Genomic DNA, 72,089 nt, shown 5'->3' on the forward strand with positions numbered 1-72,089 from the left:
GCTGGACACAAAAATATGGCGAAGCCCACGTCAACATTTTTGGGAAAAATTAATTACAAAATTAATAATAATTTAGGGACTGCATCTTTATTAACCCCTCAATTGTCATTTAGTGTTAAAATAAAGGATTTTTTAAAAAGAAAATTGGCGTGGGATCCACCATCATTATAGTCTCTAGCGGAGGTTAAGCAGACGGCTGGGGCAGATGTTTGAAGTCTGGGAAGGGGGTAATACCCACGGAGCTTCCCAGGCTACTAATATCAGCCCCCAGCTGAATACCTAGCCTTTACTAGCTATTAGAATGGGGGACCCCCCCAAAAGATGACGTGGGGTCCCCCCTATTTTAATATGTTTATGAGTGACAGTTTTCCTGCTATATACCTGCATGTCATAAGAATTTAAATTAAAAAAGGACCATGTTAAATTCAAATCTGTTTTTTTTTAATTTTTACCGGTGTTTGGTATGCGTTGGAAAAGGGGTAGTCTTATACGGTGAATATATCCTAAACTCTATATTTTAACAGGAAAGTAGGGGGGTCGTCTTATACACCAGGTCGTCTTATACGCCGGAATATACGGTAGTTGCACAATACTGCATTGTATACAATAAATTCAAGATTTTCTTTGATTTTGGAGTGGCAAATTCTTTTTTTTACATTTACTACAGGGTTGGACCCTATCTGAACACCCTCCGGACCCTGGAGTGCTGTACTCCCCTATCATATCATGAATTTTATTAGTTTTCCAATCAGATTAATTGTTTTTATATTTTGATAGATCGGACTTTTCTGAACGTGGCCATACCACGTGTATTTTTTTTAATATCTTAAATTTTTACTTTCCACTGTTATGGTTAGCCCCCTTAGGAGACTTGAAGATGCGATTGTCCAATCACTCGTGCCATATACCACAGCGAAGGAACTTCGTAATGACCTCCACAGGGGTCATCTGCTGCCCCCTAGCTGTCATGGCAACCCGTGATCACCTTATGGGCACGCTGATGGGCGGAGAAAAAGACACGCATGCATGTCAGCGCTTGTTAAATGCCGCTGTCAGTTTGGCAGCGGCATTTAACAGGTTTACAATCGCAATTGTTAGTGGCACATCCTGGCTGTAATACTAAATCACTTGCTGGATAAGGGGTGGGCTTATTGCGTGAGCCCGCTCCTTACACCCGCTTCTGACTTCTGCCGTACATTTACAGTGCATGTCGCGAAGGGGGTCAAGATATCAATGTATCTTTATTGTTTTCATAACAGACCGTAAGAAGGTTGGTAAGTCGCCTGTTAATAAAAATGCAAGTGGATGAGTTAATCAGATGGTTGGGTCGGGATTTCGGCAGAACCTTTTGAGTTTTGGTGATCAACAAAAGTGTTAAAGTTGTGGTTGAATAAAACCTTTAATAAAAATGGGCATGGACAATATCTTCCACTTTACAGTAGTGTCCAATTGGGTTTCTTTTAGTTATTTAGTATTTGTTAACAGAAGATTGCATGTAGTGGCGGTCCGGCATGCGCACTCCTGGTAATTGGTGGTAGTCATATCGGTCAGACAGCCACCGATCTAGAAAACATCCTGTGGCTAGATACTAACTTCACTACACAACTCATTCCATACACCAACAACACAAGGCACAATACGATTGTCAAAATAAAGGCTGTTTTTTATTCAAGGTTTAAATAAAAGTTATTTGGTCAGACATTTTACCCTTGATGGTCGGATGTTTGCGCAATAAACTGACAAATGGGAACATTTTAGATGAAGTGAGAAAATGGTTTCCCGTTTGGTCACACAATATACATAGAACAAAACGTGTAGGGTTCGGTGCAGCATTAGAGCCTCGCCCTTTCCAAAAGGTTATGGGTTTTACTTTTAGTTTCACGTTCTATTGTGAGCAGCTATACATGGTTACAAATACACAGCAACTCCCAAAGCAAACACTACCTGAAATAGAAAGCTGTCCATACTTGTTAGGCCTCATTCACATGTGCTTGGGTTGGCCCTATGTTTGCCCAATTCAGAATTGTAGGGTTACCTCTAACGTGGGAGCTTTTCATGGAGGTAACATTGCATCCCATGGAGGAACTGGGTCGAACTCTAATTTTATATTCAATAGCATTTCACATCATTGAGCATGAAAGAAAATACATAAAGTGATGAGGCTTCCCTCCCCCCCCCACCGTTATGTACTGTCACCATGATCTAAAGTTGCCCATATATATCGGGTTAATATCATCTATGTATCAGCCAAATGGGTGATGGATACCTTGACTAAAGGCTGCAATCAGCAGTTAGGAAGTGATCAAAATTACCAGTAATCACAATTTCAGAGTATTTCGACCATTTAGAAAAGTCATAAAAATACTTTAGTGCCTTAAAGGGAATTTGCACAAGGTCTTTAACCCTACATCATGCTGCTCTCAGATGGGATAGTAGAGACCCTGATTAAAGCAATGTATCACTTACTGAGTTGCTTACTGTAGTTTTGATAGTGTTATCTGCTGCAGATCTGACAGTTCTCTGAATTCTGTTCAACTCCACCCACACCACTGATTGGCAGCTTTCTGCCTATGCACAGTGTACACCGATCTGCCAGTCAGTGTTGGGGGCGGGGTTATACAAAGCTCATGAATAAGAAGGGCTACATGGCAGCAGGGTTACTAGTCCTGTAATGATAAAATCCCTGTTTTATGAGCAGGAGATTATCAAAACTACAGCATGCAGCTCAGTAAGTGACACATCAGTGGAATCAAGGTCCCGGTCTCTACATCATGCTGCATAGATTATGTAGCAAAAACCTGGTGATATTCTTTTTTATGGTCCATTTACAGTGCACGATTATCAAAACCAGTCGCTGACTGGCAAGCATGTTACCGGTTGGCGATCGGTTAACACTGCACATTACGTAGTGTAAACGCACCAGAAGGGTGTATTGAGATGTCGGGGATGAGATACGGTTAAAAATAGGTGAAATGTACCCATTTGCTATGGTTTTCAGTGTGGTTATAATATTTTTTTTAATCTTTTTACAGCTGAAAATCATGTCACCTGTAAAAATTGCAATGGCATTGATCACTGTGGCACAAGTGTATGATGTAGTTTTACCTGCACCTCAACTGCTAGGTCTGAATATATTTTGCAAAGATATGATAAATTAGTTCTCGGCAATTTTCCTGCAAATAATGAAATGTCAGTGAGCTCACATTATTGGCTTGGCGGACTGTAAACTATCAGCAACAAGGCTTTCTTTTCCAGTCTAGATATATGAAAGTCCATTCAGTCTAATCTTATATCGGCTAGTATTATAAAGCTGGAAAGAGTATATAAAAATAGCAACTGTACTTGCCTCCATGATCTAGGCCAATTACCATGGAACGGACTTGTACGATATGTAGATTTGCGGCGCATGCAAATTAAATTACTACTTTTTTCATCAATTTAGGCCCAGCGTCAAACAATTTTTGGTGTAAAACCATTTGAAGTGTCACAGCGCTTATCCGGGAGAGGGCATAGCCACGCACGGCCAAAAAATTCATCACCACAGAAAGATGTAGGGCACACCTATGAATTAAAAGCACACCTATGAATGAATTTTGTGCTCTTATGCCAGTGTAACCTTCATCAAGACTGGTGTTTTGTACAGGGGCCATAGGCTTTATCTTCTAAACATTGGGCCTCACATGGAGAAAAGTGTCCTCGCAGTCCATGGCAACAAACCAGAGTCCCTGTTTCAATTATCCAGAAGAGTTGAGAAAATAAAATGGTCGATTGGTCATTACGAACAGAGAAGTCACTTTTTTCTTTTGGACAGTTTAGATACAGGAGCTTAATGAGAGCTTCTAGAATTAGAAAAACCATGTCTGCCATACCATATCACTCTATGGGTTAAGTCCAGTATTGTGGCTCAGCACCATTGAAGTGAATCAGGTTAAGCTACAATACCAGATGCAATCTGGCTTTCGAAAGAAAGCTGACAAATTTTCTAATCCTGGGCAACCCATTCCCAGACATGCCTCGTATTCAATACACTACATATTTATGACACACGTTTGACTCATTACTTACGCAAGCAAAAAGGTCAGACAGCCTTAGCCTTTGGAAGCTACACCCTTAAAATGAATGCCTTCCTACCAACATCATGTAGCTGAGTCATTTACATTTCGTCTTTATAGCAGTCAGAGTTCCTCTTGATACAGAACTGAAAATCTGCAGTAAAATTGAATGATAGAATGGGTCTTCAGTCATCATTTGGGGGAGAAAAGGAGTAAAGCCCGCCATACACAGTAGATGGCTCTCAGTCAAATGATGGTTTGGCCAGCACATCTAGGCCGTCTCTCACACACAGGAGCGCTCGTTCAGCCTAACGCTCCGGTGTTCTCTATGAAAGGAGCTGCCAAACACTCCTGGTGGCGTCTTATCTCCGTCCAAGAGAACAAAAGAATCAGTAATCCAAAATCAGACTCAACTCTCCTGACAATTGTCCAGGGCCCTCATACTCTGTTGGCTGAACTTATCGATATCGGTGACATTAGTCTAATGTGTATAGTGGTCTTAAGTGCTTACTTTTTTTTTTTTTTTTTTTTTTTAATATAATTATTGAGTGTAATGTATGAAAATTATGCAGTCAGCTCCTAAATTCACCCAATAGTGGCTTCAGGAGGCCAAAATTAAATCATTTAGGCAAAGTTTTAAGCCTATACAGAATAATTAAAACCAAGTGTTAAAAGGCAGCACATTTGCTTTAAAGCAGGCCATATATAGACAGATCAGAACAGATCCGACTGATGATCTATTGGGTATGGAGAATATCCTCCCTATTGCTGCAGTCTAATCGATTAAACCAGTGTGATCAATTGTACCATGGCCTAATTTGTTTCCATCTAAAGGAAATCTGTCAACAGGATTTCAGACCCCAAACTGTTTATATGCGCATGTACTTCTTCAAAGACAAATCCAGCACTCCCTTTACGTGGCCAATCCAGTCACCAATTACGCAGAAATCAGAGTTTGAATTAATATGATTAATATGCAAATGGAGATGAAGAGCTATTTGTAGATCTGAAGCCTCTGTCACTGCAGCTCTATTCCCCTCTCAGTGCCACCTCCTCCTGCTTGGCTGGTGGCTTTTTTGTCTGAGGTCACAACACAGAGGCTGTCAGTCAAACAGGAGCAGGTGGTGCTGAGTGCAGAATAGAGCTGGAGTGACTGAGGCTTCAGATCTACATATAGCTCTTCAGACTCATTTGCACATCAATTCAGATACTGATTTCTCAGTAATGGAGGAAGGGACTAGCCATGTAAAAGCTATTGCTGGACTTGGCTATGAAAGAGTTACATGCACATATATAGTTGGGGTGTGAAATCCTGCTGAAAGATTCCCTTTAAATAAGTAGAGGCATGTACCAGAGGCTTACATATTTCTCTCAGGCAGGATCAGCAGATCTGAATGTTCAGGTTTATAAAGAGTCACTTATTTACCAAAAGCCCATCGACTACGTGCATGTCCAGTTTAATAGGAGGACGTCAATGACAAATATTTTATTATGCATATAAAATTCACACAACTGTTAAAAAGGAAAAATGGAAAAAAAGGATAAGGCAGTCCATGAATAAGGTTACTTATTTTAAGAAATATTAAGGCACTAAAAAGGTTTCAGATTTCAATGGAGGATCATCAATGGAAAGGTACCACAATGGACGACAGCAGCAAACCTAACCAAGCAGCAGAGTGGTCTCTACTGAAATATACAAGCTGTACTGTATGTGAGAATACTCCTCAGGTTGCATTGAAGTCAATAGGAAAACTGTAGTATGGCAGGTGTAGTGCATGGTGTGATTTGAGAACATCCAGCCGAGGTTAATAAAACTTACAGTGCACAAATGCATTATTTCATTGGGAATAAAAAAAAAAATCCTATTCTCTCAAGGTAAATGTCACTTTAGTACAACTTGGAAGAAATCCTGCCCATAGTAATATTTAAAAGCTCAAATAAGGGGTTACAAACGTGTAAGTGAAAAGGGATTTCTGGTATTATACAATGTATGAGCTTTAGTTATACAAGTTACGTACAGTTTTAAAGGCATTGTCATCAGGACTCTGCAGGAGTGCACAGTACCCCTGCCTCCCAGCTTCCTGGTTGACGGGGAGCAGTGTGCTCCTGCTTGATAGACAGTTCATAGTCATGTCGCTGGCCTAAACGGTGTGCTCTGATCCTTCTATACAAGTCAGCTTTGTCTCTGCAGAAACAGAGGAGCTCGGTGACACTAACAACTGTTCGGATCCAGCGATCTTAGCCAGCGTTAGAGCAGGGATTACAAGCTTTATCAAAAAGGGTTTGTAAGCATTGTGCTGCTTGCCTAGGAGTCCAGCCACCACAAAGACGGCAGAGGTGACTGGTAACCAAGATAAAAGATTAAAAAATTGCTCCATGCTTGAGGCAGGAGAGTATTTTTAATAAGCATTTTAACAATTGATGATAAGGAGTTAATGTTCAAGATCTCAACATTTTCAAGCTCTCAATTTGCGGTCAATGATTAAAACATTCTGGTTTACAGCCAGAGGCTGAAGACTTGTATTGATCAGAAAGTGCATTGCTGAAAAGAGAACCTTGAACAACCATGTGCTTCTGTAAGCAGCATATTTTAGCAAAGACCTTGAAATTACTCATCCTGCAACAATTGAGCTTCATTTATATAAAGACTAAAAAAACCCCATTTAATTACTAGATTCTAATCACCCAAATTAGAAGGGGTAAAAAAAAACAAAAAAAAAAAAACCCCACCCTCCCCCAATCTGTACATGCTGTATCAACTGTTAATTATATGTAGCATCTGTTGTAGTGAGTGATTGTACCCTCCATTTAAAAAAAAAAAAAAATCCTCATAGAAAAAATTATGAATAAATTGATAACTGGCCATTAATTCCCTTTGCCAATTGGGTCTGTCCATATGAACGCAACTCCCTCAGTGCTTTGGGTGAACGTTGAAACTCGCCCAGCTGTCAAATTATTCATACACTTACAAGAGGAATAACAGAGGAAGAGCACAATGGAGAGTATAAAGAAAAGATGCTCCAGAATTGTTATTTTATAGGTGATGCAAGTCATTAATAAAATATATTATTTTTCAGATCGCCTAGGCGATTTGTTTTGGAAACGTATTGCTTTTTTTTTCCTGGGGATAAAATGGGTATTTTATGTTAGGACGTACTCCTGAGTATTAGACATTCTGTCGTGGAACACATCAAATCATTATTAGATCAACTAATACTAGATCATTTTAAAGCCACACCATCAAATACGGTCACTTTGTAAAAAAAAAAAAAGTTCTAGGACGCAAAACCGAAAGGATGAAAATCTGTAGTTAACCCTGTTAGATCTGTCATCTACGTACCTGCTAAGATGAAGAGGAATTCTGCCCAAAATGTAAAGATTTACCATATTAGCATATCACGTTAGAAACCTGTTTACTAAGCAGGCTATTTCTCTTTTACTTTGAGAAATATTGGCATTTTGTGATTCAGTTATAGCAGACATGTGCAAAAACGTGAGCGCAGCCATATACGTTTGCACACTTAACTTGGCTTCTATGGAAATTTACTACTTGGTTATTGGTGGCAATCAATATGCCTGCCACAACTAAACGAGAAACTGCAAATATCTCTGCAAGTAAAAAATAAATATAATAACCGATTAGTAATTTACTGTCGTATGGTCACTTTTACATTTTGAAGGGAAATCCACTTTAAAGATTATTCAAGTCATTGGGGTGAGAAATCAATATAGGTATAGTGCGGGGCATGTCACTTTCATTAGGCGTCTTTTGTTGTGAATAATCCACGTATTCGCTACACCTCTCCTGAAGACAGACGAAAAGAGGCCATGTCCTGAGTTGTAGCCATGTTTAGTGAGTGGGTTAAGTCTATAAGAGGGGTAGTTAGGCTTTGTAATCCAGCTCTGCGCTCATCTTGTTGTACATTATATATATTGCTTCAATGGTGGTGGTGTAGTTGACCAGGAACTGACGGATTTTCTCTATGCATTCTTCCTCTTTCACGTTTTGTCCTTTGGAAAGGGCCTTAAGAAAGTCATCTTTATATGGAGCAGCACATAGAGCAGCCTAAATAACAGAAGAGATAGGTTACTGTGTATACAGAAGAAAAAACAACAAATTCCGAACATACATTGTGTCCCAGTGGGGAATCCGCACCAGACCGGTGGGGAATCAATCCCCCACCGGTCTGGTAGCGATGACGTATTGATTCCCCACCGATCTGGTAGGAATACGTCATCAATACCACATCAGTGGGGTAACACTTCATCTCCATCTGAGTGTAAAACTGAATGAAGGGAGCTGTGCTGTTCTGGCTTCACTGTGTAGCAGCCATTGCGGAATATTATAGCTCAGCTCCTACTCGCCTGAATAGGAGCTAATGTACAGTTCTCAGGAACAGCAACCACACCGTGAAAGAAGCAGTATTGCACCGGCTCTGTTCTCTACTTTCACCTGGCTGCCATCACAGCTGAAAACACCTGATCGCTGAGGATGACAGTTGTCTGTCACCCATAATCTGATATGAATTACGTATTTTAAGGACAGGTCATCAATATCTTAAGCCTAGAAAACCGTTTTAAGACCTAATCCACTCCTAATTGCAATGTTATTCAGCATCCTAGTGCCTTACTGTAAAAAATACTAACGCATTTTTCAATTTTATGGAAAGAGTCTTCAGTTATAAGTTCTACAGTAAATTCTATTGTCACGATGGACAAAATAAACGGGCGGCCTACAGAGGAGCTAAACCTCTTTTATACTACGAATACATTTTTCTTAGAGTAAACGTCTGACGTTCTGAGACAAGTCAATATGTCTGATATGGCGTAAAATCTATGAGTAATGCCAAATACTTTCAATTACACTGTAGAACCCATTTGTTCTTGGAATTGGTGGCATCTGAAATCATGCACTTCACCAATGTGATCTTCTGACGTATTGAACACAGAAAATAATTTGCCTGGATTTCCCTTTTTAAAGGGAACCGGTCACGTCGTTTTTCGCTATGAAACTGGCTCCAGTGTGTTGTTAGCGATGCAATGTGCATCACTAATACGTTGTTTTCAAGCAAATCGGTGCAGTATTCATTCCAAAAAACATCACTTTGAATAGTTCTATTCTACCTAGACTTTCAGTTATATGGGTGGGCTTCCGTTGGTTTCAGTCACGGTCTCATCTTATCCACGCACTTTGATTGATCTGTAGTACTGGTCTGACGTCATGGCAATCTCCTCTGTAATCCCGCGCTTGCGCAGTGACGAGCAGCTCCCCGAGCATGCGCACTGAATCAGTGTGTACGTCCCCAGCTTCATTTACTGTCAGTACATGCTCCGGGACAGCAGCGGGATCTGAGTGGCGGAGACACAGTCAGCGAAGCGGAGAGAGGGCACGTACCGCATTCGCTCCACTCACAATTGCGACGTCACAAAGCCAGTGACTCGCAGCGGCTCCGGAGCATGTGCATTGCGCGAACAGTAAGTGAAGCTGGGGGATGTACCCAGATTCAGTGCGCATGCCCGAGGAGCTGCTCGTCACTGCAGAAGCACCAGATTACAGAGAGGATTCCCGTGACATTGGGCCAGTACTGCAGATCAAAGTGCGTGGGCATGGATAAGAGGACAAGACCGTGACTGAAACCAACAGAAGCCCACCCGTATGACTCAAAGACAAGCTAGAATATAACTATGCAAAGTGAATTTTTGGAATGAATACTGAGCAGTTTTGCTTGAAAACAAGGGTGTTCGTGATGCACATTACATCACCAACACACTGGGGCCAGTTTAATAGCTAAAAACTACGTGACAGGTTCTCTTTAATTACTACTAATGGTATAGAGTGTATCAGGGCAACTCACTAGTCCAACAGTGACAAATTTGGTATGGGGTGAAGAATTCGTAGGAGTCTAGAAAACTAGCAGTCAGCAAAATAAGTTCTCGGAACACAGCTATCTAATGGCTATGGCCTACAAGAATGTCATACAATACCTATTAATTTAGTCCTACACTTCCATCCATAATTTTTAAAGAGACTCTGACAGCAGGTTTTACTCCTTCCAAGGTATTCAGAGTGCTTTTTCTCCTAATACAGTTTTTTTTTTTTCTTAGCGGGCATATGGTTATTCGGACTAGTCTGGAACCATCATTCCCAGAAGTACATCGATATCATGCCCACAGCGGCATGACTGACATCTCAGCATGTGCATTGAGGAAGAGAAGAAGTCCCCTTTCTCCTCCTTGTTCTACTGGCACAGGTTGGGATGTCAAATCACATCGCTGTAGGTGTGACCTCAGCACCCTGTGGGAAGGACTCACATTAGTCCTGAATTAGTCCATGTACCCATATGCCCACATTTTAACATACTAAAAGATTAGATCATACAGGAATCATTAAAAATGATATTAGGAGGCTGATCAAGGTATTAGGAGCACTTTAAGGGGTAAAACCTGTGACTCAATTGTCGTTAGGTTTCTTTTATGAGAAAAACCAATTAAATGCTTAGAGGTGGAATCAGAAGTTGTCCTTCCTGATGAAGAGCCATATAGCAGAAACCATGGGTTATTCTAGAATTTTAGAGAATATAAAAATAGATTCTTGGTCCACTTACCTGGAATAGTTTCTGGACGACCCAGCCATGGTATTTTTTAAGTGCAATCTCATACGCCTTTGTTACATTGACCTTAATGTGATTTGGGTTTTGTTCATCCCTTTCTCCATCAGAGATGCTTTGTAATAATACCTGAATAAACTTTAGACCCCTGTGGATAAAGTAGTATATTTTAGGTACGTAAAAGGAAAGAATAGACTTTTTGGTTATTGCCAACATGGACATTTAATACAGGACTCATTGTCTTAAAATGTAAATAAAATGGCCAGTGAGGGATCAGTGTAAAAATACAGGACAAAGTAATAGTTTCTGACAGTTTGAAAATAGATCTGCAAAATTCATTGGATTTGCTTACAAGTCTTTCCAAGGCTTCTGTCATTTTGGTTTTCAATCATTTTTATTAAGATTTTTATAAAAATTATAAAAGGGAAGGAAAAGGGGGAAAAGGGGAGTAAAGGAACAAGCGGATAAAAGGGAAATATTTATTAGGAGGGGAAACCAGGAATGAGTAAGGAAGGAGGAATAAGGAAGATAGCTTCTGTCATTTTGATGACAATGGTGGAACTTGTAAAATTTGGATGAAGCAAAACTAAAAAAATTGCCCCCTTTGCCATTTTTCAATCCTACTGTATATACATACCTGCTACTTATTGGAGTTTTCAGTGATCAAAAAATGGTCCATGCAATTTTTTTTTTTTTTTTTCCACAAAAATCTCAAGGACTGTATATAGAAATGGGTTTATTTTGTCCAAAATGGGGAGGTTTAGCTTAAATTTAAAACTGTAAACCTTTTCATAAAACACATACTGCACATTTAAAACTAATCCATTGATAGACAAGTACATACATGTACTTCACTCCAACTTCTAGGAAAGATGCAGCAGCACTCTAAGCATGGAGATCTAGTCAAATCTTGAATTGAAATTGCATTTTATTTAAGTTTACTTTACATATAAAAAGTTACGGCTTTTTGCACACAATTTTATCAGATTCTGTTAGCCCTTCCATTACAAGGCATACAAAACGATAAGTTGCAACAACAGACTCGCCTCTCTTGGGACTAGGACTCCAAAACTACCTTAAGGCTGAGTTCAAACGATGCATTTTTCATGCGTTTCTGCGGCGTTTTTGCAGTTGCGTAAACGCATGAAAAACGCATGGTAGAAGGGCAGCAATGTTCCCCAATGGAAATCCGCATGTGCTGTGCCCATGATGCGGATTTTTCCGCAGCGTAAACGCTGCGGTCAAAAATCCGCAGCATGTCAATTAATTTTGTGGAAACGCTGCTCTTTTGCCGCCATTGACTTGCATTAGACCGCATGGAATCCGCATCACTGTATATGTTGATGCGCTTTTCATGCGGTCTAATGTGCGGATGGTACCCGGGTGTGGAGGAGAGGACTCTCATCCAGACCCAGGTACCATTAAAAAAAAAAAGAATAAAATAAAAAATATATATATTCTCACCTTCTGACGGCCCGCGCTGCGTCCTGCCGGCTTCCCGCGCACTTCGCGGTTGAATGAAGGACCTTCGCTGACGTCAGAGTCATGTGACGGGTCACGTGACGCTGACGTCGGAAGGTCCTACAGTCTTCACTGCCGGCAGCCGGGACCGATGAAGCAGGACACCGGGGGCCATCAGATGGTAACGTATAGATTTATTTTTTTATTTTTTGACATCACACACTATATAAATCCATGCCGGTTGCATGGATTTATATAGTGTGAAGTTGACAAGCACTTTCCAAGTGATGCTAAAATCGCTTGGGAAGCGCTTGTCAACCCGCATGCGGAAATGAAAGTGAAGACCGCTTCATTTCCGCATGTCCCTGGCAGGAAACCGCATGTACAATCCGCATGCGTTTTTTCCTGCCAGAGAGATGCAGAAACGCTCAGGAAAAAATCCTGAGCATTTCTGCATCGTGTGCACATACCCTAAAAGTAGAACAGCGCTGGTTTTCACCAGCCTGCCAAATTTGAGATTGTCTCAATCGCAAACGTACAATGGAGTGCAAAAAAAAATGTTAGCACCTCTTAAAAAATGTATACATACTAGTGCAACTATTACTAATGCAAGTCACCTTGGTTACCCATCTGTATGAGGTTGCCTCATAATGATAGGTGGGATTATATGGTTTATTCAAAACATGGCACAAATTTTTTTTTTTTATAATTATATATATATATATATATATATATATATATATATATATATATATATATATATATATATATATATATATATATATATATATATATATATATATATATATATATATATACCTTCTCATTTAAAGATTTTTTCTGTATTTTCATGACTATGAAAATTGTACATTCACACTGAAGGCATCAAAACTATGAATTAACACATGTGGAATTATATACTTAACAAAAAAGTGTGAAACAACTGAAAATATGTCTTATATTCTAGGTTCTTCAAAGTAGCCACCTTTTGCTTTGATGACTGCTTTGCACACATACTTACCGGACCCGGAGGAGTGTTGCCACGGTGCCTCTGTTCTTGCCGGAGGCGGACTGTGGCGTCAGAATTGGCTCATGTGCATAATCTGGTGCCATTTTACTGAAGACACATTTGCAGTGTGTCTTCAATGAAATGGCGCCAGACAGCGCGGTACTGACACGCGCGTACTCCAGCGCCACACTCCTCCCCGACGTCCAGCAGAACGGGACGCAGTGCTGGAGCACAGGGAAGAAAGGTGAGTAGAAGTGTTTTTTGTGTGTGTGCGCAGCGTGATGGGGATGAGGGGCCATGCATACCAGGATACGGATGAGGGGGCCCATGCATACCAGGATAGGGATGAGGGGGTACCAAGCATACCAGGATAGGAATGAGGGGGGCCATGCATACCAGGATAAGGATTATGGGTGCCATGCATACCGGGATGAGGGATATTAACAGAATTGGGGGACATCTACAGTATAATATAACCAGGGATGTGTCCTTCTGTCCGAAGCTTCTATAGACTGCACATGCGCGACGCACCTGCGCAGTCTGGCTCCAGACAGAAGAACGCATCCAGCCGTTACAGGTAAGAGTAACGGATGGCACTGGAGATCGCGGTATGCGTAGACACAGAATGCATACTACGAGCTCCGGCGCCATAAGTACATACCTGACCCGAAGGAATGTTGCTGCGGCACCTCTGTTTTAGCCGGAGTCCGGGGGAGGAGTGCAGCATCGGAATCGGCGCATGCACATAGCACGCTATCCGGCGCCATTTTAGTGAAGGCACATTGGCGCCAGACAGCGCAGTATGGGCACACGCGTACTCTGGCGCCACACTCCTCCCGCGGCCTCAGAATGGGGGCGGCACGTAACAGTCTGGGGGAGCATATATCAATAAAAATGCTCGCCACCCAGGTCATAGAACGGGTTCAATAGCTAGTCATTTATACCAAAAACAGTGATTAATCTGGTTAGTCATATTGGACTGCTATTATTTTGAACACTACTTTAGATATAAAGAGAGAGATAGAATAGATATGATGTATAGCTAGGATAGAGGTCCATGAGAACGCAGCTGCACAATCTTCAATCAGTGGTACAATCCCTCCTACGGCAGCAGCCAAGAGTTCTCTGGATGCACAGAAAAAGCAAAAATGGAGGCAGCACTCAAGGGGAGTTTTATTCACCTAAGTGCAACCTTAAAACTCCACACTTAAGATGAAGAGTAAAGCGACTAGATGATTGGAGAATCTCATTGCGTGCATTAGTAACCAACTTGATTTTAACTGCATTTGGTTTCAATGGGATGACTGTTACCAAGTTGTCTTAGGCTATGTGCCCACGTAGCGTTTTTTGTAGCGTTTTTGTGGCGCATTTACGGCGGCGAAAACGCTTGTAAAACAGTCTGCCATGCAAAGTAATGTGAATTCGGATGTTGTGCTGTGCACATGATGCGCTAATTTGCTTGCCGAATTCGCATTGCTTTGCAAAACGCAGCATGACCATTTCTACCGCGATTACGCTGCAGCGTAATCGCGGTGTGTGTGGTACCTGGGATGAAGAGGAGACTACAACTCCTCTTCATCCCGGCTACCACGCGGTGAAAAAAAGAAATAAAAAAGTTAAAAATAAAAAAAACCTGTATATTCACCTCTCCGGCGGCCCCCGGTCTGCTCCCGGCCACGTCCTCTCTCTTCAGCGTCCCGCAGTGTACTGTCAGGACCTGCGGTGACGTCATTTAGTCAGCTGATGGTCAGGCGACCGCTGACGTCGGCGGTCAGGTGATGGTCGCGTGACCATCAGCTGACTAAATTACGTCTCCGCAGGTCCTGACAGTACACTGCGGGACGCTGAAGAGAGAGGACGTGGCCAGGAGCAGATTGGAGGAGACCGGAGAGAAGACTGGGGGCCGCCGGAGAGGTGAATATACAGGTTTTTTTTTTATTATTTTTAAATGTTTTAATTTTTTATTTTTTTTTACTATAGATGCTGCATTTAAAGCATCCAAGTTGTTCACACATTATAAATCCATGCCAGTTGCATGGATTTATATTGTGTGATCAACTTGTCAAGCACTTTCCAAGTGATGCTCAAAATCGCTTGGAAAAGTGCTTGAAAAAAACTCATGCAAAAACGCATGTAAAAAAGCTGAAAACACGCATGTAAATCTGCATGCGTTTTTTTCTGACAGAGAGGCAAAAACGCTCTGCATCAAATCTGCTACGTGGGCACATAGCCTTAAGATTTTTATTTTCCTTCTTTCTCTCCCCCCTCCAATGTTCACTTACACAGGTCTACAAGAAAAAAAAAAAAATTATATTATATTATATTATATTATATTATATTATATTATATTATATTATATTATATTATATTATATATATATATATATATATATATATATATATATATATATATTTTTTTTTTATTTATTTTTCAGGTGCGTAGGTTTTTTGAATGGATTTAGGGTATTTTGAGGGTGCTGAATTAAAAAATCCCATTACTTTTGCTGAATTAGTTCTAGTTTTTGAGATAATTCATGCATGAAAATAATGCACTCCCCCAATGTGACACAAATGCAATAGCTTTTGGTCTTTTGACTCTAACAGTGTATTAGGTAATGAGATATCCCGATAATTATTTTGTATTTCAATTTGTAGGTTTACAATGCTATAAAAGTGACTTTTTGAAGGCAGAATTCTACTGTAATTAACTATTAAATAGCTCAGAGACTAGAGTCAATCTGGTAAAACCAAAGTCATATTCTTAACCCTCAACTGGTGAGGTGGGGTTTTTGTCACGCAACTGGTGATGTGGGGTTTCCTATACCCCAGTGTTTGAATTTTCTGTAAAAATAAGAGATTTCTAAAGATCACGTTTGTTTTAATCGTTTTCTTATTGGCGATTGATTACACGTGAGTATAACAAATTTTTGACACCCACAAATGGATGGAAGCTAGTGAGACACGTATCCTCATACCAGCATTTTTCAAAGAATGGCAGCCGAACAAAAATTCCCTGGGGTGTGGCAAACCCCACCTCACCAGTTGAGGGTTAATCAGCACCATAAAGTTAATATAAAACCGTTCAGACATCGTTGGCACCAAAAGCACTGTATACCAGTGTTATCGTTGATATATTGGACAATAAAAGTTATTTAACCACTCAAATTAGACCATTGCCAGTTTTTGACAATAACTGATTCATTGTCCAATGCAATAACAATGTGAGAATATATCTAATTTTTGCTGAAGATTTATCGTAATGTAAAAATGTAATAAAGCAGTTTTTATTAAAAACAAAAAAACTCCACATCTTTTTCACTGCCATGAGTGCTGCCTCCATTTTAATTTATTCATACACACCATTTAAGATAATCCATATATTTAATTTTTGCATATATCACAGTGCTCACAAGGTATTGCTGCACCTTGCAACTAATTTCTGCAGTTGAAAATCAATTGAGACTACAATGACTTCATTTTATCAGGAGGATGACCAAGTCTAGTTGGCATCACTGGGCTTTGCCTTTTACAATGATTAATGGTTACAGCGGCTGTACAAAACCTGATAGCCATTTTTAGTGTTTTATAATAATTTTAAATCAAGGCACTCTCATTTTACATATTTTCCTCTTTTAAATGCAGCTGGGCTATGTGTTCTCTGCTTTAAACCCCAAGTGGTAAAAATCTGTGCTCCCATTTATCTCTATCTATCTTTTGAATTATGTAACTAATGAACAGAAAACCCATTTCTTCCTAAATTTGTACAAAACTGTACACAACTTACCTTTTTAACCACATCAGAGCTAGAGTTGCACCAACTTTTGGCCATTGGGGCCCATGCATTTCTTTTTCTCCTTCCAGAATTTGCTGCAAAGTTTTGAACTTGGTGGGGTTTGTTTCATAAACATTTCGGATTTTCTAGTAGATAGCAAAAAAAAAAAAAATTGAATACTTGGTCACGATAAGACTTAACTAAACTGAAAATGATAGTCTTATCATAAGTAGTCATGGTACATCACCAGGATAAGTCAAGGAATTTGACCACTATTTTTTCCTGCCTAGCTGCATGCACAGCCAACTAGAGAGCAGGAAACTGCAACATAGCTTCAATTAAAGTTCTCTGAGAATAGAAGAAAAATAACTAAAAAAAAAAAAAAAAATGTTATAAATACTTTAAATTAGCAAATCAGAACAGTTTCATCTAGCGAGTTAATCCATATAGAATAAAAAAAAAAAAAGAAAGTCCTTTTTAATTTATTTACACCGACCAAAACCTGTCCTACAATGTTAAGATAGGTGCCTGTGAGCATGTGCAATAGGAAGCTCCACTGGAGAGACTTGGAGATACCTAAACAATGTATTGTCATTTAGAAAGACAGGATAGATAAAGTGTGAGCATCCTCTTACCTTAGTACACATGGTATCTCCAGTATTAGATAAGAAAGATGGTAGACAGCAGTGTGAGCAGCCTCTTCTTACTTCAGCATCACTTGCATCTCCAGTATTAGAGGAGAAAGACAGGGGACAGCAGTGTGAGCAGGATCGTCTAACCTCAGCATTCCTGCCATCTCCAGTATGAGATCAGAAAGGATAGGCAATCGTGCAAGTGGCCTCAGTACCTCTTGTATCTCTAGTAATGGAGCACATCTTCCTACACATGAAGGGAGGGAGAGAAGCAGTTTCCTACTGCACATGCTCAGAGGCACTTGTCCTAACATTCTAAGACAGGTTTTTGTCAGTGTAACAAGACTGCAGCCATTTTAAATTCTATAGTTCTTTCTTCCCTAGAACAATTAGTTAATTAAAAGTATTTAGGAATTTATATGTAATCACATTTTATCCACTTATTTTTATTCTATTCCCAGGGAACTTTAAGTAAATGGAGCACAGAGATGGATGGGAGAGTCCCCATACAGTGATAGCAATGATCAGAAATCTGGCCCCTTTTACTATGAGGATTATGTTTAACAAGACCCTCACTGATCATGTTCATTGTAAATATTAGTTACCGTATATTGCCACAATTTTATGAGAAACCATTGCTAACATTTCTCGTATTGTAGGAAGGCTATATATGTGAAGAATAGTGTGAGAACAGAGGAAATGTCATGGAGTCAGAAGACAGTAAAGAAAGGGAGAATTGAATTTAAGGACTAAAAAAAAAAAAAAAAAAAAGAAACAATAGAAAAATGACAAAAAATAGTGTGGAAATGTTACCGTGATGTTGCCTGTAATATCAGCCTTGATTGGGGAGAATATAGTGGATCCAAGACAGTCTGAAAACAAAGTACATCAAGTAATTCAACGTTACATTTAAAAACATATATACACTTGTCATGATTAAAGTTAATACTAGATTTCCTTCTGGTGAGCAATCATACTAGTTCCAAAAGCCATAGAAATCCACAAATTACTGGATCACCACCACTAGATGTGCACCCAATGCCTCCTGCCTCCAAGAGGAAACCGGCAAGGCAAAATACACTGTAGCAGGGCAAGTATTGGGAATTTGGGTCTTCAGCATTGTACGTGGTTGAGGAATACATACTGTACTGTACATATAATGTTGAGGAAATCTGTCATAGTTGCATTTTAGGCAAATGCACAATATGACATTTAGTATATCCCAAAGCATTATCCACATTTTTCTCATGCTGCTCTGGGAGGCGTCATAATTGGCTAGTATGCCCTGCCAGTTATTACGGTTAAAGCATGGCTGCACAAAAGGAAACTTCCGACTGGGTGTGAAGATGTTTTCCTGGAGAAACTGCTCAGCAAAGGCATTTTACATGTATACAAAAGACAAATGCTATTGCTAATCCTCCCCAGGTCCAGCGATGTCTCACTGCCCATGCTCTGCTCTGGTTTTTGTTTACTGGCTGCAGCAGGTACATCGTGACTACAGTACAAATCATTGCTGCAATCAATCACTGAGCTCAGTGGCTCTGCCTATGTAGGCTGCAAATACCGCCGAGCTCAGTGATTGGCTGCAGCAGTGATGCGCACTGTAGTCACTATGTACCTGCTGCAGCCAGTAAATATAACCCGGACGTGTGGTAGCAAGGCTGGGATAAGAGCTTATTCTGGGCTTCTCCTTTAATTTGTCCTATTTGGTTATAGTATCTTTACGCTCAGATTTTTTTCATTTTTACGAGAATTTACCTTAAGACATCAAAATTTGGCCCTAATTAAAGGGAATCTGGTAGTAGGATCAAGCCTCCTAAGCAGTCTATATGGGCATGTAGGTTATAGGAAGCTGAATAAAATGTCACCTTGATAGCTGCGATCCGATAGAAGAAAAAAAAATGAATTTTTCTGGAATATATGTAAAGGAGCTGTTAAGATCTATGGGCCGGACAGAGGTCTGCATAAAAATTTGCCTCCAGAGCTTATTTTTAATAAAAGGGAGAGTTACCAGTGTGAGACAAGTAACTAACACAGAACAGCAGAACTGAAGTTTGTCTCATAACAAACACATTAGCAGCTGCAGCTGTCACAGCTCTGCTGTATTGTAACAATATTGCCACTCGGTCTGCCTGTGAGATGGAAACTGAAGCTGAAAGGAACCTGCAGATGTGTCAGGTATAATCACACACAGCTCTGCAGTGAGATCAGGAGAGGAGAGAGCGGCCATTACATCTCTCACGCTGGTAACTCCCCCTTCATGTAAAATAATCTCTGGAGGCAGATTGTCATGCAGATCAGTGTCTGGCCCATAGTCCTGAACAGCTCATTTACATATTCCAGAAAAATCCACATTTTTCTTATAAACCATCAGATTGCAGATATCAGGGCATCATTTTATTCAGCTTCCTATGACCTACATGGCCATACAGACGGCTTAGGAGGGTTGATCCTTCTGACAGATTCCCTTTAAAAAGGTAAATTCTTCTGAGTTGAATGAAACCTGCAGAGGCAAACTTCTCAATGAAATGCATAGCTTTAGTCTGAGCTAGTTTCATCAGCCATTAGTTTCTCGGCTCCAAATCCTTGGCTGCTTTCACACCCCTAATCTTTACCGTGATATTTGAGACTAAAAGCCTTGACGTCCCACAACAGTGGAAAAATACCTAGTGAGCCGAGTCACAAAGTGCAGCCGTCGGCATCTGAATAAATAATGAGAAGAATCCTAATTTCTGCAGCTTCGGGTCAGAATGGAATGGCCGACTGTATCAAATTTATTTAATTATTTTTGTGGCGTCTGTAACAAAAGATAGTTACTTGATCAGGCATCTCCACAAAGAGAAAGGCTGATGGGCATCAAGTAACCTGTTTGCTTGCCTTGCTTATCTCAGCCTGATAATCTGTACCTCGCAGACACTTGATGCAGATGTAATCGTTTTATGTCATCGGTTAACCTGTCACACAAGTGCGTTCATAATAACCTATTCTGATACACATGGCTTTACCTGGAAATCGGTTCTACCAAATCTCAATTAGGAAAGTACATCGGTGTATAGAGACTTGGTAAAAATATCAATGCAGATATCTCTCAACTATATCAGTTTTTGGAAAAGCCATTACCAGCTTACTTAGAATACTGAATGGTGGCTGTATAGGGACAAGAAATAGGTCATTAAAAGTGTCCAAGGTGTTGGATAATATAATACACACACACACACACACACACACACACACACACACACACATTCATATATACGATTTTTACAATAACAAAACAATGAGTTTTCTGCAAAGTTACTACAAGAACATCGTTCCAAATGCACGTTTCGTGATTCTCAAGAGAACCCCCCCCCCCCCCCCCGAGGAAGTGAGATCTGAACACATGATACGCGAGTTGGGATCCACGTTTTTGTATTAACTTTGCAGATTGTAATATACTATGGGTAATGGGTAAGAGCACTTTTTCCATATACCTATGAATTAGCAAAGGTATGTTTGTGCATATGTTTTGACCACTGTTTATTACTTGGGATTTTGTATATTCACATATATTTTTTGTACACCTCTTTACAATTCTCTGTTGCCAACATTCTGGATTTTGTCTAACAAAAATACTTTTGCTATATTTTCAAAATTTTAGCTAAAAAAAAAAAAAATAAAAAAATAAACCTCCTTGTTTTAAGTGATATGTATATATTGGAATCATTATCTTCAGCTAAATTTTTTCTCTGCATTTGAAAAGTCACAGAGAAATGAATCTGCAAAGGAGCACATGCTTTATAAATGAGGATCCCCGACACCAGAGCATTCGCATAACTCAGTGTAAATGAGACAGTTGTATTCGAATAGGACTTGAGAGATTAGCTGGTGACAGGCACAGGTTGACTTGGAGAGTAAACCCTTGTAATGAATCTAGAAGATGCCCATGAAGGAGTCATTAGAAAATAAAAAGTAAGAGTACACTGTTGATAGAACAAATGATTCAAAAAATATTGTTGAGAACTAGTTAGGAAAGATTATTCATACAATACAAAAAAACTCAAGACATATGCCATTGGATCCTATGGTGATTAGTGCTGCATGGGAGCCAAGTGTTTCAGGCCGTGTAAAACTCTCCTAAAGTCCAGGCAAATTTACATTATTTCACACAAAACCCCCAAAATGGCCCAGACAAAATTGTTGGCAACCCTCAACTTATTATTTGGTGCCACACCCTTTGGAATAAATAACTGCAATCAATCGCTTCCTATAACCATCAACAAGCTTCTTACACCTCTCAACTGGAATGTTGGACCACTCTTTTGCAAACTGCTCCAGGTCTCTCATTTTTGAAGGGTGCCTTCTCCCAACAGCAATTTTAAGATCACTCCAGAGGTGTTCAATGGAGATTTAGATCCGGACTCATTGCTGGCCACTTCAGAACTCTCCAGTGCTTTGTTTCCATCCATTTCTGGGAGCTTCTTGAAGTATGTTTGGGGCCCTTGTCCTGCTGGAAGACCCATGACCTAGGATGCAAACACAGCTTTCTGACACCGAGCACTACATTGCGACCCAAAATCTTCAGATTTCATGATGCCTTGCACATAGTCAAGGCAGCAAAACAACCCCAAAACATCTTTGAACCTCCACCATATCCGACTGTAGGTACTGTGTTCATTTCTTTATAGGCCTCATTCTGTTTTTGGTAAACAGCAACAAGCTCTATCTTAGTCTCATCTGTCCACAAGAGGCTTTACCGTAAGGATTTTGGCTTATGAACATTTTGGAAAACTATGGTCAAGCTTTAGGTCTGTCAGCAGTGGGGTCCTCCTGGGTCTCCTGCCATAGGGTTTCATTTTCATTTAAAATGTCAACGGATACTTTGTGGCTGACACTGATGCACCCTGAGCCTGCAGGACAGCTTGAATTTCTTTGGAACTCATTTGCTTGATATCAAAACAAGTTCAACTCTTTAAAATGATTACAATAGATTAAAGGATACCCAAACTGCCACCCTAACATATAGTCACAAACAAGGACGTCCTCTCCAAAGATGGAATCAAAGACTTTCAATTCCAGGCCTAAGGGATGAAGATTATAAAATCCTAAAAAAGGTGGAATTACCTGATATTTCCCTAAACTCTCAAATCCAAACAACCCTCTTCTAATGCCACATTCACACATCTGTGTGACATGTCCGTGTGCTGTCCATTTTTTCTTTCCTGTGGACAGCACATTGAGTTATAGTTTCGATAATCAGTACACATATGTATTTAAAAAAAATGGTCTATTTGTTCGGCCCGTGAGACTCCGGGCACATTTTTTTCTCATCTGTTTTGAAGATCAGACTCAACAATTAAAGTTTATGAAGATCTATATAAACAGATAAAACATGGAAGACATACTTTTTACACAGATCCATTGGCAAGAGTCAATGGATAAAAGTTCAGACAGTTTCTCCTTCGGTTTTAAAAAAAATAGATGAGAAAGAAAAAAAACAAACAAAAAAAAAAAAACACACCACAGATGCAACATGGATGTAAAAATTGATACGGGTATGAGAATTTACAGCAGTCAAACCAGATCCACAATAAATATAGTGTCATAGAGAAACCATTAAATCAAAATAGGATACCCCTCAACCAGAGCCCTGGTGGGGTAATCAAAAACATGACCACTTAAATAATTAATATAATTTTATTGAAGTATTTAAAATAACAATTTTAAAAACAGGGTACCTCAGATGTGAGTGACGGATAAATGCAATACCCTATGTCTATGCACAATAAAGATAACTGTATGTTGCTCTATTTAGAAAAAATCCACAATGTAAATATATGAATGCATAGCAGTAAATTTCATCCTAAGTAAAAAAATTGCATATGCCTAAATAAGTACCAGTAAATTATCTCCAGTGTGCTCATATACAGCCTATGTTGGATAAAGTGACAGTGCATCAAATAATATGGGATAACAAATCCAGAGTAAAAGTGCAAAGTGCTTAAATATATATATCTCCTATAGTCAATTGGCTTCCAAGATATTAATATAATACATAATGATTGGCTAGGTTAATAAGCCTATAATGGAGGGGAGATTTTGTGCATGAAGGCAACTGGATATAGTTCCACAGAATACCTATGGTAACATGATAGCACTGTCATGAATTACATGTAGCGGCTCAAAGTAACAAGAGATAAGAATACCTAAAAGCGACTGTAAATCTCTGAACAGGGTACGCATGCGTCCCTCAACCCCAACGCACGTTTGGCACTTCCTCGGGGGCGTGTCAGGGAGGGGGACGCCAGATGTTATATATGGAGCAGAGTCCTATCACAGCCTGAGCCGGGGAAAAGAGATTAGTCAGCTGACTTTACGGACTGTGCTAAGGCTGGTAAGCGGGGCGAGACATTCTGTGCTTGCCCCCATACACGTGACTCCGCGGCTTATGGCATTTGACCCGCAAGCTGGCAGTGCAGTCACAACATGACGGCTTTGCGTGCCAGCAGGGTCTAGGAGCCAGAAACAGCCAGAGTCAGAAGCCCATGAAAGCTAGCGCTCAGCAGCCGCAAGAATACCTGTTATATACAGGGTGGTCCAAAAGTAGGTGGACAGAAAGTGTAATAAGGTTATGAAGGGGGAGATTTATCAAACACTAAATTGCAGCCGCCTGTCTGGATCATCCTCCAATAAACCATGAATTAGATGTGGACGATAAGCTTTCCACCCAATAGATTTCAGGATTCGCATGATAGAAGCTCATGAAATTCCCAATTCCAAAGAGGCTCTTCTGGCGGACTTTTTTTGGACTCTGAACAAATGTTTCAGCAACAAGTTGTTTATTATCTTCTGTACAGACTGTTTTGGGTCGACCAGTTTTTGGAGCATTAAGGTTTCAACCCAATTTGCTCTAACGGTTTCAGCATTTTGAGATTTCCAATACTCTGTTAATTTAAATACAGATAAAAGAAAATGGATTTTATTTGCCATTATGTGTTATCTGAAAAGAAAACAGATTTGGGGGAGATCTATCTGTGAAAACTAGATCTGTGAAACTGGCTCAGTTGCCCTTAGCAACCAATCAGATTCCACCTTTCATTTTCCAAAGCGTCTGTGAGGAATGAAAAGTGGAATCTGATTGCTAAGGGCAACTGAGCCAGTTTCACTTTACACCATATTTGATAAATCTCCCCCTTCATAACCTTATTACACTTTCTGTCCACCTACTTTTGGACCACCCTGTATAATAAGACGTAGATGGACACAAGTATCCTCAGGACATCAGTATGTGTAGGATAAATAAAATTATTCATTGAGGGTTATGTAGATGAATAAAAAAAGATGATAAAATATATAGATATATACCGTTCATCACTCTCAGCAGACACCTGTATTAGTCTCAGCTCATGTGCTCGGAGATTCGTCTGGTGGTGCAGATAAACTTGGCTATGTCCAATAGTAGAGGAAAAAAAGGTAAATGCAGCACTCACCGAATCTTCATGGAAAAATCCTGACATGCCGACTGCCACCATGTTTTGCATTTGAAAATAAAGGATTTTTCCATGAAGATTCGGTGATGGCCGCCTTTATCTTTTTTTCTGTACTATATAATAAATATATTAAGGGCGCAATGCATATAACATTAAATATCCTAATAAAAACCTATGAATATGTAAATAAAGTGCAATTGTCATTAAAAGGTTCTTATGTGGTGTGTACATGATTAAAAAAAAAAAAAAAAAAAAAAAAAAAAAAAAAGGAGAGGGGGAAGAATGAACGTAGAATATATGTATTAAAGTGTGTGAGTATACAATCATGAGACAATATTGTGCTACTCCACAGATCTGTAGGGCAATATAGTACCGATTGTACCAATGTACTAATACTATACTACCCTACTGACATAGTGACAGCGGTTAGTGGTCATAACCATGGATACGCAAGCTACTGCAATGCCCTGCATATGGGGTAAGCAACATAGCGAATCAGAAGAACTGGACTACATTTCGTTTGCTAATATTACTACACCTACTATATATTGGGATAGGATCTTGGAAATGGGAATACTCCTTGAAAGCAAGATCCTGGAAGGACACAGAACCACCAAGGGAGACCAATGAGCCAAGTTCATTATATCTTTTTGAAAAATACTGACTATGATACACGTGAATCCAAGCTCTAGGAGCCGGGCTCCTCATCCATCCTCCATCCGACAGGTCTCAAATGCCTGATAATGTTGATAGAAATATGTTAGGTAGTAATGTTAAGGCAGCGTGCACAAGATGCGTTTTTCATGCGTTTATGCTGCGGAATTTCCGCAGCGGAAACGCATCAAAAACGCATGGTAATCCGCACCCCATGGTCCCCAATGGCATTCCGCAATGTCAATGCACATGCTGCGGATTTTTCCGCAGCGTTTCTGCAGCGCTCATAAATCCACAGCATGTTCATTAATTTTGCGGAAGCGCCGCCATTGACTTGCATGGAGACGCATAGAATGCGCGTCTGTACATTTGTACAAGCGGATTCTATGCGTCTCTATGTGCGGATGGTACCCAGTTCTGGAGGAGAGAAGACTCTCATCCAGACCTGGGTACCATTGTACCTGTAAAAAAAGAATAAAATAAAAAATAAAGTTTATATTCACCTGTCCAACGGCTTCTCTCTGCATGCCGGCAGCGCTGAAGGACCTTCGGTGACGTCACAGTCATGTGACCGCAGGCCCTTCACCGCTGTGTCTCGCGATATGCCGGCAGCCGGGAGCCAGACAGGAACGAGCGCTGCAGCACAAGCCGGGGCATCGGGGGTGAGTATAGCTTTATTTTATGGTCACACTATATAAATCCATGCTGTTTGCATGGATTTATATAGTGTGACCTAGTTGACAAGCACTTTGCAAGTGATGCTATCGCCTGGAAAGCGCTTGTCAATCTGCATGCGGAAACGCATGTGAATCCGCATGTATTCTGCAGGAAAAACGTATGCACAATCTGCGTTTTTTCTGCCAGGGAGATGCAGAAATGCTGCAGAAATTTTCTGCTTCATTTCTGCATCGTGGGCACATAGCCTAACACTGGAACATACCTTAGAAACTAATTAACAAACCAGTGCCATCGCAGGACTTCACCCTTCAACCCCTCTCCACTAAACCTCCCTAGTCCACGCCACCTATTCCTTTCCTCCCGCAAGAGATTGTGTTGATATTTTTCTTCCTTTTTGTACTCTGTTCGAAAAGTGCTTATTTTTGGATTCATTTCTGATACCAACACATGGAGATGGTTTACCGATCAGACATTTACATAGATATATTGCATCATGTGGCACAAATACATATAGATAGGCAGACATACATGTGTGCACTCTTCATTATGTACACAAGTGTTCAAAAACATGAGTTGAGCACAAAATCTTTATACTAGTTTTTATTTACATGCATTGGGAACATTGCACAACGTTTTCGAATTCAAAACATGGAGAAATGTATATCATTTTAACTACTTTACAGAACGAAACAAAAAAATTAACATTGGGTTGTTCTAGAAAATAGCAGTGTCTGCATTTGTCTTTACAAACGCACAATGTACTCTTGAGGATTTAGCATTCCTGTGAATCACTAACCTAATATTTAGTGTATACCCACAGTTTTTTAGAACTGCTTCACATCTATGTTGCATAGAGTCAACCAACTTCTGGCACCTGTCAACTGTTATTCCAGCCCAGGATGCTTTGACTACATACCACAATTTTTTGGCATTTGTTGGCTTTGCCTCAGAAACTGCATTTTTGTTGTCATCCCACAAGTGTTCTATCGCATTAAGGTTCGGGGATTGGGCTGGCCACTCCATAACCTCAAATTTGTTGGACTGGAACCAAGATTTGTTTACTGGTGTGTTTAGGGTCATGGTCTTGTTGAAACACCCATTTCAAGGACATATCCTCTTCAGCACAAGGCAACATGACCTCTTCAAGTATTTTAATATATGCAAAATGGTCCATGATCCCTGGTATGTGGTAAATAGGTCCGGCACCAGAGTAAGAGAAACATGCCCATATTGTAACGCTTGCTCCACCATGCTTCACTGTCTTCAGAGTGTACTGTGGCTTGAATGCAGAGTTTGGGGGATGTCTGACGAATGCTCTGCGGCCCTTGGAGCCAAAAAGAACAATTTTACTTCATCAGTCCACAAAATGTTTCTCCATTTCTCTTTAGGCCAGTTGCTGTGTTCTTTGGCAAATTGTATCCGCTTAAGTACATGTCATCTTTTTAACAGTGGGACTTGTGGGTACTTCTTGCTAAGAGATTAGCTTCACACAGGCGTCTAACTGTCACAGTATGCAAATTGTCTCTTCAGAGAGAAAGAGGACCAGAGTTATAGTGCCACTTACAGGAAGTAGCAATCCTAAAAGTCAATAGTGACCCTTTATAGTGATAAGGCTCGTTTAAATGGTCACTATTGACTTTAGGATTGCTACTTCCTGTAGGTGGCACTAGAGTTCTGGTCCTCTTCCTCTCTGAAGAGACAATTTGCATATTTCCTAGAGGAGCATTGCGGCGTTAAAAGTCTCCTCACCGTGACATGCTTAACATGGAGAAATGTTACCCCTTAGATAACGGTCACAGTACTCACAGGTAACTTGAGACTGTCTTTGATTATCCTGGAGCTGATCATTGGCTGAGCCTTTGCCATTCTGGCCATTCTTTGATCCATTCGAATGGTAGTCTTGCGTTTTCTTCCACGTCTCTCTGGTTTTGCTTTCCATTTTAAAGCATTGGCGATCATTTTAGCTGAACAACCTATCATTATCGGCACTTCTTTATAAGTTTTACACTCTCCAATCAACTTTTTAATCAAAAGTATGCTGATCTTCTGAACGACCCATATTTCTCAAGCTTTGTCCACAGCCCCACTATCAGTATTTATTCTCAGGAGTGGGAGCTAAAACCAGTTGAGGAACAATCAGAGAAAAGGTATAATAGAAACAAGTCAACAATTCTGCATTTATCACCCACTCCTGGTTTTGGCTCCTACTCCTGAGAAAAAATACTGATGGTGGGGCTGTGGCCTTTTAAGGAGAAATGCATGTACAACATGTGCTGGCTTCACCCTTAGATAAGAGCCACCTGATTCACACCAGTTTCTTCACAAAATGATTGATGTCACTAATTGAACTCCACACTGCTATTATTTTGAACACACCACCTTTCAATTAATTATTCAAATACACAGACTCAAAAACATGCAGATCATGAATGCCGAGTCTGTTGGTTTTCATAAGATCTACTGCACCAACTGGTAAATTTGTTTGACATGTGGTAATATAATTTATACCAAAAACATGATTAATCTGGTTAGTCATATTGGACTGTTATTATTTTAAACACTAATGCATGATCCCCAGGTTTATGGAGATCCTGAGTAAAGTGAGGGGAGACCCAGAACACTTCACGAAATGGGACTGAGAAATATTGGATTCTAGCTGTGTACAATCACGGGTTGAACAGGGCTCTCCATTCATTATGCATTGTGTTTGAGTTTACATACGCATCCTCAAGCACGCTGCAGATAACCGCTCAGTACTAGTTATTTATGTAGCTCCGGCATATTGTATACAAATCTATCATTTCAAATTTTAGTTAAATAAGATATGTTCTTACATTTTGAACAATGCAAATTCTGGGAACCCTAAAATAAATAATTAAATCTTTGTTACATCTGGGAGGAATCTGTGTTTCTGTTGACAGCTTGTAGGCCATGTCGGTGAGGTTTTTCTTTTATTTGCACACATACCTATGCCTTACTTGGCCACATCAATGAACAAGCCTTCAGGTTGAGTTGACCTCTTTCAGCTCCATTGTTATACAGAATAACGTAATTTAGCAGAGAATATTCCAAGAATCACTGATCTCTGGATCAATATATTTAGTTCCATTAAGGTTGTGTTTAAATCCAGCATATGTGTATTCCAAATAATTCTAAAAACGTTACTTGTTTTTCGAAACCTGTTTGAAATAGTGTTTGAATGACAGCCCTGTAGACTACAAGGTTCAACTCACTGGTGGAAGAAGACCCTTTAGAGATTTTTTAACATTAGTATTAGACCTCAGTGGATGAATATTGTGAACTACACTTTTTTTTTTAATAATTTACATATTTAAAAAAATTTGTAAACCGTTCAATAACCACTTAGTAAAAGGATGTAGTAGAGCATGTTTAGTTTAAAGTGCGATATCTCGAGCATTAACTGTAGAAAGGAGCCACAGAGGGTTGTGGGATCCCAGAAGTTCAGATCCAACTTTTGCTCGAAAATCCATTAAAGGGACATCTCTATGCATTTAATACATGTTCATTAGCAAAATCTTCAAAATTTGTTGCTACCGTTTATAAAAAAAAATAAAATAAAAAAAAAAAAAAAGTCACTGGTTATTGAAATTTTGCTGCACTATTTTTTGGGTTTCCCTCTTAGGCTGTGTGCCCACGATGCATTTTTTAAGAGTTTCCGCAGCGGAAAAAACGCTGCAGAAACGCTTAAAAACCGCATGGTAGAAGGCCTGCCATGTTCCCCAATGATAATCCGCATGTGCTGTGCACATGCTGCGGAAATTTCCGCTGCGGATCATCATTGCGGAAAAAACGCAGCACTACCAATTATTTTGCGGAAGCGCTGCGTTTTCGCCGCCATTGACTTGCATTAGATCGCATGGATTACGCATCACTGTATATGTAGATGCGCATTCCACGCGTTCTAATGTGCGGATGGTACCCAGGTCTAGAGAAGAGGAGACTCTCCTCCGGACCTGGGTACCATTGAAAACTGTAAAAAAAAGAATAAAATGAAAAATAAATATATACTTACCTTCTGGCGGCCCACGGTGGGCTCCTCCTTGCTTGGCTGCAGTTCGTGATGGAATGAAGGACCTGCGCTGACGTCTTAGTCATGTGACGGGTCACGCGACGCTGACGTCGGCAGGTCCTTCAGTGTACCACTGCCGGCAGCCGGGACGGTGAAGCAAGCCAGCGCAGGCCATCGGAAGGTAAGTATATATTTATTTTTTTTATTTTTTGACATTCTCTCGGGTCACAGTATATAAATCCATGCCGTTTGCATGGATTTATATAGTGTGACCAAGTTGACAAGCACTTTCCAAGTGATGCTAAAATCGCTTGTCAACCCGCATGCGGAAATGCATGTGAAGAATGCTTCACTTCCGCATGTCCCTGGCAGGAAAAACGCATGTACAATCAGCATGCGTTTTTTTCTGCCAGGGAGATGCAGAAACGCTCAGGAAAAATCCGGAGCATTTCTGCATCGTGGGCACATAGCCTTATTTTATGCACTTTTTGTACAGACTTGTAGCAGCATTTAATGTGTTTTTTTATAGTATAGAAAAGCTTTAATTTTGCACTTCAAGAAGCAACTCCCCCCCCCCCCCATTATATTCAACATGCCTATTTCCAGGTTCTTCATAAAGAGCCCATAGAGAAAAAAAAATGAAAGTACCAAAAAACACACAGTTCAATATAGTGCTTGGACAGTTCGGCATTTAAAGGCTAAGTGGACATGATTACACGAAAACGCCTGCCCACTTTACGTCTAAAGATGCTGTTGAACTGTGCAGTGTTTGGTGTGTTTTATTTCTCTTTATAGGGTTCTGCAGGGAGCCTTCGAAAAAAAAAAAAAAAAAACATTTAAGAAAAATAAAACAGTTTCGTTTTTAAACACAAAGCTTTTATGTACTATTTAAATAACAACAAAAAAACACATCAATTTGCACCAAAAATGCTTCAAGCAAAAAGGCATATAAAAAAAAAAAAAAAACAAAATAAAAAAAACACACACCTCAGCAAAATATACAATTAGAGAAGATTGTTATTGCGTAGCATGGTGCGGACACTTCCAAAAAAAAACAGGCAGATGAAAATGAAAAGTACAAAAAAAAAAAAAAAATCACAACATTTATGCTACGTGTGACAACAGCCTCAGCATTACATTTTCTGTGTGTTTAAATGGAGAGAAAAAAAAAACACGCTTCTTTATGCCCTTCAGTGAACTGTAAATACTTTGTAATCATAGCATAGCAAACAGTAAATTTAGCACCGTGAACCTTATTTACCATTTTATATAGAAAAAAAATGAACTTTATTTTTTTTTAAAATATATTTTGACATAGTTTGTTATTAGTTATAGTTTACAGTTATAGAAATAATATTTTCTGTTATCTGCAATATGCATGAATATTGCAATAAGGCCATGTAACATTTTTTGATAAAAAAACAATTTTTATTTTATTTGTATTTCATTTGTTTATGAACAACCATGTTCACATGCATTATTATACTGTAACAGGTATTCAAATAAAACACTTAAATTAGCTAAAAATCAAGACTTTAATAGGTCCGGTCAAAAATGACCGGAACATTATAAGTGTATAGTAGACCCGAAAAGAACAGGGTTAAAAACATTTGTTTTGCAATTATCTTGCAGTGTAAACAGGCTGCAGATCACCCAATGAATGAGCAAAAACAATTATAGATCGCTCAGTGCGCATCATTCACTTTAGTAGCCCGTGTACACAGGCTACTAAACAACCGCCATTCAATAAATGGTTACCCATCAGCGGTCATATCATGCAATCAGTACATGTAATCAAATATCAAAAGACTGAGCGGTCGCTTCCAAACAGAAAAAAAGGTGCAAGCTAAGAGCCACTTCTATATGTAACTAACAAATTAAAGCTGCACTCTGACGTTATAGTATGCAAACATGAAATATAGGAAATTGGAATTGCATTACTGCTCTAGAAAAAAGTTAAAATGAAGATACTTAGCACATAAATTGGCCAATTCATGTGTACCCAACAGCCAACGACAAGTCGACCCATAAGCTTAAGACTGTTTTAATCACAGTTCGCCCCTACCTACTCAAAAAATGTGTTGGCTAGCAGTCCTCCTGCCAGGCAGAGACGCCATTCCCCTCACGTCCGCGGTCCCGGTTCGGCGTCCTCCAGCTCCCCTGCACCTGCGCACACCTTCCCGGGCACTGTGCTTAGGGCACACGCGCGCTCCCTCCCTCTTAAAGGGGCCGCGCGCGCCGTCCTAAAGAGTCCCCGGCCAATGGCCGGAGGACCACTCCTATATTAAGCACCTCCTCCAAAATGGAGGTGCCTGTGCAAGGTTGTTGTTTGTGTGCCAACACTCTCCTCATCCCTCAGGCTGGCTGGCACTGGAACCTATCTGCCGTGCTTGTCTACCCAGATCACCTGTCTGGCTACCAGCCGTACCCGCCTGCTTGCCTACCTGGATTACCCGTCAAGCTACCTGCCGCTGTACCTGTCAGCCTCAGCCATCTGACCCGTGGGAGTCGTCTGCTCTCACACAAGGTCGGTCCCAGAGTGGCACCTGGCTCCCCTGCCCGGTCCCTCCTTGGTTCACGGAGTCGACTAAGCCGCCGTGTGTCCAGGGTCGGTCCGACTAGGCGCTTAGTTACACCCCTCTGGTCCCTCTTGTATCCCAGCACAGAGGTTCCACCACCCGGACCCATAACAGTCACCTTGTCGTTGGCTGTTGGGCATACATGAATTTGCCAATTTATGTGCCAAGTATCTTCATTTTAACTTTTTTTTTTTGTAGAGCAGCAATGCAATTCCAATTTCATATATTACATGTTTGCATATTATAGCGTTAGAGTTCAGCTTTAATTTGTTAGTCCATGTAAACAGACTCCAAGTATATGGTCATCTCAACTGCTTTATTCCTTTCTGCCTCCCTTCTGTGCTTCTTTCGTGATCTATATAGATTCAAGCCAACCCCTGATGCTACATGTCAGTTTGACCTGCGCCTCTCTATTAGCTGGACACGACACAACGTGCTATGGGCGGGTTAACAAAAAGTGTTGGAGGATGAGAGTAAACTTGCAAATTACAGATGGCATGCTGGGAGATATAATTTATAGTGGTGCAGTCCAAGCCACAATTTCATTCCATACATGGTAGTATGTGGACTTCTATGGGTGGGAGATTTGTTTAAAGAATCACAAAGGTGGAATTTTGGAGAAGATAACTTATGGGAAGAATAATAGATCAATTCTATACGTTAACCTTTTACTTCTCCAAAGAGCAGTTATGTTTTATACAGTTGGAATTATTTTACTAGACCTACCACTTAATGGAAATATTGCTTTAGTATCCAACCTGGGGCCATCATAGCCTGTACATGCCAAGTACAGAAGAGCTGTCAGTCCACTAACCGTGTAACTGTATATTCCCAAGGGAGTCAGTCACCCTTAAAGTAACCGCTTTACTTATTTGTACCTTGTGAAACTTTAATGTTCCCACTGAATTACATTAGATCAGCTACTTGTCTATTTCTAACAAATGGGATGTAATTTTGAACAATTTACTGGAGCTTTACAGACCAAAGAAAGAAATTAGTGAATAATGTAAGAAACAACCCCACGCCAAACCCATTCAATTCCAGTTACTGGTTTTTCTAAAAGGTGAACCGGTAATGCAAAAACAAAAAAGTCTAGTGTCCATCATCACTGCATTACACCCTAAAGAGTATAAGAAGCGCTATTCCTAAGCTTGGTAATTGGGGCACATTTGCCAGTACTGGCACACTGCAAACTGATATGTTACAATATAATTACAGGCAGTAGATTAAAAGAAACACAACAATGTTTAAAACAAAATATATATAGTCATCCTCACTGTTTGTTAGTGGGTAGTTTTTTATGCGGATACTGAAAGAGCCAGTCATGTAAAAATCCTGAAGAGAATAAAGGGGTTAATCGCCTTCCAGTTCCATTTTCAGCTGGTGGTCAATAAAATAACTGTCCCCTGAACCAGGTTGGTGTGGGAGGAGAGAGGAGGTAGTGGTGGTGGGGACGACTTGGCTGTATTTCATTCTTCTACAGAAGAAGTGTGAGGGGCAGAGGGTGGTAGTTGTGGAGAGGGGGTGTTGTTCTCCCACAAAGAATAAATAATGTCCTGTCTGTGTTGTAGTTTGTGTATACTGTATAAAACGCACGTTAGAACAGCCAGGGAGCCCCTAAACTAGGGCATACGAGCAACATGAGGGTTGGGAGTAAAGGGGTTAACTAGGGTCAGCGAAGGGGCAGCATTGTATACAATGTTGTGTGGTGGATGTGATTGGCTAGTGGGAGGGATAAGGGGGGCAACTTACTTCCTCTTGGTTCCTGCTTTAAGTCACAACAGCATTGTTTCGGTATTATGGCTGACATTACAAATTTGATTGAGATGGTGAGGGCGGCATCAGCAGCCCATGGAGTAAGCTTCATACAGGAGCAGATGCGGGCGGCGTGCACGATCCCTCCAGGAGCTGCATCACGGTGGCCCTGGGTGATGTGCCGGCCGGGGGCCGATTGAGGCAGTGCTGGAAAGAGGAGCGGTCCTCCGGCAGCCGGGGAAGGGAAGGGTTCCGCCAGTGCGGGTAGGATGGGCGGCGGAGCAGGAGGCTCCCAGTGGGGGGGGGCAGCTGCAAGGTACGTCAGGGACCGTGACGGATAAGAGTGTTAAGGAGGTTGAGGTAGTGCGTTTAGAAGATCGGGTTAGAAGTGAGGTTTATGCGTGTTTTGGAGGGCCCACACTTCAAGCAGGAGGTTAAAAGGAAAAAAATTGGAAAGGGGAGTACGTTGAAATATTTTCACTACTTCCTTTGGAGAAATTTAATTTGGAAAAAGGTGAAGGATAGTGACACTAAGAAAAAAAAAAAAAAGGATGAGGAGGAGAAAAGGAGGTATCGGTTAATACAGAGCACATTTGCAAACTGGCTGCAGGCATTTGCTATTCTAGCGAGTGTAATTGGGTAAAAGGAGTCCGAGCACTGTTCGGCTCTTTTTGGTTACATGGATGCGATGGGGGAGGCACAGCGTATACGAGGATATAGCCTGGCTGAGAGATGACGAGCAATTTAGGCAGCATAAGGCCTTGAGGTCAGGCATGAGGTGGGACCATAAGGACATATCTTTGTGCATGCACCAATTGACAGCTCCCGCTTCACAGCCATTTTGTGGGGGTGCCGGGGCTGCTAGCGGAGCAGGTAGATCTCCAGCATTGTACAAAAAGGGCTTGTGTTGGCAATTCAACGAGGGTCAATGCAAATTTGGGGCCTCGTGTAAGTTCAAACACGAGTGCTCTGGTTGCAGAGACAGTCACGGCTTGTCCAAATGCTTCAAACGTACAAAGGGAAGACCCCGGTGAAGGTCGCGGCAATGCTACCCTTTTTTAAATAGTTATTCATTCTATTTTGCCATCAAAAACGCTACGGTGTTTTTTTGTTGTTGTTTTTTACCACCCATTACTTCCCATGGGTGAAAAAACACTGAACGAAGTGACATGCTCTATTTTCCAAAAACCCAATCACGGCACAAAATACACAAAAAAAAAAAAAAAACACAAGATGTGCGAACAGAGAATTCTGGTTTTTCAGACTTAGCTGGTACTGCAAAACACAGCTGAAAATTTGCAGCAATAAAACGCTGAAAACCCCAACATAGCCTAAAAGTTCTCAAAAAACATGGCTTAATTGCAAGGGTTTTTTTTTGTTTGTTTTTTAGATGTGGAAAAACAAACTGCAGAACTTTCAAAGTAGGTATTAATAAATCAAATTTTAATATAACACAATTCATTAACTGCAATACAAATCAATGTTATATATAATATTGCATGTAAAAAAACATATGTAGGATGCACCTCATGGAGTTTTATAAAAAAAAAAAAAAAAAAAAAAAGTAGCACCTCTGATATTTCCAATTCTACCAATCACAATATTTCATCAGCAGCTAAACATTAGGTTTCTCACCACTTTAAAAGCATTGCATCTTTCCAGGTATGTGGGATTGAATAGGTCCATGAATCCATACAGGGAGGTACAGTGTCCATTTTAGGACATGATCAGATATCAAAGTCAGATATCAGAATGAGGCTAAATACCCTGTCTGAGAACTGACTTTGACATCTGTTCGCATCACTGTTCGCTGATGGGACTTGAACCCAAAACGGTGTCTGGAAGCCAGTGCACTAACCATTGAGCTATAAACTCAGTTGAACAAATCTAGTCGTTCCATTTGGTTTTGTGATTTTCAGGGCAAACATGTCTGAAACTCATTGGGAGTTTCACAAATACCTCCTCCAAGCCAAATTCAAATGACGTGTGATTTTGACATGAGTCGGATGTGTGACTTTCTTCGAACATTAGAATCAGAATCGCAATGACTTTTAGTCACCCTGAGTATTTTCATGGTTGATCTCATAAGACAAGAAAAGCTACAAGTCATTATAACTTGACCTGATGGCTGAATGGTAGAGCATCTACTGTGTCTAGGTTCAAATCCCAATAGAAGTAGATTTTTTTATTTTTATATACAATTATGCCTAGTTAGCACACAAATTACAGGGCTGTTTTACTTTTAATATCTGACATTCTTATTGTCATCCTGACATGTTAAGACTGAGTTTTAGACATGCTGTCTGTTTGCATGGTAAATCACATAGCCAAAGTAAATTGTGAGTTTGCAGCCAGTTCTTGGGTGGATGGAAAGAAAAATTTACAATACAGAAATTTTATCATTAGACCCCTTTAAGAAATTATGCAAGTGTACAGTCACTTGGAAATAGATATGTAGTAAGTTAGTGCCTCCCAATTTACTTTGGCTATGTGATTTACCATGCAAATAGACAGCGAGTCTGAAACTCAGTCTTAACATGTCAGGATGACAATCAGAATGTCAGATATTAAAAGTAAAACATCCTTGTAGTTTATGTGCTAAGCAAAATGAAAAAAAAACAAACAAACAAACACATATTTACCATTCAGCTATCAGGTCAAGTGATAGTGACTTGTAGCTTTCCTTGTCTTATGAGATCAACCATGAAAATACTCCGGGTGACTAAAAGTCATTGTGATTCTGATGTTTGAAGAAAGTCACACACCATTTGAATTTGGCTTAGAGGAGGTATTTGTGAAAGTCCCAATGAGTTTCAGACAGGTTTGCACTGAAAATCACATAACCAAATAGAACGCCTAGATTTATTCAACTGAGTTTATAGCGTTTTGGGTTAGAGAGTTTTGGGTTCAAGTCCCATCAGCAAACAGTGACTTTTTTTTATTATTATAGTTGTCAAAGTCACTTGTCAAAGTCAGTTCTCAGACAAGGTATTTAGCCTCAACCTGACATCATTCTGATGTTTTACTTTGATATCTGATCATGTCCTAAAATGGACACTGTAGGGAGGAGACATCTGGTGGCGTCTCCTCAATTGTGAAGCCTTTTGGATCTACAACCTGGATACCAGATTTCCGCATGGTCTCAACAATCGTAAGGCGATCATGTTTCATTATTAATGCATTCACATAGATTCTGGGCTTTTTTGTGGCGGCATGTTTTATCATTTTGTCTCCATTTAACTTGTTTGGCTCTCTCAGGACTTGTCATTATATCATGTGATTGATTTGGTTCAACTGATTTGTTTGGTCCAAGGACCTGTCGTGTGATTGATCTGGGATCATTTTAAACACCATGTGGGGGGTGGCGTGCCAAGCTGTGACAAAGATTGCTGCTCTGATCGAAAAGCGGCGCTTTTCCTCTTGTGCATACCATTGATGTCTCAGAGCGATTGTACACGTTTTAACATGGACTGAATTATTACCACCACCACCACCACCTTTTTCTGCTTCGTTTTGGCGGTCTGTTACCACACCATTCCCATGTGGATTTTTAATTCTATGCATCTTTAATAAAGTCTGAAGGGTTTTTTTACATTTGGATGTGGCCATCCATTTCTTTTTTTTTTTGTTAGAACTCTGATATTATCTATTTGCTGCCCATTTTTTTCATGGTCTGCTTGATAGACGTTTGAGAAACCTGCAGTTTGTATCTGGGCCCATCGGACTAGTTATGTCACTGAGTTTCATCAGTATTTATGGGATGAAAAAAAACAAAGTTTGGACCTAGGGCATCCCGCATGTTGGTCATATATATGAGCCCTTGTAGCATTCTAAATCCTATAAATCGGGATCCAAGGGGTAATGTTGTAGATGGTGACATGCCAAGCCTGGCTTTTAAGCATTGCAATGCTCCTCTGGGAGAATAAATATGCAAATTGCCTCTTCATAGAGGAAGAGAACTAAAACTCTAGTGCCACCTATTGGATGTAGCAATCCCAAAAGTCAATATTGACTCTTTAACGAACCTTGCCATATGACTTACACACTTTTCAGGGGGGCAGATTCTGGTTTGGCTGTTATCCTAAGTCAGGGATGTCAAACTCAAAATACATATAGGGACAAAATTAAAAGCTTAGACAAAGTCGAGGGCCAACCTCCATACAGCATAATGTACCCCCCACATAGTTCTCCATACAGCATAATGTACCCCCCCACATAGTACTCCATACAGCATAATGTACCAGTAGTGTACCAATCTGCACTCAATTATACCATCTGGTTGCAGATTGGTACACCCTCTATCCTCCTAATCAGGAAAAGGGGGGTAAACGCTTCGGGTTATGATATATGGAGTATAAGCAAGATAAGTATTATCTTCCTTGCCATTATAGCTACAGGGAGATGATATCCTGATTAATATGTATTGCATGGTCTATTTGAGAAGGGAAATGATGTACTAGATGTCCTATTAAGGAAAGCTGCTTGATTTATGTATAATCTGGACCATCTGTATATCCTGAATCTGGTAGCGTTCATGACCCTTTATACCTCCATCTCTTCATGGCGTTTGAATGTGGGGGTGGGTGGGTGGGATGTGGTGTCACGCTTAGTAGGGATCTGTTTACTAACTTACCTCTCTATCCCTTAAAACCTACAAAATTAGTGGAAGCATCTAGCCAATAGCATAAAATAATAATCTCCATTAACAAAAAAGGATAAAAACAGCTTAAAAAGTAAAAAAAAAAGGAAAACAGAAGAAAAAGCCTGTCACCCTGAGCACTGCAGGGATTTACAGTGGGTACGCAAAGTATTCAGACCCCTTTAAATTTTTCGCTCTGTTTCATTGCAGCCATTTGGTAAATTCTAAAAGGTTCCATTTTTTTTTTCCTCAATAATGTCCACTCTGCACCCCATCTTGACTGAAAAAAACAACAAAATGTAGAAATTGTTGCAAGCTTATTAAAAAAGAAAGACTGAAATATCACATGGTCATAAATATTCAGACCCTTTGCTCAGACACTCATATTTAAGTCACATGCTGTCCATTTCCTTGTGATCCCCCTTGAGATGGTTCTACTCCTTCATTGGAGTCCAGCTGTGTTTAATTAAACTGATAGGACTTGATTTGGAAAGGCACACACCTGTCTACATAAGACCTCACAGATCACAGTGCATGTCAGACCAAATGAGAATCATGAGCTCAAAGGAACTGCCCAAGGAGCTCAGAGACAGAATTGTGGCAAGGCACAGATCTGGCCCAGGTTACAAAAGAATTTATGCATTAGTCAAGGTTCCTAAGAATTATGGAGGCCACTATGCTCTTAAGTGGAAGAAGTTTGGGACCACCAGAAGTCTTCCTAGACCTGGCTGTCCAGCCAAACTGAGCAATCGTGGGAGAAGAGCCTTGGTGAGAGAGGTAAAGAAGAACCCCAAGATCACTGTGGCTGAGCTCTAGAGATGCAGTAGGGAGATGGGAGAAAGTTCCACAAAGTCAACTATCACTGCAGCCCTCTACCAGTCAGGCCTTTATGGCAGAGTGGCCCGACGGAAGCCTCTCCTCAGTGCAAGACATATGAAAGCCCGCATAGAGTTTTCTCAAAAACACATGAAGGACTCACAGACTATGAGAAATAAGATTCTCTGGTCTGATGGGACGAAGATAGAATTATCACCAAAAAGTTCTAAGCGGAATGTGTGGAGAAAACCAGGCAATGCTCATCACCTGCCCAATATAATCCCAATAGTGAAACATGGTGGTGACAGCATCATGCTATGGGGGTGTTTTTCAGCTGCAGGGACAGGACGACTGGTTGCAATTGAAGGAAACATGAATGCGGCCAAGTACAGAGATATCCTGGGTGAAAACCTCTTCCAGAGTGCGCTGGACCTCAGACTTAGCTGAAGGTTCATCTTCCAACAAGACAATGACCCTAAGACACAGCTAAAATAACAAAAAGGAGTGGCATCAGAACAACTCTGACCATTCTTGACTGGCCCAGCCAGAGCCCTGACCTAAACCCAATTGAGCATCTATGGAGAGACCTGAAAATTGCTGTCCACCAACATTTACCATCCAATCTGACGGAACTGGAGAGGATCTGCAAGGAAGAATGGCAGAGGATCCCCAAATCCAGGTGTGAAAAACTTGTTGCATCATTCCCAAGAAGACTCATGGCTGTACTAGCTCAAAAGGGTGCTTCTACTCAATACTGAGCAAAGGGTCTGAATATTTATAATCATGTGATATTTCAGTTTTTCTTTTCTAATAAATTTGCAAACATTTCTACATTTCTGTTTTTTTCAGTCATGATGGGGTGCAGAGTGTACTTTAATGAGAAAAAAAATGAACTTTTTAGAGTTTACCAAATGGCTGCAATGAAACAAAGAATGAAAAATTTAAAGGGGTCGGAATACTTTCCATACCCACTGTATAGGCTGAGTCGACAATGTGCGGGGGTTCCAATTGACAGTAGGGTCCACATCTGCTGTCAGGTAGGGACATTGTTAGGGCGAGATTTAGGCCCTGAGAGGTTACTTTTATACATACTATTCTGTTTATATCTGATAATTATAAAATACAGGAAGTGACACCACAATCTGGTTGTTTGTCATATAAGTAGACGTGATATATAGGGTATACTAGGGCCCAATAGGGTAAGCCTATGCTGAGCAGGGGCGCCGACCTCGTGCATCAAATAAGGCGCCGACCCCCGCAGTCAGGTAGGGGAAAAATAAGGAAAAAGACAGGGGAAATGGGTGATCTATCAGATCCATACTAACCTTTGGCAACCTTTTTATATTTGTTGTATTATTCATTTGTGTGGTGGTATATTGATATTTTTAAGATATTTAATAAAGTTAGGCATTGTTAAGGGTTTTTTTTCTTTTGGTTTTCCTGGTATATATGTATGTCCACCATCCTGGGCCGTTTTCCTGGTATATATGTATGTCCACCATCCTGGGCCGTTTTCCTGGTATATATGTATGTCCACCATCCTGGGCCGTTTTCCAGGTATATATGTATGTCCACCATCCTGGGCCCCTTTCCAGGTATATATGCATGTCCACCATCCTGGGCCCCTTTCCAGGTATATATGCATGTCCACCATCCTGGGCCCCTTTCCAGGTATATATGCATGTCCACCATCCTGGGCCCCTTTCCAGGTATATATGCATGTCCACCATCCTGGGCCCCTTTCCAGGTATATATGCATGTCCACCATCCTGGGCCCCTTTCCAGGTATATATGTATGTCCACCATCCTGGGCCCCTTTCCAGGTATATATGTATGTCCACCATCCTGGGCCCCTTTCCAGGTATATATGTATGTCCACCATCCTGGGCCCCTTTCCAGGTATATATGTATGTCCACCATCCTGGGCCCCTTTCCAGGTATATATGCATGTCCACCATCCTGGGCCCCTTTCCAGGTATATATGTATGTCCACCATCCTGGGCCCCTTTCCAGGTATATATGTATGTCCACCATCCTGGGCCCCTTTCCAGGTATTTGTGTCCACCATCCTGGGCCCCTTTCCAGGTATTTATGTCCACCATCCTGGGCCCCTTTCCAGGTATTTATGTCCACCATCCTGGGCCCCTTTCCAGGTATTTATGTCCACCATCCTGGGCCCCTTCCAGGTATTTATGTCCACCATCCTGGGCCCCTTTCCAGCCATACATGCCCCCCAATCTTGGGCTTGTTGAAAAGTGGGTTGTCACTTTACTGTGTCAAGCTCTGGAGTTCTAAGTGAAAGCAACACTGATCTGTGGTCGGAGTGGAGTGGCACTGGCCCACCTAAAGTTAGACTTTAAAACAAACATTATTTTATTTATAATACTACTAAAATTATGAGAATCTGTCAGCAGGCTTTTGCTATGTAACCTGAGAGCACCAGGATGCGGAGCCCATAATTCCTGCAATATATGCTAGTCTGCATGTTTTAATTTTGATACAATTACTGTTTTTTCTGCTGTAGATCTAGCAGTGCTCAGAATGCTGAGCCCTATATAACCCCGCCCACACCACTGATTGGCAGGTTTCTGCATACACTGACAGAAAGCTGCTAATCAGTGGTGGACGGCAGGGGTACACAGAACTGGAGGACTGAGGCACAAGACAACTAGTCCTGTAGTGATACAAAACACTGATTTTATTGAAATAGCAGATCACAGCCCAGAAAGTGAAATCACGAGGCTTTGCTGATGAAGTTATATATATTTTTCTATCATTTTGGGATACATATAAGTTAGTGTTTATTTATTGGTAGGTTTTTTTTTTTTACATTGCAAGACCATTATAAAATACTTGCACGTCTACTTTTTGTCTCATCTGTATTGCAGGCTTTTACAAGCTGGGCAATAAGTTATTTTGTTTGAACAGTTAATAAGTTGGCCATGTAATATCTGATTTTATGTTGCCTTGGAAAATGCTGCAGAATATGTTGGCACCACATAAAAGAAAAAAATAACTTACTGGTAATTTTACCTACAATAACTTGCATTAGAAATTGTTACAGTTGTGAAAAATTTATATAAAAAATATATATTTCATTACGTGTGTAAAGACTCTTATCAATACTTGGTGACAGCTGTATCTGTACCCTAAAAATGTAACAGTGGTAGCATAAGACATGGCCATGCTATAATAGGTGTACAGTACCTTAGGCAGGTAGCCCACCCATTTACTGTGCAGAGGCTTTACGCCATCACTTCTGACATCTGGCGATAAGGCTGGTACCATCATAGGATGCAATCCAACTTACATCATTGTGTTCTAACTAAAATAGCAGTATATTGTAATACGATGGGCAGCATGGTGGTTCAGTGGTTAGCACTGCAGCCTTGCAGCGCTGGGGTCCTAGGTTCAAATCCCACCAAGTACAATATCTGCAAGGAGTTTGTATGTTCTCCCCGTGTTTGTGTGGGTTTCCTCCGGGTTCTCTGTTTTCCTCCCATACATTCTAAAGACATACTGATAGGGAATGTGGATTGTGAGCCCCAATGGGGACAGTGACCATAATAATGTCTGTAAAGCGCTGTGGAATTAATGGCACTATATAAGCGAATAAAATAAATACTACATTACATGAGCATATAAAATACACAGGCATCGGTTACAAACTGCTACAGCAACTTTCACATTGACTATCGCGCAGAGAAAACTGCTCTAATAGGTCTGCGTGACGACCCTGATGTACATGTGTGTCATGGTGCCTTAAAGGGGGCTGTCTGCATTTAGAAAACATTAAGCTGCGGTAGTTATAAAAAAGATAAAATAGACAAACAGAGTATTCCTTAACCTCCTGAAGTATAGCGCCGGTCTCAGTCTGTAGCGCTGAGGTCATGTTGACAATGCTGCAGTCAATCACTGAGCTCAGACTCTTCCAGTGTAGATGGCATGAATTGCTGAGCTCACTGATTGGCTGCAGCACTGTCAAAGGGACGTCGGTGCTTCAGACAAACAAACTTGGGCAGAGACTGTGCTAGACTTTACTTTCTATAACCTACATGACCATAGAGACGGCTTAGGAGGGTTGAGCCTACTGACATATTCCCTTTAAAGGGAATCTCTCACCAGGTTTTTGCCACCTAATTTGAGAGACCCAGGGGGCACAAGTAATACTCCATTTATAATTGAAGACAAAGTGAACCATCGTAAAGATTGTATGTCAAGGTGTAACAAAAGGGTTAAATCTGGTGGTAAATATGCCTGCCTAGCAAACACGCAAGATCACCAAGTATATACAAGTACACGAGGGACACCACTGTGTATTATATCTCCTAATGGTTCCCGGTGGAGCCGGCCTATTCCCAATTAGTCCTTAGACAACATATGTAATCTAGGCTCTTTGAATACATTTTTCATATATCATGTTTTGTTTTTATATACTTGTTCAGTACAAATATAAAAGTTTTGCATTTGGGCAATAAAACAAAGTTTTAAAAAGATCAAGCAAAAGTACAATGCATAGTACATTTAGTTTCAAGGGGCTTCAATATTGATAACCTCCCCAGACGGCAGGTGCAGACGAACGCATTTTAAGTCCGTGTGCGATCTGACAAAACATCGGCTTGCACTTGGGCCAATGTTAGTCTATGGGGCTGTACACATGTCCGATTTTATCCTCGGACAGAGTCCGTCTACGAGCCAGACACGGATATCCCTGAGATTCTGCCTCCAAAGCTTATTTTACATGAAAATGGGTTGTTACCAGTGTGAGACATGTAGTGACTGACAGTCTGCGCTCCTGATCTGCATGCCTAACACTGGTAAAATAAGCTCTGGAGGCAGATTCTCAGGGAGATCAGTGTCTGGCCCATAGATCTTAACAGCTTACTTATATGTTAAGAAAAACTAGGATTCCTCTGTAATAAGACATCGAATAGCAGATATCAAAAGTATCACTTTACGCAACTTTCTATAACCTATATGACCATAGAGATGGCTTAGGAGGGTTGATCCTACTGACATTCCCTTTAAAGGAAATCTGTCACCAGGTTTTTGCCACCTAATTTGAGAGCAGCATAATGTAGGAGCTGAGACCCTGATTCCAGTGATGTGTCACTTACTGTTTTAATAAAAATCAGTGTTATATCAGCAGGATATTATCACTACAGGGCTAGGTGTCTCGTGCCTCCTGGTCCAACCATGCATCCACCACTGATTGGCACCCTTCTATATACACTGACTGCTGCCAGTCAGGGGTGTGGGCTGGGTAATACAGAGATCAGCATTTCGAGCACTGCTAGGTTTGCATTGAAAACTCTGATTGTATCAAAACGGCAGCATGCAGCCTAGCAAGTTATACATCACTGGAATCAGGCTCTCAGCCACTACCTCATGCTGCTTTCAGATTACATAGCAAAACATGCTGACATATTCCCTTTAACTGGACACCCAGAAAGAATGATAAGTTTGTTCTCAGCAATAACTAATATGGATGCCATTTGTAAGTAAATCAACACAATGACCAAGCTTTAGCTGCTATTCTAACTAGTCATATACACACACACACACACCACTTTTTATTATTAATTATTATTATTTCTTTTCATAGTTTCTATATGCTTCACCTGTACAAGCCAGGTGACCAAGAACTCCAGCAATTTGCTGCTAAAACCATATACAATTTTTTACCGTACTGAAAAATGCAAGTTACCCACACTATAGTTGCAGCGTGAATGCCACATGATTCGCAGATTTTGTATGCAAAATACAGAAGTGTAATACATATAAGAGAACCAGAATGCCCACTTCATAACAATGCGCCCAAACCTTATAACAGTAGGTGCTACGCATCACTTCTATCTTTGGCAGGTTTTAGGACATACCGCATGAGGCACAGTTACAACCTTGGACAGGACAGTTCTGCACAGGAGACAAACTACACTAAGATATTAACAATTTAATATGGACTCTTAGTTACTTGTAATGAGCCCTAATTACATGTCCTCATAACAAAAGACTGACGTTAAACATCACTGGCTAGTTACAGGTACACAGTTACAGCACAGTTTTACCACCACCATTTCAGTTTGTCTTTACTCCTCTGTACACTAATAAATTGCGTTAGCGGATCTTAGGAGGTTATTGGCCATATAACCAGATCGCTATGTAAGATCGACATTACAGAAAGAACTAAGGATTCATATGGGATATTTTTTTTTTTCTGAGCACTTAGATACTTGAACAGGCGAGTCTCATCTGACAATTTTTTTTTTCCCCCCCCACGTGAGAATTCGGTGACCAGACCAAATTTTACAATTCTGACCAGCGTCACCAGTGACGGAAGCTGGTGTTGAACTTCGGGGTGGGCCATTTATACTCGACACTTCAGGGACCATTTGAACGTTGACACCACTAACAATTAGTGATCTGACAGTGGATACTATTATTTATATGTCCCTTTTGTGTGAGAAACTGTATCATTTAATCATATAGGCATGAGGCATAGGGGTTTAATTGATGCAGGGCAGTATCGGCCTTAGGGCTCATGCACACTGCCGATTTTCTCGGCTAGCACTTGTAACTATGATATACTATGGGGCTGTGCACTGATTGTCAGATCAAAATCGGCAATGAAAGTTTATGGGATATAGATATATATAGAGATATATATATACACGCACTTGGACGACATCCGAGTGTGGTTTAATTATCCCAAACTGACAGAAGTTTTTTTTTGTTCTCTACACGTCCAAGAACAACTGGTGCTACTCTTATCAAACTCTGATCTGAATAACCACACCGGTTTTCTCAGATGTGAACAAGAACAGAGAGCCAGTCAATTTCTAAATTTGCAGACGTGACGGGCCCAAGTTTTACAATAGCTACAAAGAGCATAAAAAAGAATTGTAGATAGACTTGCCCTCTGACCCACAATAACCCTCTAACAACGAGTGATAACCCTTTAACCCATGTCTACTTCACATCTTCATCATATTTTAACCTTTTTTTTTTTAGTTAGGGAGTTATAAGTGTTAAAAGTTGACCAGTCATTTCCCATTTTTACAACAAAATTTTTTTAGGGTCTACATCACATTTGAAGTGACTTGGGAGGGGGGGGGTGGCTAGATGACAGGAAATACCCAAAAGTGACATCATTCTAAAAACTGCACCCCTCAAGGTGCTCAAAAACCACATTCAAGAAGTTTATTAACCCTTCAGGTGCTTCACAGGAACTGAATCACCGTGGAAGGGAAAAAAAAAAAAAAAATGAACATTTAACTTTGCGACAAATTTTTTTTTTTTACTTTAGACCCAATTTTTTGCAATTTCTTCTGAGTACATAGATACTGTTTGGGAGCATGTCAGGGCTCGGAAGGGAAAGAGTGACATTTTGGAACACAGACTGATGGAATGGTCTGTAGGTGTCATGTCTCGTTTGGAGAGCCCCTGATGGTGCCTAACCAGTGGAAACCCCCCAGAAGTGACCCTATATTGGAATTGATCTAGTGTTCCTGTTATGCAAATCTTATAATGTAGTGGCACACACAAGTTGCGTAGAGTGGATCAGGTTGGCACACGCGAGTTGTGCAAGTCACAAATGACTTTAGTAGTCCAGGAATCTGTGGTACAGTTTAAAATATTCTTTATACACAGGCCAGGTTTGTCAGGGCAGGTCTCACAATGTAGTACCCAATGTCAGAAAGCTGGGTTTGCGTCATGGGTCTTCCAGCAGGACAATGATCCCAAACATACTTAAAGAAGCACACAGAAATGGATGGAAACAAAGCGTTGGAGAGTTCTGAAGTGGCCATCAATGAGTCTGGATCTAAATCCCATTGAACACCTGTGGAGAGATGGCACCCTTCAAATATGAGAGACCTGGAGCAGTTTGCAAAAGAAGAATGGTCCAAAATTCCAGTTGAAAGGTGTAAGAAGCGATTGTGATTCTTTTGCAAGCCACTGTACTCCACGGAGTGCGAAGTAATAAGAAGGGCATCACTTTACTAGTGCAAATTCAGACATCTGTTTCACATGTTCTGTACTCAGAACCAACCGTGGGTCTTCTGACATTAACCAGCACACTCATGTGAATACCAGTGGTTGGGCTGGTTTTATATCTCGTTAATCAGACTTTATATATATATGCCGGTTGGCGGGGAATATCATGGTGGCTGGCCTGGTCTGTGACCCGGGGCGGTCAGTGCAAAAGGGGGAATATTTTAGAAAGTTCGTGATGCCACCTGTGGTGTCTGGTGAGGATCACCAGCGCTGCAACAGTCCTCTGAGGCAGATGTTAGGGCAGCTTGTGATGGGACGGCTCCCCACAGGTGGAGCAGGCCTCAGGGCAGTGTAGTAATAGAGAGTGGGTTGTGCTGGGCGTTGTAGTGCAGGGGGAACAATGGCGCCGATGAAAGAATGGAAGGAGGCAGTACAGTGCAGTCATCTGAGATTTTACTCACAGTTCGTAAGACAGCCCACAGGTGCACTGTACAGGTGCAGGCCTTCCGCGTCGCACTGCGTTCACCGGGCAGGGGTTCAATCCTTCCTCAGGCAGCTTGGGAATACCTGGCAGAACCCCACTTTCTCATGTTCCTATTTTGACCGTCTTCACACTAGGTCCTTCTCCCTCCTGCCCTGCGCTGCCCACTCTGAATCCTGTTCAGGTACTCTGAAGTCCCTCCTGTCCGTCGGAGTTACACAGACTTGCTTGACCCTCAGGGGACTAGAACGCGGCTACGATCCCTCTGTCTTCTGACAGATGTTGGGCGTACGGGTGCCATCCTGCACGCGCCATACCCCCTAGGATCCTTTCTTAGAACGGAGCCTACTCCCTGCTCCCCTCCTGGACCTACTGACTTGGTCCTGCTTGTGGAGCAGATCTCCTAATGAGACTCTGCTCCCGGACTGTTCTTCTGAACTGCTCTCCCTAACTGAACAACGGCCACTCTAAGATGGCTTCCCTATTTTATACTCCTACCAAAGTGCTCCCTCTAACTACTTCCTCCACCCACACCCACTACAGGTTCCCCCTACCTTTGGGTTCCCCCCACTCCAGCCAGGGTCAGGGCTCAGCAGCTGCGCTCTGCATGTTGTCCCTCCAGCCGGCCTGGAGTAGTGTAGTGTTGGATGCAGGTGTTTGGGGTTTCGGGCAGCACTCTCTCCTTGCCTGAGAGAAGGGACACACCACACCTCTGGGTGAGGTGCAGTACCTCTGTGGCGACTGAACCCTCAGGGGTGCCACACATATACATACATATATATTATATGGGGTGTGTGTGGGGGGGGGGGGGGGGAGCAGGAGCGGTGGAGGAGCGGTGCACAGGAGGCAGTGTGACGCTCGCAAGCCCTGCACTGGGAAGATGGGGTACTCGGAGCCGGGTCCGACGTTGAGAACGGGGATGCAGTCGTGGCCGGGACCCGTTCCGTGCCCAGGGCCGTCACATTAAAAATGATGTTAGGGCTTTCCGGGTTGAGTGGTAATTGTCGACTACGCCACCTGTGATGTCTGGTGATGCGCCACCAGCGCCGCTACAGTCCGCTGAGGCCCGGTGTCATGGCGGCTAAAGTTCTTGCTGCTCCCCACAGGCGGAGGGGGGCCTCAGGGCAGGCAAGGCAGGATGAAGGGGGTAGTAGTAGCAGCACGGGGAGTGCGGGCACCGCATCGCGTGGTATGGCGCGTAATGAATAGTCCGGAGGCCATAGGGATGAATTTCCAAGGCTTTACTCACAGTTCTCATAAGCAGCGCAAGGCTTCTCCCTGCTCCTCGCGGAGTCCTGCGGCCACCAGGGACGGGGGTCCGACTACCTCTGAGGAAGTCCAGTGTTCGGTAGCGTCCCTACACCAGAGTGTTCCTGCACTACAGACTTTACCCTTTCCCGTCTGTGCGTGTGTAGATAGGCCGGGTCTCCCTCTGAGTTCCTCTCAGGTGTAGGGCTCGGGTGGCAATTCCTCTCCATCCGAGGCCTGGCGGGATCCTCAGGGCCTAACCGGGCTTTCCCGTCCTGGACATAGAGTACGAGGTAGGGTGTCGGGGGCCGGTACCCCTCTTGCAGCCGGAATCCCTCTGAATAGATCAGGTAGGCGAGGACAGGTGGCGTGCTCCGCTCCGTCTGCATCCTCCCCGGGACCCATTTGCTAGGGAGCCACACTCTAAAGCTCCCGGGCCTTCTTGATCCTGGTCCTTGGCCGGGTTGAGACATTCCTCGTCTGCAACCTACCTCTCGTCCCAAAGATCGGGGTACGAGGGCTGTGTCCCATGCAGGTGCAGGCCCACACAGGATCTGCACTCCCGGAGGGAAGTCACATTACACACAGTAATTTAGACCGCTTGACAGCCCAAGAACCGCCAAAGAACAGACTAACGAAGAACCAAGATCAAAGATGGCATTCTATTAAATATGAAATTAGAAGTGTAACTAACTAACTGTTCCTCCACCCACACCCACTAACTGGTTCCTACCACTATGTGTTCCCCAGTCTCCCTGTAACCAGGGGAGCCGCACCTAGTGCATACTAGCTCCCTCTGGTGGAGAAATGTGGTGTTGGATGCAAAAGGCTAGATCACTACCATCACACTGGCCTTACGTCAGAGGAGGAACACCACACTCCATTGAAGAAGTGCAGCATTCCTGTGGCGGTCGAACCCTCAGGGGCGCCACAGCAGCAGCTACCAGCTGCAGCCTACACTGTCCCCACTGCTAAAGAAAATGAATATTCACTGCTCCCCACGCCCATTGGGCGTGGGGAGCTCTGAATATTCATGCTCCTTAATAGCGGCACACAGCGGAGCAAAGCGCAGCTCCTGCTGCTGCCGGAATCGCGTGTGCCCGCTGTTAAAGGGCATGAATATTCAACCTCTCTTCATGCCCATGGGAGTGGAGAGGGGTGAATATTCATGCCCTTTAATGAGCGGGCACAGGAGATAGCCGGCAGCAGGAGCTGTAGGCTCCCCTGTCTGCCGGCTATGAAGGAGAGTGAAGTCATTGCTCCCCGTGCACACAGTCCCGGCGTGGGGAGCAGTGACTTCCAGCAGCTGATCTCTCCTTGTGAGCCGCGCATGGCAGTGACGTCATGCGCGGCTCACATGGAGAGATCAGTGCAGGCAGACAGGACGCAGCGCTGGAGGAGAGAAGAGAGGAGAGTAGGAGTGTTTATTTTTTTTTGTATGTGCATCTTGATGGGGATGAGGGGTGCCGTGCATACCAGGATGGAGACCACGTATTAAAGGAAGGGGGGCATATATACCAGGATGGGGGATATTGTCAGAATTGGGCGACATTACCCCTATACCAGTGTCAGCAGAAGACCCCCACCACACACACACACACTTAAAAGTGCATCATGACCATATTTTCTGCTTAAAGGGGGGATACGTGGCACTCCTTAAACTTAAGGGTGCTCAGATAGGATTCCACTCCAATTTATGAAAAGTAAGAATCTGGCACTCCCAATTTCAGTGAAAAGATTTCAAAAACAATTTTTTATTATCATGATTCATTAGAGTTAACGTTTCGGCCTCATTCGGCCTTCATCAGAACAAGGATCTGCCCAGTGGATACAAGGGGAGTCAACCAGTGGCAGGGTTATATGGAAGAGAAAAATATCGATGCTCAGCAAAGCGCTTGGGGAAAAGCACTACCGTGCTGTGTGTGATGCGCCCCACTGGTTGACTCCCCTTGTATCCACTGGGCAGATCCTGGTTCTGATGAAGGGCGAATGAGGCCGAAACGTTAACTCTAATGAATCATGATAATAAAAAATTGTTTTTGAAATCTTTTCACTGAAATTGGGAGTGCCAGATTCTTACTTTTCATATTTTCTGCTTAAATTTTTTATTTTCCTCCTCTAAAACCTAGGTGCGTCTTATGGTCCGAAAGATACGAGATGTATGTATGTATGTATGTATGTATGTATGTATGTGATTGGCATCTGCACAGTCGCAGCTACAGCCAGCCACAAAATTTTGCACAGTCACATGTCTGGACCCAGAGAGAGTCATAGGCTATGTTGGGAGACAAAATTTTAACCCTGCATGTTCCAATTCACCAAACAATTTTGCCCCCATCTACATAATGGGGAAAAAGTGAAAGTAAAAGTGTTGGAGGCAAATTGACAGCAGCCACATGTGAACAAGGGAGAATTAAAGAATGAGAGCGAAGGCGCCAAAGAGTATACCGTACAGTTGCTAAAGTGGGGCCCCGACATGGGCTACTCATACTCACAAAATGCGCCACACACTACCACGTGCTTGAACACATATACCACCCTCAGCACACACAAAACTCATCTCACAAAGATTTGTCAGGCTGCCAATAGCAACCAATCACAGCTCAGCTTCTATTTTGCTACAGTTAATTAATCTGAGCGGTGATTGGTTAATATAGGCAACAAAGGACATTCTCAGTATAACAAAGCTTGTGTAAGGTAATAAGATGTCAGTTAGGGTGTGTTGGTGGAAAGGCTGATGTCAGTCACAATACTTCTATGTAACTGGCAGTTTCTATATCCTCTCACAGACTATTTTTACCACAATAATGCCTCATAAGAAAAGGAATTTCATGGCACGAATGTCAGCTGATGCGAAAAGAAAAGCTGCAATACGGGCCAATGAAAAATGTGAAGACCGAGAAACAAGGCTAACACACATGAGAACAGCAGCTACTTCCTCAAGAGCCAATGAACTTTCTGAGCAGAGGGAAGCGAGGCTTGCAGACAAGAGAAGAAGAGCAGCTTCCTCAACGGCCAATGTGTTTTGTGCTTTTTGTGTGGAGAATAAATTTTTGTTAACACATTCTATTTTGCCAACAGCAGTTATTAACCCGGGTAGTACAGTACAGACCAAAAGTTTGGACACACCTTCTCATTTAAAGATTTTTCTGTATTTTCATGACTATGAAAATTGTACATTCACACTGAAGGCATCAAAACTATGAATTAACAAATGTGGAATTATATACTTAACAAAAAAGTGTGAAACCACTGAAAATAGGTCATATTCTAGGTTCTTCAAAGTAGCCACCTTTTGCTTTGATGACTGCTTTGCACACTCTTGGCATTTTCTTGATGAGCTTCAAGAGGTAGTCACTGGAAATGGTCTTCCAACAATCTTGAAGGAGTTCCCAGAGATGCTTAGCACTTGTTGGCCCTTTTGCCTTCACTCTGCGGTCCAGCTCACCCCAAACCATCTCGATTGGGTTCAGGTCTGGTGACTGTGGAGGCCAGGTTATCTGGCATAGCACCCCATCTCTCTCCTACTTGGTCAAATAGCCCTTACACAGCCTGGAGGTGTGTTTGGGGTTATTGTCCTGTTGAAAAATATATGATGGTCCAACTAAACGCAAACTGGATGGAATAGCATGCCGCTGCAAGATGCTGTGGTAGCCATGCTGGCTCAGTATGCCTTCAATTTTGAATAAATCCCCAACAGTGTCACCAGCAAAGCACCCCCACACCATCACACCTCCTCCTCCATGCTTCATGATGGGAACCAGGCATGTAGAGTCCATCCGTTCACCTTTTCTGCGTCGCACAAAAACACGGTGGTTGGAACCAAAGATCTCAAATTTGGACTCATCAGACCAAGCACAAATTTCCACTGGTCTAATGTCCATTCCTTGTGTTCTTTAGCCCAAACCAGTCTCTTCTGCTTGCTGCCTGTCCTTAGCAGTGGTTTCCTAGCAGCTATTTTACCATGAAGGCCTGCTGCACAAAGTCTCCTCTTAACAGTTGTTGAAGAGATGTGTCTGCTGCAAGAACTCTGTGTGGCATTGACCTGGTCTCTAATCTGAGCTGCTGTTAACCTGCGATTTCTGAGGCTGGTGACTCGGATAAACTTATCCTCAGAAGCAGAGGTGACTCTTGGTCTTCCTTTCCTGGGGTGGTCCTCATGTGAGCCAGTTTCTTTGTAGCACTTGATGGTTTTTGCAACTGCACTTGGGGACACTTTCAAAGTTTTCCCAATTTTTCGGACTAACTGAGCTTCATTTCTTAAAGTAATGATGGCCACTTATTTTTCTTTACTTAGCTGCTTTTTTCTGGCCAAAATACAAATTCTAACAGTCTATTCAGCTGTGTATCCACCAGACTTCTGCACAACACAACTGATGGTCTCAACCCCATTTATAAGGCAAGAAATCCCACTTATTAAACCTGACAGGGCACACCTGTGAAGTGAAAACCATTTCCGGTGACTACCTCTTGAAGCTCATCAAGAGAATGCCAAGAGTGTGCAAAGCAGTCATCAAAGCAAAAGGTGGCTACTTTGAAGAACCTAGAATATAAGACATATTTTCAGTTGTTTCACACTTTTTTATTAAGTATATAATTCCACATGTGTTAATTCATAGTTTTGATGCCTTCAGTGTGAATGTACAATTTTCATAGTCATGAAAATACAGAAAAATCTTTAAATGAGAAGGTGTGTACTAATATATACATTATACACATATATATATATATATATATATATATATATATATATATATATATATATATATATATATATATATATTTATTTTTTTTAATTGATTAAATACTTGAAGACTACAGGTCATAAACAAACAAACAAACAACACGATTTTACGTGGACACTGATGTCTGTCCAGAAAAAGCAAAAAGCACACGAAAAGACCTGAAAAATGTCAAATTTGGGAACAGAGGGGATCACTATGGCATTACCTTTTTTTTTTAGCATTCTTAGATTCTTATTTTAAAAAAGATTGGACAACCCCTTTGGGTTGATCGCTGGACAGCAGCATTAGTTTTGCACTGGAGCTCTAGACCCCTTTTCTACGACAGGGCTGTTCAGATATATCATTTTACAATTACAACTTGGCAATTCCTCTCCTACGATTGCTGAGCATACTCTAGAACTACTCGTTTCACAACATCTGGTTATTCCAGTTTGGCATTTTTGTTATATATACTGCATTATTACCAACCTGCAAGTCATTTTATGTGCATCATCAAAAGGATAGTTATTAAACATACTGGCAACTTAAAGGCAGTAATATAAAGAATTTATGTTAATCATCCAGTGACAAATATATAGTTAAGTGATCATAGGTCTATGGATCTAAGGAAGGTGCATGGTTACGCACACAATGAAAAACAATGTACGTTTATCATTTTTGACTAGTCCCATCGATCCAGCACATAAGTATCGATTGTCAGGGGAAGGGAGAAGAAATCCGAAAAGCTGTGAATATATCCAAAACAATGCATGAAATACAGAAATGCTATTCATTCCTGCTCACTGGCAAATCATTGTTCCACACAAGCAGAAATATATTATATATATATATATATATATATATATATATATATATATATATATATTCTGGCAGAGGTCTCCGATGTGGACAATAGAAGGGCCTGTTATCTGATGATGAAGGCGACGTTTATTATGGACGACAAGAGTAGACATTTAAAATAATGTCAACTAGAGTTTAGAAGACAAAGGGTTAGGAAGAATGTGCTGCGGTTTGTACTCTACGTATAGTAGAACTGTATGTTTTTGGTGCTGGCATCCTAGAAATGCATTTCTGTCATTCTACTGCTCCGAAAACGCAATGAGGTGAGGTCAGGAAAAAAAAACAAAACAGCAACACCAAGTACATGTATATACTTTTCTAGTTTGGGAAGGTTTAACGAGGATCTTCCCAAAGCTTGAAAATTAAATGCCATCTAAACTTTATGGTCAGCACGGTGGCTCAGTGGTTAGCACTGCTGGCGTCCTGGGTTCAAATCCCACAAAGGCCAAACCATTTGCAGGTGTTGTATGTTCTCCTCGTGTTTGCATGGGTTTCCTCCAGGTTATCCAGTTTCCTCCCTCAGTCTAAAAAGACATACTGATAGGGAATGTAGATTGTGAGCCCCAATGGGGACAGTGACGATAATGTATGTAAAGCGCTGTGGAATATGATGGCGGTATATAAGAAAAGCATAATAAATAATTTTGTAATTTACATTGAAATGTGGTTTCAAAGCCAAGTTATTGGGGTCTGACTCTAGAAGGATATGTTAAATACATACATTCATCAGGATATAAAATCAAACACAAAAATAAGAAATGGTGATAAAAGGTTAGGAGTTTGGGGGGGGGGGTGATTGAGGGAGCGAAGGGGACAGACACTGGTACAACAGCAATGATGCTTGAAGAAAAGTTTTGCTAAAAAACAAACAAAAACGTAATAAACAAACTACTCCTCCTTACAGACAAAAAGAAGAAAAAAAAAAAAAAAAAAAAAAACACATTAGTAAGGCTACGCCTTAGTGCTGATTGTTTTCTTCATGGACAGCACCCGGATCCATAGAGTTTCATTCACACAAGTTTTAAAAGCGGTATCCATGAGAGCATGTCCTATTCTGATCAGATTTTGCCATTAAAAAGTCAATGGAGATCCGTGTAAAACAGACGACACACAGAAGACACTTTGTACTGCGCAGTTCCATCCAAGTGTCATCAGATTTTAAAAGATACATAGTTAAGAGTCAATGAACAAACGTTCAGACAGTCTACCTGCTTCAGTGAAAAATAAACTGATAGGTGTCATCCTAGTTTTTTTCTTAAGAAACCCCCCCCCCCGCCCCCAGAACAGTCCGTTTCACTTGGATGATAACACACATGGTGGATGGGTGAATCCAGCCTAAGGGGGTGTTCTGACAATCTACATCTAAGTAAACATGGCCGTACTTCCTTTCCTATGTTACAGTTTTTGGGACAATGCAGGGAATCCTTCATGGTTTATAGAGGAGATGGACTACATTTCTAATAGGACTACTGTGTGAACATACTCTTTCCAGTGGAAATGACAGTATACTGCCAATCAATCTCATTATAGTCAGATAACGGTAGTCATTAATGATATCTGGATCGAGAAACAACAGCTATTCCTTCCATATTAAAATAAAAACTCCGGCACATTTGAGGGAAAGTATAGACAGATCCTATTACTGATCACATTCAGCTCAGATTCTGCTCCTGTGATGTAGCAGAACAATAGACACAGATGTAAAATCAGCCTAAAGCCCCCGTCTCACATAGCGAGATCGCTGCTGTGTCACGGTTTTGGTGACGCAACAGCGACTTCACCAGCGATGTCGCTATGTGTGACACTTTGCAGCGATCAGGCCCCTGCTGCGAGGTCGCTGATCGCTGCAAAGTGTCCTGGACCATTTTTTGGTCGTTGCCCTCCTGCTGGTCAGCACACATCGCTGTGTGTGACCAGCAATCAGGCTGGTAACCATGATAAACATCGGGTTACTAGGGGCACACGCACACCTAGTAACCCGTTGTTTCTCATGGTTACCACTCTGCTACAGTGAGCGGAAGGTTACCGCTCACCGTAGCAGAGTGGTAACCATGATAAACAACGGGTTACTAGGTGCGCGTGTGCTCCTAGTAACCCGATGTTTACCATGGTTACCAGCCTGCTCCTGCTTCAGCAGGCTGGTAACGGGAGCAGGACATCGTGGAAAGATTCTTTCCACGATGTCGCTGCTCCCCTGATCGTTGGTGAGCCTGCCTGTTTGACAGCTCACCAGCGACCACATAGCGACGCAGCAATGATCCCGAACAGGTCGTATCGTTGTCGGGATCGTTGCAGCGTCGCCAAGTGTGACGGGGCCTTAAGGCCACGGCCCCACTATCAGTATTTGGTCAGTATTTTTTCTCAGGAGTGGAAGCCAAAACCAAGTGAGGAACAATCAGAGAGAAGGTATAATAGAAACAAGTCACCAATTTTGCATTTATCACCCACTCCTGAGAAAAAAATATTGACCAGATACTGATAGTGGGGCTGTGGTCTAAAGCCAGGTCAATACGTGTGCCATCCGAGTGTCCGCCCTTTACATCCGTATTTATTAATCAACAATGTAAAATGTACATGATTAAATACAGCTTCCTCTGCTAATAATGGCACCTTCTGTGTCAAAATCGGATGTAATACAGATAATCCATATGGAATCAGATTTATTTTTTTGCGCATCCATAGAACTGAATAGGTGAGTCTCATCTGAAATATGATAGAATAGTGTGCACTGTGATTTTTTTTCTCACTGGCACTTGGTCTATTTAAAAAAAACAACAACAAAAAAACCTGTCATATGAACAGCCTATTGAATTACATTGGTCAAAGCGCTGTCCGATTTTAACATGGACAACACATGCCTGTATAATACGCTTGTCTGAACAAGCCCTTACACTGGTTTCCAGGACCAACATTCACAATCTAAGCGCGGTCAGCAATGTCCCGAAAGGCTGTGGCTCTCCTGACCCAAACGCAGGCTCTTCTATTCTTATGAGGCTGTAGAGTCCGGATCAGGAGACTCAAGTGTGAAATCGGCATTGGTAAACTTTGCATAAATGTTAAATCTCCTGTATAATAGAAGTTCTGCATAACCAGTAAGACAGATGTCTAGTTGAACCTCAAAACACATTTCCCTAAATTAATACATGCAAGGGCGCAGTCCGATGTCCATATAAATTGGGGAAAGATGACAACGGAATGCATGGACTTGCCGGTGGCTCTCCTCACCCAAGCATGAAAGCTGCACAGAAATACACGAAGATGTCACGCTCAGGTAGGGAAGACCGATGGCCAGTCCATGATCCTTTTTCTTTTTTTTGGTTCAATTTATACAGCCGCCTGACTGCACCCCAATTCTGTGGCATTTCCCTAGTCATAACAGCGCGTATTAAATTGTAAAGACATTGATTGGGTGGGGTATTAGCCTTACTGTCATATTACTGATCTTTCAACTTCCTGACATATATAATGAGAAAAACCCATAGGATCAGTGGTTTGCAGTGTTTATTTACAGCACTGTAAAACCCACCAAGGACAATATCTGCAAGTAATCTGTATGTTCTCCCCTTGTCTGCATGGGTTTCCTCCCACACTCCGAAGACATACTGATAGATTCCCTATCTTGTGAGCCCTGATGGGGACAGTGATGAGGTCTGTAAGGCACTGCGGAGTTTGATGGTGATACACAAATACATTAAATAAACTAATACATGGACAAGTTTTCATAGCGATCAGGTTCCTGCTTAAATTATATCAGCAATATGATTGATCAGTCTGGGCAAAAATTTTTTTTTTTTTTTTTACTTTGCACCAATCTTTAGAAATCTTTCACAAAGACTTTTCAGATGTTGAATCTACTGTTATATTCTTATACAAAACAAATATACAAAAGTATGAATGCAGCTTTAAAATGGTGCACACACATAAAGCCTTGTGCACAGGCCTTACATAGCAGATCAGAGTTCCTGTAGTTCCATAATGTGGACCTTTGAGCTCACCAAGTACCTCAGCCTTGAGCCTCCATCGGGCACTGCGCCTCCATCGGGCACTGCGCCTCGTATTCTACTTTTAAAGGAATTCTTCTAGGGCAGAAATACTGATAGAATATGGCTGCACTATAACACTTTGTCTAAAATAAAAAATAAAATTCCAGATGAGTCCATGAGAAAAGTCTGTCAGGCCTGTGTACAACACTGGGGGCATGTAAAAGGCAGGGTGCGACAGCGGCACATAATGGAGGGAGCTGTTCTCACCTGACAGGTACGTTCTGCAACTGCAGGGAACGGGACATTTCCAGAATAGGGAATTGCTATGTAAGCAGTTCTTGGAGTGGAAGAGATGGGTGGATTTTTATAAAAGTATTAATAATTACATGAATGTATTATTGTACATGAGATATATATAGATAGATAGATAGATAGATAGATAGATATTCTCAATACCTAAATCCTCTAAGCAGCAATCTGCTATAACATAGTGACCCAGCAAAAATAATCGGAGACTTTGAGGAAGTGGCATAAAGGGATCAGCAGTTATCACTGGATACATGGGTAAAGCCATTACTGAGATCAGACGTCACACTAACATATAATGTGAGCTCTATGGCACCGGTGACTACACAGACACTTACCGAAAAAAGAAGGGAGGTGAGACACGGAGTCCAAGAAACTGCAGGTGTCTATCTGCTTATCGGCAGGTAATGGCTTGAACTGGTGCTGAAGAAGAATAGCCATGATGAGGCCGGAATGCAGAGCTCAGTGTTCCCGGTAAATGCCGCTTGTCACGCTTCCCTCTCGCTTACTGCCCGGGATCTGACAAACACGGAACTATACTACTCAGCCCTCTCACTATACAGCTGACTGAGGGGGCGGCGCTACTGGAAAGCGTCGCATCCAATCAGCGTGTAAATAAGCAGCCAATCGGAAAATAGTACTCCTGACGGTGACGTCACAAACCTGTGCAACACTGGGCAGTTGTTCTTCTGACCTATCCGCGATGCGATGTTGGCGCTCAGCCAATGGGCTTCTCGCTATAGAGGAGCGCAGGTTTTCGCATCTGTGAATAAATAATATGAGCTAAGATGGAAGCGAAGTTTAGTCCTGAATAATGAATGAGCACTTTCCTCCGACAGTACACGCTGTCAGCTGACGGGAGGACGAGCTGCAGGCTGCTCTTCCCATAAGATATTACTATAACTGAGCTGTAAAAACTACCAGTGGTCCCTAGGGGGCAGAGGCCACACCAAGGCTGGGGTAACACATAGACTAGCTGTGACACAGGTCGTTTGGCGAAACATTGCAATGTAATACAGGCGCAGCTCACTAAATGAGAAGATCATCAAAAAGATAATTTATTTCAGTTCAATACAAAAAGTGGTTGATACCTTTTAATGGCTAACTGAAAAGAAGGTAACAAATTGCAAGCTTTCCAGACTACTCAGGTCTCTTCATCAGACACAGTATACCACAAAATCTGAAGAGTCACATATTTATACACAATAAGACACAAAAATAATGCAATAGATAAGACAGGTGATGAAAAGCAGAGTTATTATGGAAGAGATAAACAGTTCTGGCTATAAATATTTTAGCAGTTAATAGATAAGGAGTGTGAAGGTTTTATTGTCCTGTGACTAGGTCCAGTGTTATGATGGCCTCACAAGTCTGAGGAGCACATTCCTTAGTTGATGTAGAATGACATAAATCCATGCGACACATTCATTCCTGCTCTGAAAGTGTTAAAGGTCACCATCAGTTTATATTCTGAGACTCTTCTTTCTCTTTGAGATTTGAAGTTACCTTTTAATACCAGTAATTTCATATCTTTTATGCTGTGCTCAGGGGAACAAAAATGCTTGGCTACAGGCAGATCTATTCTTTTTTCTTTTATTGTGTGGCGATGATGATTCATCCTTGTTCTAAGTTTTTGCCCTGTCTCCCCTATATAAAAACCCCCAGCTGGACATTTGGTACATATAATTAAGTACACTACATTAGATGTGATACAGCTGAACGTACCTGGGATCTTATAGTCCTGATGTGAATTGGGAATCTTTATCTTGTCTGTGGTCGTTATAAACGGACAGGTTTTACATTTTTTCTGGTTGCAAGAAAAGGTACCTGTAGCTGGTGGAGATGGTAAAGATTCACAATTCATATCAGGACTATAAGATCCCAGGTACGTTCAGCTGTATCACATCTAATGTGGTGTACTTAATTATATGTACCAACAGGGCCATATTTGGTGTTTCTGCTGCCCTAGGCACTGACAGTGGTCGCCCCCCCCCCCCCCAGTCACGCCCACTCTCACCTCCGGTCACGTCTCCCCCACGTCGTGCACCCCTCGCATCCAGTATCTCCCCCCCCCCCCGTCGCGGCCGTTTCCCCAAGTTTCATGTAGCCCCCCCCCCATTCCAGGTAGCACATATAAAAGGTTGGGGGGGGGGGGTGGGAGCGGCCCACACAGACCACAGGGCTGCAGCATTGCATATGGGGGTGGGAGCGGCCCACAGAGACCACAGGGCTGCAGCATTGTATATGGGGGGGGGGGGGATGGGAGCAGCCCACACAGACCACAGGGCTGCAGCATTGTATATGGGGGTGGGGGGGGTGGGAGCGGCCCACACAGAATTGGGCTGCAGCAGGCACTGCAGCATTGCATATGGCCATATGCAATGCTGCAGTGCCTGATGCAGCCCATGTCTGGGATTCAGACCCCACTGTGTCCCTCCCTGCTGCTGCCTGCCATCATGTCTAACTAGTGACAACAGTCACAGACTAGTCAGACTCCTCAGAGTCTGAGACTAGTCAGACACTCAGGCAGTCTGGGCTCTGTCAGGCTGGCACTGCTGCCCGCTGGCTGTACTGGCTGTGCACAGCACAGAACACAGTACCGGCGGCAGCTGCTGACTGCGTGTCTGCGACTAAACTATGATCCCACCGCCTGTCGCCCGCCATCATCAATTATGCTGCAGAGCAGACTGTCTGCAGAAGCGGCAGCTCCTCAGCCAGCATCATGCACCGGCACCACGGCCCGGGTGGCAGTGTCGGCGCAATGGCACATCACAACAGGACACAATTACCGGCGCTGCCTGCTGAGATGAGCCGCCGCCAGCGATGTGCTGCCCGGGCCTCCGCAGGAACTTCAAGTGCCCGGGCTCCTCCTCTTCTTTCCAGATCGCAGCAGCAGAGCAGACTAGAGAGGTGAGGTGGGTGGGCGTGACCGGAGGGCGAGAGGGCGCGATCAGGGGTGGATTAAGAGTAGCAAGGGCCCCGGGCAGTTTAGAAGGCGCGGCCCCCCCCCCCCACACACACACACCTGATGTATCACATGTCACATGATCCCCTGTGATAGATCATGTGATAGTTCACGTGAAATTAATTTGGCACAATATTAATTATAATAATTTTTTTTAGGCTATGTGCCCACTATGCGTTTTTTAAGCAATTCCGCTGCAGAAACGCTTAAAAAACGCTTGGTAGAAGGTCTGCCATGTTCCCCAATGATAATCCGCATGTGCTGTGCACATGCTGTGGAAATTTCCGCTGCGGATTATCATTGTGGAAAAATCCACAGCACTACCAATTATTTTGCGTAAGCTCTGTGTTTTCGCCGCCATTGACTTGCATTGGAACGCATGTAATCCGCATCACTGCATCTGTACATGCAGAATCCATGCGTTTCAATGTGTGGATGGTACCCGGGTTTGGAGAAGAGGAGACTCTCCTCCGGACCCGGGTACCATAGAACCTGTAAAAAAAAAAGAATAAAATAAAAAATAAATATCATACTTACCTTCTGATGGCCCCCGGTGTCTTTATCCGATGCGTCCTGGCTTGCCGGCAGCTCACGATGGTCTGAAAAGGATCTGTCGTGACGTCATTTAGTCACGCGACCGCTGACGTTGGCAGGCCATCAGAAGGTAATTATATATTTATTTTTTACCATTCTTTTACAGTCACACTATATAAATCCATGCCGGTTGCATGGATTTATATAGTGTGACCAAGTTGTCAAGCACTTTCCAAGTGATACTAAAATCGCTTGTCAACCCACATGCGGAATTGCAAGTGAAGAACGCTTCACATCCGCATGTCCCTGGCAGGAAAAACGCATGCGTTTTTTCTGCCAGGGAGATGCAGAAACGCTCAAAAAAAATCCGAAGCATTTCGGCATCGTGGGCACATAGCCTTACATTGATTGTATGACTCAATATTGAGCACACGTAGCCATCTATACACAGCAGGAGGCCGCACGTAGCCATCTATACACAGCGGGAGGCCGCACGGTGCCATCTATACACGGCGGGAGGCCACACGGCGCCATCTATACACAGCGGGAGGCCGCACGGCGCCATCTATACACAGCAGGAGGTCGCATGGCGCCATCTACACTAAGCAGGAGGCCGCATGTAGCCATCTATACACAGCAGGAGGCAGCACGTAGCCATCTATACACAGCAGGAGGCAGCACGTAGCCATCTATACACAGCGGGAGGCCGCACGTAGCCATCTATACACAGCGGGAGGCCACACGTAGCCATCTATACACAGTGGGAGGCCACACGTAGCCATCTATACAGTCATGGCCAAAAGTTTTGAGAATGACACCAAAATTATATTTTCACATGATCTGCTGGCCTCTGGTTTTTATTAGTGTTTGTCTGATGTTTATATCACATACAGAAATATAATTGCAATCATATTATGAGTACCAATAGGTTATATTGACAGTTAGAATGAGTTAATGCAGCAAGTCAATATTTGCAGTGTTGGCCCTTCTTCTTCAAGACCTCTGTAATTCTCCCTGGCATGCTCTCAATCAACTTTTGGACCAAATCCTGACTGATAGCAGTCCATTCTTGCATAATCAATGCTTGCATTTTGCCAGAATTTGTTGGTTTTTGTTTGTCCACCCGTCTCTTGATGATTGACCACAAGTTCTCAATGGGATTAAGATCTGGGGAGTTTCCAGGCCATGGACTCAAAATCTCTATGTTTTGTTCCATGAGCCATTTTGTTATCATCTTTGCTTTATGGCAAGGTGCTCCATCATGCTGGAAAAGGCATTTTTGGGCGCCAAACTGCTCTTGGACGGTTGGGAGAAGTTGCTCTTGGAGGACATTCTGGTACCATTCTTTATTCATGGCTGTGTTTTTAGGCAAGACTGTGAGTGAGCCGATTCCCTTGGCTGAGAAGCAACCCCACACATGAATGGTTTCAGGATGCTTTACAGTTGGCATGAGACAAGACTGTTGGTAGCGCTCACCTCTTCTTCTCCGAATAAGCTGTTTTCCAGATGTCCCAAACAATCGAAAAGGGGATTCATCAGAGAAAATGACTTTGCCCCAGTCCTCAGCAGTCCACTCCCTGTACCTTTTGCAGAATATCAGTCGGTCCCTGATGTTTTTTCTGGAGAGAAGTGGCTTCTTTGCTGCCCTCCTTGAAACCAGCCCTTGCTCAAAGAGTCTCCGCCTCACAGTGTGGGCAGAAGCACTCACACCAGCCTGGTGCCATTCCTGAGCAAGCTCGGCACTGCTGGTAGTCCGATCCCGCAGCTGAAACAGTTTTAAGATATGGTCCTGGCGCTTGCTGGTCTTTCTTGGGCGCCCTGGAGCCTTTTTGACAACAATGGAAGCTCTCTCCTTGAAGTTCTTGATGATGCGATAGATTGTTGACTGAGGTGCAATCTTTGTAGCTGCGATACTCTTCCCTGTTAGGCCATTTTTGTGCAGTGCAATGATGGCTGCACGTGTTTCTTTAGAGATAACCATGGTTAACTGAAGAGAAACAATGATACCAAGAACCAGCCTCCTTTTAAAGTGTCCAGTGATGTCATTCTTACTTAATCATGACTGATTGATCGCCAGCCCTGTCCTCATCAACACCCACACCTGTGTTAATGGATCAATCACTAAAACGATATTAGCTGCTCCTTTTAAGGCAGGACTGCAATGATGTTGAAATGTGTTTTGGGGGTTAAAGTTCATTTTCTGGGCAAATATTGACCTTGCAAGTACAGTAATGTTAGAACCTTGCTGTTAGGTTTTTTTTCCTTTGCTGGTCACATGACTTTGTTGGCCTATTTAATCCTGCTCCGCCCTTCTGGCTTTGCTGGACTTCATTGTATATCTACTTTCTAGCTAGCCTGTGCTCTGTATCTAACTCTGTTAGTTTGCTTGGTCTACGGACCTCTATGTTCTATCTATTTTGTTTGTTCGTCTGTCTGCTACTATTTCTGTTAGGAGGTGTCCCATATTCCTCCCAGTCCTTAGTACTTGTAGGGATTCCCTCCCCACATCTATAGGTCTTCGTACAGACTAGATTAGGACTTTAGCAGGTCTGATCGCAGGATCAGGTTCCCTGTTACATCGTAGGGATTCAGCTGAGTCTTATAGTAGGGACAGATCTCCTCTCTTTCCTTAGCTTTGGTAGCAGAACATAACAGTAAGTCCAGCCTGCAAATTCTCTAAGGAAAGATTTTTCTGTTCCATCATGGTGTCGGTTCAGGATTTGGCTCATCGCCTGCAGGGACTCTCTCTGGAGGTGGCCGAACTCCGTCAGCACGTGAGTAACTGTCCTGGAGCACATTTCTTGGAGCCTAAGGTATGTTTGCCGGATTTATTTTTTGGTGAACACCGAGAATTTTTTTCATTTAAAAATGCTTGCTTATTGTATTTTCGTTTGAGACCTAAGTCCTCTGGGGATGAATCCCAGCGCGTAGGGTTCATAATGTCACTTTTGCGCAAAGAGCCTCAGGAGTGGGCCTTTTCTTTGCAACCTAGTGATTCATGCTTCAGATCAGTGGATAGTTTTTTTTCTGCTTTGGGACTATTATATGATGATCCTGACCGTGTCGCATCAGCTGAGACTGAGTTGAGACGTCTAAAACAAGGATCGGGTAATGTGGAAAAATATTGTACACATTTTCGTCGTTGGTCTACTCAAACAGGGTGGAACGATTCTGCTCTGAAAAGTCTATTTCTTGCTGGGCTCAGTGAAAGGGTTAAAGACCTGCTAATTGCTTATCCTACACCTGAGGATTTGCAACAGGCTATGCAATTAGCTATACGGGTGGATAGAAGACTGCGTGCTAGGGTTAATGAGAGCAAATCCTCTGCTATGTCAGTTTCTGGTTATGATAATGTGTGTACTAACAGTGGTGAACCGATGGAGATTGGATCGGTGGCACCTCGCTCTCAAGAAAAAGACCGTCGTTTTTCGGAAGGCTTGTGCTTCTATTGTGGAAAATCTGGTCATTTGATTAAAGGCTGTGAGCTTCGGATGAAGAAAGAAAAAAAAATGGTCAGTCACGCCCGTATTGCCTGTTTAAATTCCAAGGGTATATTTTTAGCTGCTTCCACGATTGCTCAGAAAAAATTAATGGAATTTCGGGTGTTTGTTGATTGCGGGTCTACACTGAATGTAATTGATGGGGGATTCGTGGAAAAACTCAATTTAAAACCTGAACCTTTATCATCCCCCATTGCTGTGGTTTCTGTGGATGGCTCCCCTTTGAAGAATATTACTCTCAAGGTCAGTGAATTTCCTCTCACTATTAATGGTGTTCACCATGAGAAATTGGATTTGGTAGTGTTGAATAACTTGCCTTCTCCAGTAATATTGGGTTTGCCCTGGTTAAAATTTCACAATCCTGTACTGGATTGGTCTACCAGTGAAATTAAATCCTGGAGCCATAAATGTTATGACAAGTGTTGTAATGGGCGTATTGCAGCTTTGGATAGGGGAGAATTGCCTGTTCCTATTCAGGATTTTTGGAGAGTTTTTTCTGAGAAGGAATCGCAGGTTTTGCCTCCCCATAGAGACTATGATTGTTCTATTGAATTTGTCCCTGGAGCGACTCTTCCTAAAAGTCGTTTATTTAACCTTACTATTCCTGAGAGGAAGGCTTTGGAGGAATACATACAGACAAGTTTGGCCGCCGGTCACATTAGGCCCTCTAAGTCTCCTGTGGCGGTTGGATTTTTTTTTGTAAAAAAAAAGGACGGCGGTTTACGTCCTTGTCTGGATTTTCGTGAGATTAACAAAATTACGGTACGCAATCCTTACCCACTGCCATTGATTCCTGATCTGTTTAACCAGTTATTGGGGGCCAAGTGGTTCTCTAAAATTGACCTTAAGGGGGCATACAATCTGTTGTGCATGAAGGAGGGTGATGAATGGAAGACTGCTTTTAACACTCCTGTGGGTCATTTTGAGAATCTGGTTATGCCTTTTGGTCTTACTAATGCTCCTGCATTTTTTCAGAATCTGATTAATGACATCCTTAGACCTTTGATCGGTAAAAATGTGGTTGTGTATTTGGATGACATTTTGATTTATTCGCCAGATCTGGAGTCTCATTGGCGGAGCGTGCGTGAGGTATTACAGTTATTAATGGACAATTCGCTTTTTGCTAAGCTGGAGAAATGTGAGTTCGCTGTACAGAGAATTAGTTTTTTGGGCTACATTATCTCCAGCAAAGGTTTTGAGATGGATCCGGTTAAGGTTCAGGCTGTGCAGGAATGGCCTAGGCCTATTGGTTTGAAATCGATACAGAGGTTTTTGGGTTTCGCCAATTACTACAGAAAATTCATAAAAAATTTTTCTAGTATTGTCAAACCTCTGACTGATCTCACCAGGAAAGGTGCTGATGCGGTTCAGTGGACTTCTGAGGCCATTGAAGCTTTTGTGTATCTCAAGGAGAGGTTCACCTCTGCTCCCATCCTTATGCAGCCTGATGTTACTAGGCCGTTTTTGGTTGAGGTTGATGCTTCCTCTGTGGGGGTTGGCGCAGTATTGTCTCAGGATAACGGGGATGGATTACATCCCTGTGCCTTTTTTTCAAAAAAATTTTCGGAGACTGAACTGAATTACGATATTGGTAATCGGGAATTATTGGCTATTAAACTCGCATTTGAACACTGGCGCCACTTCTTGGAAGGTGCGGAATTTCCCGTTCAGGTTCTTACGGATCATAAAAATCTGATATATCTTGATGCTGCCAAGCGCCTGAATGCCCGTCAGGCTAGGTGGGCACTGTTTTTCTCGCGGTTTAATTTCTCCGTTACTTACATCCCTGGTACTAAGAATGTTAAGGCGGATGCCTTATCTCGCAGTTTTTCTCCCATAGTCGGTGCTGAGAAAGAGGAAAACATTTTACAAGAAGGTGTTGTGATAGCTGCTTTAGACTCCGTTTTGGAAGATGAGATTCTTAAAGCTCAGGAGAATGCCCCATCTAACACTCCTCATGGGAGGTTGTTTGTGCCTGGGACCTTTAGGAGAGATTTGTTTGTTGAGTGTCACGAATCTCGGTTGGCAGGTCATCCCGGAATCTCTGAGACCAAGAGACTGGTGGGTCGCAGTTTTTGGTGGCCTGGATGGCAGAAGGAAGTCATTAAGTGGGTGCGCCAATGTACTATATGTGCTAGATCTAAGTCCTCACATACTCCTGCTGCGGGGTTGCTTTGTCCTTTGGAGGTCCCCAGTGCTCCTTGGACACATTTGGCTATGGACTTTATAACTGACCTTCCCCCCTCTGAGGGTTTTACTGTCATCTGGGTGGTCGTGGACCGTTTTAGCAAGATGTGTCACTTGGTTCCCTTCGTCAAACTGCCCTGCGCTAAAACTCTCGCTAAGGCCTTTGTCAAGGAAATTGTCAGACTTCATGGCGTTCCTACTGACATTGTTTCTGATAGGGGTCCTCAGTTCGTGGCTCGTTTTTGGCGTGCCTTTTGTGACAGGTTGGGAATTCATTTGTCGTTTTCGTCCGGATATCATCCTGAATCTAATGGCCAGACAGAAAGGAAAAACCAGGATGTTGAGCAGTTCTTGCGTTGTTTTGTGGCAGACAATCAAGAGGGGTGGTCTGAGTTTCTGCCACTTGCCGAATTTGCTCTGAACAATCATACATCTTCTTCTGCTGGTTGTTCGCCTTTTTTTTGTTGTTCTGGGAGACATCCGTCGTTTGGGTCGTTCTCCAAGTTGGGATCTGCCGTGCCTGAGGAGGAGAATTTTTCCGGTGATTTGGAAAGAGTTTGGACGGATGTGCGTGGTAATCTTCAGGAGGCCAACAGAAAATCTAAAGACTACTTTGATAGGAAACGACAGGAGGTTTTGTTCGCTGTTGGTGACATGGTTTGGTTGTCCTCTAGGAATCTGCGGTTGAGGATTCCTTCTAAGAAATTGGGTCCCAAGTTTGTAGGGCCCTTTAAGGTGCTTCAGGTTGTCAACCAATCTGCTGTTAGGTTGGAGGTTCCTACCTCCTGGAGAATTAATCCGGTCTTTCATGTCTCTCTGTTAAAAAAAGCTGTTGTGTCGGATGGTGACGCCTCTGCCTCTGTTCCTCCGGTGGTGGAGGACGGGGAATATGAAATTTCTCGCATCCTTGACTCTAGATGGTATAGAGGTAGTTTGCAGTATCTTGTGGCCTGGAAAGGTTTCGGACCCGAGGATAACTCTTGGGTGAGGTCAGATGATGTTTCCGCGTCCAGACTTATCAGAGCGTTTCACAGGAGATTTCCTGATAAGCCTGGTCCTAGGGGATCCGGAGGATCCTCTTAGAAGGGGGGGTACTGTTAGAACCTTGCTGTTAGGTTTTTTTTCCTTTGCTGGTCACATGACTTTGTTGGCCTATTTAATCCTGCTCCGCCCTTCTGGCTTTGCTGGACTTCATTGTATATCTACTTTCTAGCTAGCCTGTGCTCTGTATCTAACTCTGTTAGTTTGCTTGGTCTACGGACCTCTATGTTCTATCTATTTTGTTTGTTCGTCTGTCTGCTACTATTTCTGTTAGGAGGTGTCCCATATTCCTCCCAGTCCTTAGTACTTGTAGGGATTCCCTCCCCACATCTATAGGTCTTCGTACAGACTAGATTAGGACTTTAGCAGGTCTGATCGCAGGATCAGGTTCCCTGTTACATCGTAGGGATTCAGCTGAGTCTTATAGTAGGGACAGATCTCCTCTCTTTCCTTAGCTTTGGTAGCAGAACATAACAAGTAATTGCTGTTAAGCTGATCACTCTTTGACATTCAGGAGTATATGCAAATTGCCATTACAAAAAATGAAGCAGTAAACTTTGGAAAAATTACTATTTGTCTCATTCTCAATACTTTTGGCCATGACTGTACACAGCGGGAGGCCGCACGGCGCCATCTATACACAGCGGGAGGCCGCACGGCATCATCTATACACAGCGGGAGGCCGCACGTAGCCATCTATACACAGCAGGAGGCCGCATGTAGCCATCTATACACAGCGGGAGGCCGCACGTAGCCATCTATATACAGCGGGAGGCCGCACGTAGCCATCTATACACAGCAGGAGGCCACACGTAGCCATCTATACACAGCAGGAGGCCGCACGTAACCATCTATACACAGCAGGAGGCCGCACGGTGCCATCTATACACAGCGGGAGGCCGCACGTAGCCATCTATACACAGCGGGAGGCCGCACGTAGCCATCTATACACAGCAGGAGGCCGCACGTAGCCATCTATACACAGCAGGAGGCTGCACGTTGCCATCTATACACAGCGGGAGGCCACATTTAGTCATCTATACACAGCGGAAGGCCACACGGCGCCATCTATACACAGCGGGATGCCGCACGTAGCCATCTATACACAGCAGGAGGCCGCACAGCGCCATCTATACACAGCAGGAGGCCGCACAGCGCCATCTATACACAGCAGGAGGTCGCACAGCGCCATCTATACACAGCAGGAGGCCGCACAGCGCCATCTATACACAGCAGGAGGCCGCACAGCGCCATCTATACACAGCAGGAGGCCGCACAGCACCATCTATACACAGCGGTAGGCCGCACGGCGCCCCCCAGGGACAGCGGGAGGCCGCACGCAGTCACGCACACTCAAACATATACAGACATATACATACACGCATAAACACATTTGAAACACAAAAATACATATAAACAGACATCACACAATGATATCTGCCTGCACACACACAAACACACACACTCAATCACACATACACACACTCACTCTCACACATACTCTCTCATACTCTCATACACACACTCTCTCATACACACACACACTCTCACACACACAGACACACAAAGACTCACCATCCCCCGGCTCGGCTCCAGTCCTCTCCGGTGCAGCACTGCAGGCCGGGCGCGCACTGCGTGACGTCACAGCTAGGAGACACGGCCACGCACAGGGCCGTGTCTCCTAGCAGTGATGCGGCTGGGCCAGCACACAGGGAAGTTAACTGCTACAGTGCTGGCCCGGCCGGAGAAGAAGCAGCTGCCGTGCGCCGCTGCTGGGGGAGCGGTTCGGGGGCTCCCTCGCCACTGTCTGGCAGTATGTGCCGCAGCGCCGCACATATAATGAGGGCAATCCGGCCATAGACACCCCGGATTGCCCTCATTATGATCCGCCTATGGGTGTGATGACCGGGGGGGGGGGGAGCCACCCGGCCGGCTCGGGGCACGAACCCAAAAAAAAAAAACCACACAAAAAAAAACCACGCTCAGGCGCCGCCCTCCCCAAATTCCGGCACCCTAGGCACGTGCCTACAAGTGCCTAAGGGCAAATACGGCCCTGTGTACCAAATGTCCAGCTGGGGGTCTTTATGTAAGGGAGACAGGGCAAAAACTTA

At 42.5% G+C, this 72,089-nt stretch overlaps 1 protein-coding gene across 1 annotated transcript; it reads right to left on the reverse strand.

Annotated features, from left to right (window-relative positions):
* Nucleotides 1-5,523: 5,523 nt before the first annotated feature.
* On the reverse strand, nt 5,524-60,337 carry GLTP (glycolipid transfer protein). Its single transcript, XM_073672759.1, has 5 exons — nt 60,090-60,337; nt 18,347-18,405; nt 16,914-17,047; nt 10,658-10,808; nt 5,524-8,118 (listed from the first exon to the last, which is right to left on the reverse strand). The coding sequence occupies exons 1-5, from the start codon at nt 60,190-60,192 to the stop codon at nt 7,936-7,938; spliced, it is 630 nt and encodes a 209-aa protein (XP_073528860.1). The 5' UTR covers nt 60,193-60,337; the 3' UTR covers nt 5,524-7,935.
* Nucleotides 60,338-72,089: the final 11,752 nt, after the last annotated feature.

The sequence above is a fragment of the Phyllobates terribilis genome, unplaced genomic scaffold, assembly GCF_046119375.1.
Source record: "Phyllobates terribilis strain yellow unplaced genomic scaffold, ASM4611937v1 Scaffold_1__5_contigs__length_1240528914, whole genome shotgun sequence".
Lineage (NCBI taxonomy): Eukaryota > Metazoa > Chordata > Amphibia > Anura > Dendrobatidae > Phyllobates > Phyllobates terribilis.

Coding starts and splice junctions, on each gene's coding strand:
- GLTP (XM_073672759.1), bottom strand. CDS start 60,192: ATGGCTATTCTTCTTCAGCACCAGTTCAAGCCATTACCTGCCGATAAG. Junction 17,048..18,346: donor ATATTACAGGCAACATCACG/GTAACATTTCCA, acceptor GCTATCTACTAG/AAAATCCGAAATGTTTATGA. Junction 10,809..16,913: donor GCTCTGATGTGGTTAAAAAG/GTAAGTTGTGTA, acceptor CTTTATCCACAG/GGGTCTAAAGTTTATTCAGG.